Here is a 72,089-nt window from a genome sequence, read left to right as displayed (position 1 = left end):
ATTCATAAGAATATTACATCTTCAACAATCACCAATTTATCATTTATCCCATTTATTTATACATTCTATACAAGATATAATTCCACATTAAAAGACAGAAACATAACGACAGTCTTCTCTGGAATACCTATTCCAAATGGCCTTCCTGCAGGAAAGTACATAACATTACATAACCACACAATATTCAAACAGTTTTTAAATGCACAAACTCGCAGAAAAATAAAACCTTATACATTCTTATAAATCATCAAGAATATTTAATTCACATTCTTTAGATAGAATTTTGCAAAAGCAGAATCAGCACTCCAGTCTGCTGGTTCTTAAACTGCCAGTTAACTGGTTCCTTTAAAAACGAGCCCAAGAAGGACCAATAGACTTTGTAGACTGAGTCCGGACTTTCTTCTCCGAATCATATGCTAGTCTAATTATCTCCACTATCCAACTTTCAATCGTCTGAGATGTGACTGGCTTGTGTGGTTTATTTAACCCACAAAACAGTCTAGTTTCCTCTGATCTATTAACCTGTTTCCTAAAAGAGTCTGTTGACCGTAAATAAATAGCCATAGCTCTATTGGAAATCAACTTCGTGTTGCTTGGAGACGAAGGACCAAAGCTATTTGTATCAGAATGACTTGCCCTGTCCTGTTTCGCCAAACCCTGTCTGATGAAAGTAATGCCTTCCTCAGTCACTCTCACCAGCCCTCTCCTGGTCTCGGTGCTTGTTAGTCCGAGCATCGTTCGAACGTCGTGGTTGCTTTAAGCAAAACAGTTATTTTAAACCGGCATTTCTCATAGGTTCAAAAGGAGACTTTTTTTAGCATGGCTAACAATTCGGGTAAGTACCAGTTTGGAACCAGCTTGTTTACAGGAGGGACGAAAATTAAACACCCTTTGAGTAGCCTAATGATGTGTGGATGTTGTGCAATCGGAACCCTATCAACTGGTGGCAAAATGGATGGAAGCATTGACCTGTAAACTTTAATACGTGTACAATAAAAATGTAGTTCTATATTTCAAACCCTCTACATAAAGGGAAGATAGGGCATTTGCATCTGGATCTTTTTACGTTTATTACACCATCTACAAAATCAATTTTGGTCCCCTTTCTCCAGGAGACTTATAGCAAGGTTCTCGTGTATTGAAAAGCCATTATTACTGAATGATCAGTCGAGAACAACCAAGCTGTCAGATTGAACTCTCCTGGGTTTGGATGCCTGGTCTTTCAGTTTGCCCGAGTGAGATGCTTTCCCATCCGAGGAAGTCTTATGGGGTTTGCTACTTACTGCTGAAGAAACATTGTGTACCAGTGTCTTAGTGACGACTTAGGTGTAATGAGAATTAGTCGACAATTGAAATGATTCATGTGGTCTAACACTTTGGGAATCAGACAAATCGGTAGGTAAGCATAAGCAAACATCCCTTCCCAAGTTATTGACAGAGCTTCCGTCGCCAATGCTTGCGGATTTTGAATCCAACAGCAAAATATCGGAGCGTTCCTGTTCTCTGATGCTGCAAAGAGGTCTGCTAGTGGTCCCCTAAAGAGCAAACATTAGATTTGCTACACGTTGACTTAGAACCCATTCTGACGACCGAACTCTCAGTGGAGACAAATTGTCGGCAATGTTGTTCTTCAAACATGCAATGTACGCTGCTCCTGAGTTGGGTCCAAAGCAAGTCGCCAAAGCTCCCATGTCTTGAGACACAATGTTGGAGACTTTGTCGCCCTTGCTTGGTGATAAACTGAACAACAATTGTGTTGTCACAGCGAATCAATACTTTCCCTTGAAACCAATGATGATATTAATGACCCCCGAGCCCGATCTTTGATGCATCTGTGGTAAGAGTTTTCTCTTTTATACCCGTGTTGTTTGTTTTAGTAATTCTAATTGCAATCCTTCTTTTATTACTGAGAGAACCCATTAGTCATCTGTTATATCTTTCACGAACCTTGAAAACGGAGATAGACGTCCCCCTACTGGGGCATGTCGCCAAAACTTCTGAGTCATTGTTTACACTTGTCATTGCGGCCTCGAAAAGAACTTACCGTGTAACTCTTTCCTCGTTGTTCTTGTGATTACTACCTCCTGCGTTGTAGACATTCTGGATCTGCTTATATGACGAAACCGTAGCAAAAGGACCCCCTCCCCTCCTAGTCAAACTAAGGAGGCAGCTTCCTTTTCTGATAACGTTATTTGCTGGAGTATGACTTTGAGCCCAGCTCTGGCAATACTTCATCCAGTTGCTTACTTTTTTTCCTGTTTGGCCTTAAGAGGTCTATCAAAGTCAGCACCAAACACACCGTCTGGAGACAACGGAGCGTTAATTCTGAACAGCAGCAGCAGCAGTCTCTGAAATCTGCAATCACCCTGACTTAATGATGAAAAACACCTGCTCTAGCTATTTGATCCAACGGCTTTTTTTACTGTGTCTCTAAAGTAGGAACTTGTAAAACCTCCTCACAAGAATCATGTTTCGGGAATGATATATTGTAACCTTCCCTGTAAGCTGAAATCTTGTCATGTGTCTTAGATCTCAATGTAGTATTAATAATGACCACTTAACTATCGTCCAACACCAAACCTTATTTACTGTTAGTCCTAGCAACCTGGGCGTCGTCGCCAAAACGATCCGAAAGAAGTTTGTTATAACCAGGATCTCTGTACCGTTTTAAACGGTCATTGCCTTCGCCATCGTCTTTCATTTCACCGACAGACTGAGTTTTAGGCCCGAGTCTCCCGAGAGGTCGGCCTATGTATACTCTCGTCTGAAGAATAATTTCCCGAAGTAATCCGCTCCCATGAGGACGGTTATATTGAGAAACGACCTCCATGCTCCCTATTAGGAGATGACATTCATACCAGAGGCTTACGAGGCGAAGCACTTACGATGCTCTCACTACCGCCATGCCCGAAAACAGAACACTGGTCTGAGACCATGTTGTTCATAATTGGGGTCATAGAGTCGAGTTCGAACTGGGGTAAGAGAGATAATATCCTAAAGTATTTAGGTGGTAAGTAAAAACAGAATGAAATGAAATTAATCATATAATTTCTCCGACAAGGGATTTATTTGAGAAAAGGAAATTATCTACTTATAGATATTTTGCATTCTGTAATTGGGACACAGACAATTTGAAATAGTGTTTGACATACCGAACTACAGATGTCATTCTAGGAAGTCCAAAATTTATTTTATTAAATCATTTTTTAATATTAATAAAACGCAACATATATTATTGTCGCATGAATGACTCCATTCTATATTTTAGAACATGCAAGACAAATTTTGTTAAAACTATTTAATTATAGCAATATAACAAGAAGAAAAACGAATCTCTACATTATAATGGGGTGGTTTTGAATAGTCTTTGTATAACATCGGCCCATAATTAAGAAAAAAAGCAAATGTAAAACTTTTTGTACCAGCTAAAATAAATCAAATAAGTGTTCATGTTGTATGAATACTGACCAATTAGTAGGCATTTGATACATCAGCAAAATGAAGTGGTATTGGTGTTCATGGTATCATATTTCACATATAAACCAAATATGAACAAATTCGGACAATGCATGTATTTCAACCAATTATATGGTTATGTTTGAGTACTATGGTTATCTGTTGAAAAATCAAAGTGTCGAGGCCACTGATGATTAACCTGTCAATTTAAGGAATATTTACTTTAAAAGGGCTGTGGTTGTTTAAAGTTGCGATGAACAGTGAAGAATAACGTTTTTAAACCTCACTCGATAAACCTAATCGCGATTCCCTATATATGAGATTCCCGTGAACTACTATCTGACAACTTTCGTTAGAACAGAGACGTGATACTTACGTCTCTGGTTAGAAGAAACTCGTATCGGAAGTTAAATTTGTTCCCGATGAATTGGCCTACCTTATCTGTTCCAGTGACTTGTTGAATGGCATGTTCATGTTATACATTTTGTACAAGCATTTCACCATCGACTGATTTAAAACATGCAACCTCTTTATTGCTATTATCACAACGATTTTTCTGGTTGTTGCGATGTTTTTGTCGAATGAATATATAATCCAAGATGGTCAGGTACGGTCCAAAATATAGTATTTATTAAAGGAATGAGTCGGCAGGCGATTTCCGGAATGTCCGTAAATCGACCCGTGCAGTCCGTACTCTAGGTTCTAATTCCCTTTTACAGTATATCGTACATGGTATTTAACGTAAAGTTATAAAAGTGATTAACAGCCTTGACAGGTATCAGTTAATTATATATAATTGCTCAGCTGGTCATATGTCGGACAGGTGAGATATTCACGTTAACTGTCCTTTGTCCGAGGCTAAGGTGTCATACTGGCAGACCAGTTAGTTAATCCGGTAACAATGAGTAAAAGGAATTAGATGTATTCATGTCAAAAGATAGAAACTTATAGCCTCTGGTAGAGATATGATTAATAGCTTGCTTTTAAAGTACAAATTGTCACATTGTGTAATAAAATTACGAAAGTTTGTAAGTGGAAATACATAATAATAACTTCGTTGGAATGTCCAATTTATGAAATAAGATATTAAACAAATGTTCGAAAATAGCACTATTATCATAAATCATTTATGATACTATCATAATCTCTATTGCGGAAACAAGCTAACGTTAAGTTTCGCCTCATAATCACTTCAACCAACTCAATCAGCACGGCCATTTTTGTGTGGCCTATATTTCTCGGAAATGACGAACTAATCGGAAGTATTCTACTTTAATTTTAAGTATCGAGTGTAAAAATAATCGGAGGTTTCACTTATCGATTTCCAATTGGGAAATCCGAGACTAAAAACTGTATTCGACGACCGAGGGCCATTTTTATCAACCCAAGAGCTCGAGGTGACTTTCCAATCTCGCATCAACTAGAGTGTATACGGGCTACCTCCCCTCGCACAAACCAGGAAGCAAGCGTAATAATTTGCACAGAAAATAGTTCGGAACCCTCAGGGATAAAACAGGTAATTGTGTACGATTTAAGCTGTTTTTTTAGAACTAATTTAAATCAAACAAATGTCTTCAAACATTATCATATTACTTAATCATAAACAAATAATTCGCGGAAGGAGACAAGATTGTCTGGTGTGACGTTAGAGTTTTTGAGAAAAATAATATCCGGTCCCATCCTGAACTCATCGGGAGTTATCATTAAAATAAGCGACATGTTTTATTACCCCGAGAGTTCCGAATGAATTTGTTCTAGCGAAATTTAGCGATGACCGCTTAAGGCTGCTGTTTCACAGCACCTAATAATAGGTCATTCATACACAAGGAGATTGTTTCAATGTTTGCAGTGTCAAAATACACATATAAATATATCATTTGAACAATTCGACCAATCATAATCCACTCCGCGGTAGTTTTTTAATGAGCAAAATGTAGTTAAAATAGTGTACAAAGTATGTAGTGGGTCAAACTACACTTACATAACAAATTTGAACAAAATTTGACAATATTTTATTTTAACCAAGTACATGACTTCATTTGAATTGATTTGAATTTGATTTGAAATTAAACAAACGGTCATGTCACATAAAGTTATTGTTGATTTCACAAAGATTTTATTAAATAAATGGGTATTGGGCAACAGGCAAATATCCTATATAAGCCCTCTACTTTTGGTGGTATAATGGACTGCATACATAAATAGTATAAATAATATTGTAATAATAATAATAATAGTAATGAAGCTTAACAAGATAGTACGCAACTAACATTGAAGTACGGACCAACATATACCGCATAGTAAATAATGTTTGGTTACCTCCCTTACATCATGTTTACAAAATAGAGAAGTAATCGTTTTATATACACAGATTAATCTATAATAGTTTAGATACGCATAGTGCAGCAGGAGGTTGCATTGAAGAATACAAACAAGGAGGAGAAAACTTTTACTGTTTTAGTTAGGGCCGAGGGGATTAAAGCTGTAAATAAAGACAATTTGCAACTGAGATAGTATATTGTAACGAGAGGTGCAGCATTGACCAAGTTTGGACAATAATTATATCTTGTGTCAGTAAGTATTTTTCTTTGAAATAATGCGAAAATTAGCACAGGCTCATGTAACGATATTATACAGTACAGGGTAAGCATGTGTACACTGTCTGTGACGTCATCGTTTTTAGTGTAGACCTCGTGTATAGAGTTATGGCGGACAGCCCAGAGAGCTGATTATGATGTTGTATGTCAAACCACGTTAATAAAGAACGTGACACGGTGTCAGAAGTGGCGACTAAAACTGTAAGTGTTTAAACAACGCGCAAATCATGCCTGCAAACAATCGTGAAAACGATTTAGAATGGTGTGGGACAATTACGAAATAGCAACATGGAGAGACCAACCAACCAATTGTTTTCCCATAGACTTTAGTGTTAACGTTTTGGATTATTTCATTCAAATTCTTGAATTGAATATGACGATTATGGTTTATAACAAAAGTTTAGGGTCTGATATTACAACTAATCAAAAAAAAAGTTGGGTCCTTCAGCTCAAATTTTCTCCAGGGTAGCCATTTTGAAAATAGGTGAATTTCGCAGTAAAAATTCTCAAAAATCTTAAATGTTTACCTGTTTACTATTATTACGTGAACTTTTGGGAAAAAAACCAATCGGACTTAAGAAATTTATATCAACATTTCTTATTGATAGTTACCTATCAGGCTACATATCTATTTTCTCACTTCATAACGTACTGGCCAATCAGTGGCTGCCAGACATTTTATCCTTGGCTCAACGTTCTATACACAGGGGCTGTTTCAAAAATATATTTTTTCAATTGGTTGGTTGTTCCCTATAGGGCTCGATAAGAAAGATAATAACCTTCGAACAGCTACTTTGTTAACATGTGTTGGTCCCCATACTTTAGAAATATTCGAGGTATTCGAGTTCACAAACGAGGGTGACGATAGGAATATACAGCAGGTCATTGATAAATTTGAAAAGTTCTGATCTGCGTCGGTAAAACAAACGAGACCTACAAAAGGTACTGTTTTAATAAACGAGATCAAGAGGCAGGTGAATCAATCGATGCCTACGTGTCGTCATTGAAGACATTGAAAAACCTGTAATTATGGGACGCTGGAGGATGTGTTGATAAGGAACCGAATCGTTATCGGAATCCTTGACAATCACAGCAGAAATATACAAGACTCCAAGTTAACCCTGAACTTATGCATAGATATCTGCCGCGCAACTGAGAAAACGACAAAACAAATTAAGGCCATTTCACAGGAAGAAGTACAAATGGCCCATACACCGAGACAGAAGGGTGCTCATCAGAGAGATCAGACTAGAGCTAAGTGTAGGTTTTGTGGAGACACACATTCATTTAGAAAGGATGCATGTCCCGCGCGCGGAAATGCAAACAAATGTCACAAAACAAATCATTTCGAGGTGAAATTGTCAGAGTGTCCAAGCATACCGAAAGAAAGGGACATATAAGAAAAAGAAATCCGTAAATTATGTGGGAGATGACTATGATACAGACTCGAGTAATCAGTTTCTATTCAGTGTTGAAGTAGCAGGCAAACACACCAAGATAGAGAACAAAATTAATGCATAAGCAACAATGAATGGAGAACGAGTACAGTTTCAGCTTGACTGTGGAGCTACGGTAAATGTCCCGCATCATTGTATCGCAAACTCTTCGCGACCAAAGGATGAAGAAATCCAGCGAATCAAGGAGAACACTAGTCATGTTCAACAAAAGTCAGACAAAACCTGTTGGGAAACGTTGTCTAAAGATCACCAACCCACATAATCAGAAAGAGTATGAATTAGAGTTTGTGATAGTGGATGAAGATGTTCACCCAATCCTAGGATCAACAGCTATACAGGAAATGAACTTTATTAATATTAACAGAGATGTGAACAAAGGAAAATATTATCGATAGGTCCTGCAGTCTTCAATGGAGAGGGTAAGTTGCCAGGTAAACTACACCTAAAGGTGGACGACAGCATACAACCAACAAAGATACCTATGAGAAAAGTTCCGGTAACCTTGAAGGAAAAGGTGCGAACAGAGCTAGACAGGCTTGAGAAGAAGAACATTAGCACTAAAATCCATAGCCCAACAGATTGGATATCCTCTATGGTCGTCGTTTCCATGCCCTTAGGTAAGATACGTCTCTGTATCGATCCCCAGCCTTTGAAAAAGGCCCTTCGCCGGAATCATTATCCAACACCAACAATAGATGATATGTTGCATGATCTACAGGAAGCACGTCTCTCCACAGTAATTGATGTTAAAAATGGGTTTGATCACATACAATTAGATCACGAGAGTAATCTGCTTACAACCTTCAGTACCCCATAGAGAAGGTATCGGTGGAATAGGATGCTGTTTGGAATTATTGCAGGCCCTGAGGAATTTCAGAGAAGGATTGACCAAGCTCTTGAAGGTTTGGATAGTGTGAAAGCTATCTTCGTATTGACAAAGATGAAACTAATACTCACTGAGGTCAGGTACATGGGCCTTATGATATCAAAGGATGGTTTACGCGCCGATCCTGAGAAAGTCAGATCGATTGTTGAAATGCTTACACCAACTGACAAAAAGGGTGTTCAAAGACTATTAGGGATGGTCAACAACGTTCCGAAACTCGTGCCAAACTTGTCTGAGTTAGCTGTTCCGCTACGACAGCTGATTCGCGATGGGAATGGGTTTGTTTGGGACAACGATGTCCAGGGAAATGCTCTACGGGACATTAAGATGGTACTGACTGATGCACCCGTTCTGCAATATTTGACCAGGGGTAAGAACACCATACTCCAGTGTGTTGCCTCACAGCATGGATTAGGAGCCTGCCTACTTTAGGATGATCAACCTATTGCATATGCGTCGAGAGCTTTAACTCTTACTGAACAGAGTTATGCTCAAATAGAAAAAGAGTTATTGGCCGTTGTATTTGGAAAGGAACGTTTCGAGAACTATACATATGGCCGCGAGAAACTGGTCGAGTCGCTTGAGATTATAAGGAGGAAAAGTCTTACAAGTGCACCAAAGCGCTTGCAACGGATGTTACTTCAATTACAGCGTTGCAGTTATAGAGTTGAATACAAGCCAGGACCACAGATGTACCTTGCTGACACTTTGAATAGAGCGTATTCACCACAGAAACATGAAAGTGATCGTTCACAAAATTGTTTGTTTGAACACGTCAATATGGTTCAGAACCTACCAATTTCACCAGAGCGTCTGTGAAAATTACAGGATGGAACCGAAGATGATGACGTCATGAACATGCTGACTGCAGCTATCAGGAAAGGATGGCCAGACAAAAGGGATATAATACCTCCGCAGGTACAAGCATATTTTCCCTTCCAAGAGGAACTTACGATAGAAAATGGACTGATATTCAAATCGGATTGTGTTGTAATACCGCAAAGCGAATGGCTTTCACTCATTCAGACCGCTCATCAATCACATATCGGCATACAAGGATGTCTGCGCAGATTACGCGAATGTCTCTATTGGCCAAATATGAGAACAGAAGTGAGTGACTTCATCTCAAAATGTGAGGTGTGTAACACATATAGTAATAATCAGTGCAAGGAAAGACTTCAAAGCCATACAATCCCATCGCGCCCATGGGAACCGTAATGCCCAGTCGAATGGCAAAGTGGAGAATGTGACCAAGACAGTCAAAGGACTGATGAGGAAGTTCTACCAGGATTCCAAGGACCCGTACTTAGCGATTCTTGAATGGCGAAATACACCGATCGGAGGAATCTCTCGCCAAACCAGCGACTTTTTTGACGCCGTACCAAATCACGGATCCCCATGTCGTGTTCGCTCTTGGCACCGTCTTTCAAGGAGAAAAACATAACTCCCAAGACTTTAAAGGACAGGAAGAACAAGCAAGAGCGATATTATGATCGAAACGCGAAGGATTTATGACCGCTTGAGTAACAACCACTGTTCGCGTAAAACCCACCGGTCGCGAGAAGGATTGGAAGCTTGGAAAGGTTTTAAAAACTTTAGATAACCGGTCATATGAAGTCGAAATGATTTATGGAACGAACTTTCGCAGGAACCGTAGTTTCTTAAGGAAATCAGGAGAACAGTTCCAATCAGTCGATGAACCTCAAATGGCTTCTCATTCCAAACCGGAAGTTGACAAAACCGGAAGTCGCTGCACCGGAAGTCGTGCCACCAGTGTGTTGGTTCGAACGAACTCTCAGTGTCGATGTCTCCAGTTAGATTCCAGGGAAGTCTAGGCATCGCCGTAAATTTTGTGTCCTATGTGTCAACATGGTGAGCCAGTGACAGTGCTATCCATTAGAGAGTACAAACTGTAAATAAGTTTAAGTGTTGAAGAATGACATATTTTGGTCAGTTCTTTTATGCTTTATTATCAGATTATAGATCATCTGAATATCTTTTTTTTAGTTTTCAAGTTTTGTTAAAGTGAAACTGATCGGTTAGGATTGTGAATTTATGAATATTGAAAATTTCGGACAGTTATTATAATAATTTTTAGAAATCTTATACTGTGATCGAAATTTGTAGATTCAAATCTTTAAATGAACTCCATATGTATATGGACTTGGACAATACTTTCTTTATTAAAAAAGGGGGGTGTAACGATATTATACAGTAAAGGGCAAGCATATACACACTGTCTGTGACGTCATCGTTTTTAGTGTAGATCGCGTGTATAGAATTATGGCCGACATCCAGAGAGCTGATCATGATGTTGTATGTCAAACAACGTTAATAAATAACGTGACAACTCATAGGAATATTTTTGCATATTATGGTCCACTTAATATGCATATTTTTGGCAGAAAGTAATAACATCAATGTGCCATATATCATCGTCGGAATTCGATTGCTGTCATTAGACGTGCGAGAGACTTGTGTTCTAAGAAATACAGATATATTAACCTGGTGACACTATTTTCATGTGAATTTGATATCTTCTCTAAAATTAGAAATTAGAAATGATGCGAGTCTAAAATGTATAAAAAAAACTCCTTATGTTTGTATTATTATGGAATTAGGCGATGTCCAAAAATTAAAGCATGTCGATCCAAAATTTACCACACTGACTTACACAAATGATTTTTTAGAAATGATTAAATATATACGAGGACTGATTGATATGTTGTGAGCTTCGCATTGACGGATGTACCCAAGAATGGTCTTTTTAAGTCCTACTGTTCTCTGACTATATAGGGCCGTGTACCCATTTGGTTAGTTTAGGATACTGAAGAGGGTTAGGTTGTGTTGAAAAATAATACAATATCTCCGGCAAAATTCACATCCTTTAATATGAGGCTCACAATATATCAATCAGCCCTCGTAACTGAGCAGATTTGAAGAGAATTAAATGAAAATAATTCCTTAAGGGATTATGAAATTTACCTGAAGTTTTACATCTATTAACAAAAAATAGAGAGGCTTTTATATGGCGCGGGAAGGATGTCAAAATTAAATATTTTTGTCTAGGCAAAAATCGAATTTTGCCTAGATTTTGCCTAGGCAAAATTCGATTTCTGTCTAGGCAAAATTATTATTGCCTAGGCAATAATCGAAACAAAATTATTTTTGCCTAGGCATAATTCATAATGCTTCAACCAATGAAAACAACTTTTGCAAATAGGGAACTAGTTTATTTTTCGGATCAGGAAATCTATATTTTAAAGCGTAGTAAATCATGTTCCTGAAAAAATGGCAGCCGGTCACGACCGTTTTCTTCGTCAGTTTGACCAGATTGTCCAGACTGCTGTTAGGTTGGTCACCACCGATTGCAACTACCGGGACTACATCGATTCTTCTATACATCGTCTGGACAATTTCGTCATGTAGGACTAATGAGCCATCAATATAAAGAGTATAGCATGGACCGGGTTCAATCGGTGCGAAGAGATATCGTTGATATCAAAAGGTTTGCTACCCTAAATAAATTCAGTTTTAAATGTATTTAAATTAAAATCAAATTATATTTAAAAAATACAAATTTATATTTCGACTAAACCTTGACTAATCAATGTCACAACTTTATCTCCAATATTTCAGCACAGTGTTTCTAACAGTTAGCTAGCAGAAGATGTGAGCACGATTCAACCACGTCGTTGCTAGCAACGCGGTTGCTAAAGAAATCTAGCCAATCAGAATGCGAGTTCGGTTGTCGGGCATTACCTCCGTCAGCTTGTCGGACCTCATTTGAACACCGCGAGAATATATGTAAACAGTTTAGTTTAAACGTATTTTATGCCACAAAAAGGAGAAGGATTGGGCACGAGTTACAAGAACAGTCCCTAATAAATATTATTACACGTATGTACAGGATCCATGCCTATTATCGTGACGAGCACATTACCGCGACGTAAAATGTTGCGGGATATTGAAAAGCTTTTGTTTTTATGTGAATAATACTTACCATGATGAAGAACATCAATCACTGAAAAAAACGCCATGAAAATGCTCACAATATTCTTTGCAATTTTACGTCACGGTAATTACATATTAATATATTCGTCATGATAATAGGCATGGACCCTGTATACATCATAATTAAGATGGCTAAAAAATGATAAGTATTTACAAAGATGTAAGGTTTATTTCTGATTGGCTAATAGATTGATCAGAATTCAAATTTTGACTAGGCAAAAATAGAATATAGAATTTTGCCTAGGCAGAAAAATAAATTTTACCAAGGCTGAAATATTTTTGCCTAGGCAAAAATATTTAATTATGACATCCTTCCCGCGCCATAGCTTTAACGCAGTTCCGTAGGATGATCTTTACTCATGTCATGTTGTCCGTCTGGAGGTTGAAGCTGCGGTAATTCTTAGTTGTTTTACATATTATTCCCTATATAATAACATATTATTATAAATAATTCTGAGACCCAATGTCTTAGCAGAAAAACAATTTAATTGTTTGTTTACGACATGTTACTACATTGTATTACAAAGATCAACGAGAGCACAATAAAGTAGTCACCGGTATGTAACAATGAAATGTGATGCTAAACCGGTTACTTGTTACCCAAACGATATATAACACTGAAAAATAAGACCTTTTTTTTGTCAACAAACCGGTAGATAACACAGGTAGATGCGTTCTTTCTCTCCATATAGGTAAATTAAGTATGACGAAAACTGAACATGATAATTTAATTAACGACACGCACTGTCCCAGCAAAATGTAATACCAACACATTGTTCCTGGCTGCTATACCTGATATTTGAAGAAATCCAAGAAGATTACGAGTAAACCTTATAGATATTACATTCGTTTGCAATCGTGGCAAAAATCAGCCATGATAAGGTCAGGGAAATAAGGAAAAATATGTTGAAGAATGCAAAATTATTGAATGCGATCCCCTCTATTGAATCATTCAGTGACATACTCTTAAGATTGGTTGCCATGCGAACACTATACTGAGAATACAGCGAGGTTCCACGGATGACAGCTAAAGCAACGGAATTAAAATAGAGCAGAAAAGACAAAAAAATCGCTTTCTGTGTTAGCGACACATAGTTGAAGGTTGGTGTATCCAAACTTTGGAGGCGACATCTGAAACGATACACAGTGAATCACTTGAGCTGTCCAGCACATGCATTACCAATAACACTGTGTATGAATCGATAATCTGAAATCTCAATGTGTGCTGTTGACAAGACAACGTACCTGATCTAATGCCATAACATCTACTAACGCAAATATCTTCGTTGGTTAACCAATATATAACCGATGTCCATTGTGCAAGTCTCCTATTCTTCCGAGAGAACGTACAACAATGCATCATATTCAGAATATGATAAACAAATCATTACAATACTGTCCATTCCTATTTCACTTCCTATTTCACCTGTCCGGTGATGTGAACGAACGTTTAAGTCGCCGATCATGTGACATTTAAATACAAAAATATCATTCCTTAACCAATATTATGGAGCACCAGACGTGAACATACACAAATGCCGTTCGTTGGCCGATCTTATCGACCACGTGGCGTTAGTGTACACAAGGCTCCATCTTTTGGCCGATGAAGAAGCATTTCTTGTATTTCCGTTGACTGGTCAGGATCCAATGTGAAGTTGAACCATTGTAAGAATTTCACCAATATTATCTTTGATTCTATCTGCAGAGAGTAAATAATAATGAAATGAGCTGAACAGTCCATAAAACAAATTTAAAACTTGATGGATACGCAATATTACTAAAGAAATCTATGAAAAGAAAACAACCATTTATTGATATAAACTTTTAAGTATGTTTAATGAGTGCTGTAGCCATAACGTGTTACAGATAACATTTCTACGTACCTCTGCAAAATGTTTCCCAACGCAAGTTCGTGGTCCCATAGAGAATGGGAAGTACCTGTAGCTGCCCATTCTGAAAACACAAAAAAAAAAATAGAAACTATTAACTACTAACCATACAGTATATGACGAATATTGATATTAGACCAAATACACATGTATATTAACTAATACTGTGCTACATGTATGTATTAAATAAAATTATATGCGATATTTTTTTATTGTTCATCTGCATTATCAGACGCATACGTGTTTTTTTTCATCGAAACACTTACTTTTCGTGAAACTGGTTTATATCTTATTTTCAATTTAATTGATGCAATAAGAATATGTCTACACCGGAAATCCGCCGTTTAAATTATCTTTAAACTAGACGACCCCCAATCCACCCTCACCACCCCACTGCTAGTATATTCTAATCCTGTATACTCACGATGTTTACTTTTCCAAGGTTACTTTCAGGTTAAAACGTTAATATGTAGAAGTGTAAAAGCACTTTACAAAACAGTAAAACTACACATGATCAAAGTCAGTGGTACGACAAAGAGTGACTGGCTTCGATGACTTTAATGTTAATGTCTAAGTATTGGTTTTTAAAAGGCACACCTCATCCTCTGGTGTTGTGAAAGATGACCGAATATGCAATGTTATGTACTGAATATCTATATTGCCAACTATGGCAAGTGTAGTCTACGATCGCACAAGTATGGGTGCGTAAAATAAGTCATAATACGAGCTTGACCAAGTGTAGACTACCCCGATTTTTGTCACGCACGGTCGAACATCAGCTTCGGAACGAGGTGACATAAACGCCATCGTTTAGAGAAGTAACTCGTCACGTACATTCACAACATTCCTCCCCGTTTTAATATTGGAATGTGTTATTGGCATAAACTACAGCTGAATCGGAACAATAAGGTAAATCCCTGCATGACAAACTTAAAAAATTATCAACCTCCTTCGTAGCAGTAACTCAACGACCGCTCATGTACTGAGCAGAGCGTCGACCCATGTCAGCAGCGATTGAGCCAACTGGGGAATAGGCAGGGCAACCCAGGTCCGTCCGTCCGATGTATCATCATCGATTCCCTCACAATAATAAACAGCGGCACTACGCAAACAACATTTGATCCCAGAAGGAACCAACAATGACTCACAGTCCCTTCAAAGAGGGACCGCTGGCGGAGCCTCAAGCATGTCTGCCGGCCTATTGAAGGGCAATCTATGAAGAAGGAACAACCCAAGCGCACCACAGTTTCGACACCTGCATGGATCATTAATGAGAGCACAAAATATTATATAATATACCGGTGAATTCTTAACTGAACGCCTTCCATTGAACCCTTAATAGTTCTATGTAACATTATAATTCTTCTACCGAATCCTAACACGGTTCTCTCCTTATTGGATATTTAGCTACTGGATTTCAGCAGGACACCTCACCAAGTCACAGTATATTGACAATGACAGTCGTCCCACTCCCATAAGGCCGAGCGCTAAACAGGTGACAGCGCCTGTCGATATATACTTTGTGGATATATATTTACTGAATTTCACATCGCAGATGCTTCATAGATTGCAGGGATCCCAAACACCTCTACTTGGTTTTGCTGTATTAGGTTTCAAAATTGGTGGCCCGGGCGACAGCTCACGAAGAGTCTTACTGTGGGCGAAAACCAGAGAACGCGGAGAAAATCCTAGTGGTCGGACAAGTGACCCCGAACCTTTTTATGTCTGCCCGGGGAATGGGTGGATTTGATAGTAGGTTATTTTCTTGAAAATATCATTGTAGTTTCGTTATCCGCTTCTCATTTTTGTGATGATGCAGTGATGCATATTTAATATTATCAAACAAGAGATCCCAGAGAGATCTTTGCGCCCACCATTGAATGATCTTTATAGGTTCCATGTCAGATTGATCTTCTCTCTATTTTCCCTTCCTCTTACTAATCAGTGTAAACTGAGAAACATCCCTCCAGTACTTTTCAAACAAGGGGAAATTATATATGAAATTTGAGAATTAGTGATAATGGCTGTCTGTCGACCATGTTTTCAGATTGGTCAAAAAATGCAATACGATGGACCAAGGGGAACCCGAGAAATAGCAATAACAAATTTCAGTTGTCAAAATTCAAAATGGCTGTCTGTTGACCATGTTGTTATTCGACTGGTCCCAAAATGAAATGTGCATAACTAGGGACCAAGGACAACCTATATATCAAATATCAGAAAGATCCCTTCAGTTCTTTCTGAGAAATAGCGATAACAAACTTCAGTTGTCGAAATCCAAGATGGCTGTCTGTTGACCATGTTGTTATCCGACTGGTCCCAAAATGAAATATGCATAACTAGGGACCAAGGGCAACCTATATATCAAATACCAGAAAGATCCCTTCAGTTCTTTCTGAGAAATAGCGATAACAAACTTCAGTTGTCGAAATCCAAGATGGCTGTCTGTTGGCCATGTTGTTATCCGACTGGTCCCAAAATGAAATATGCATAACTAGGGACCAAGGGCAACCTACATATGAAATTTGACAAAGATCCCTTCAGTTCTTTCTGAGAAATAGCGATAACAAATTTCAATTATCAAAATCCAAGATGGCTGCCTGTCGGCCATGTTGTTATCCGACTGGTCCCAAAATGAAATATGCATAACTAGGGACCAAGGGCAACCTATATATCAAATTTCAGAAAGATCCCTTCAGTTCTTTCTGAGAAATAGCGATAACTAACTTCAATTGTCAAAATCCAAGATGGCTGCCTGTCGGCCATGTTGTTTCCGATCGGTCCTAAAATGTAATATGCATAACTATAGACCAAGGGAAACCTACATATGAAATTTGAGAAAGATCCCTTCAGTACTTTCTCAGAAATAGCGATAACAAGAATTGTTTACGGACGGAGGGACGGACGGATCACGGACCACGGACCACGGACCACGGACGCAAGGCGATTTGAATAGCCCACCATCATCAGATGGTGGGCTAAAAACATGTTAAACTTACCACGTGGTCATATTCATTACCATACTAAAGCTTAGTTATTGTAAATGCCAAAAGTTTCATGTACCGTTTCCTGTTTTCCTCACTGAACCTCTCTGGTTGAAATTCTAGAGGATCAGTGAAATACTCCTCCTGGTTCGACATAACGTACATACTGAACTGAAAGGAAAGCAAAATTAACTAAAATTAATCATTTTAAGGAAAATGTTTGGAAACACAAAATATTTGAACTCTCATTCAGCATTAATCTTTAATATAACAACGATACTTGGGATTAATTTTAGAAGCAAACATTTTGATCAAATACCGTATAGCGGGAAATTTTAGCGGGGCTTTAATTTGGCGATTTGGCGGGTCGGTATATAGATCGCCAAAATTTAACCCGTCAAATTTTAACACCGCCAATTAAAAAGACGCGAAAATTTCAATTTTGCCAATATTTCCGTTTCCGCCTTTGATAACTCCCGAGAGTAACGTCTGGTGCGTAACGTTGGTTGTTGCCTGGCACCTGTCGGCCAAAATGCCGAATAGGTATGAATAGCTAATGAAGACCTACTCACAATACATGTATAGCAATACAAGTATGACATATATCGCATCATAATTAATTTTTGTGAAAACAAAGCCATCTACCCATAACATCCAATGGACTGGTGTTAACACTTTACCTGTAGACCCATTGTTTAACTTATATATAATTACCTGTACGTACAATGTAAACACATCATACCATAGATGACCACGTCGATATCATACGGTTGATTCAATTCTCTTTGTCTGTTGCTTGTACACATACTCATATAAACACTAATTTGACAAATCTACATGTATGTGTTCGTCTGAAATTTTTGGGTAATAGTTTCCGGTTTCGAGACAGAGGATTGATGATACACATCACACTTAATCAACATGGATAGGATGTATGGACAAAACATAATTATACATATTTACCGGTAGGTAATATTTATGCTCAACGCCAAATTAAAACCCTAGATTTAAGGAAAATCGCTAAATTTTAACCCGCCAAAATTTAACTTTCACTTTTCATCACCAAATCGCCAAATTTTATGACCGCTAAAATTTCCCGCTATACGGTAAGTTTTAGACTTACTTTGCCTATAACAAAAATAGTGTTATCGAGACAAACATCAAGCTATACCTACGCAGACGGATGTGTCCTTGGGTATGGCATAACCATCTATGACATCGTTTTGATTAGTTTCCCGATAGGTGGCAGCACTTGGTGGGTATCTTCTTAAAGTTTCTTGCACCACCATATCCAAATAACGTAATTGGTTGAGGTCTTCGAAATCGACTGACGGTTTTTCACCAACAACCCTGTCTATTTCAGCTCTAAGTCTAGGAATAAAAGACTGACCTTTGAATTATCAATCATGACCATTTGTCTTGTCAACCAAAGCTATTGCTTTTGCATTCGTTGCTTTGTTGACTATCAGAAGGTGTTCGAACATTGTAAATTGTGGCATGAATTGTCTAAATTAGGAATTGGAGGGAAATTGTTATTAATCTTATATGCCATGTATCTGATCTAATAGTACACGTTCTGATGTTTTTGCTAATAATCTGGGCCCCGCCGAAGAGGACATTTTTATCCCCAATTATGTTTTCGATGTACATTAATGCTTTTGAAAATGATTTTATTATTAATGGTATCCAGCCGTATGAATTCGGTGAGCTTAATCTCTTTTTTATTTTCTGTACACTGATGAACTGATGCTTCTTGCTGAAATAGTATATTCAATTGGTTAATATTTGTGAAAATAAAACTTCAAATAATCACCCAGTCTCGGTGATATGAGGATAAATAAAAACAATTATATCTCTGTACTATTTCTGTTGACTTGCCATGTATTTAGCAAAGATTTTTTGACAACGCACAAGATATGCTTACATTATCCTCAAAATGTTATCGGTATAGATATTTAGTAAATGATATATCACTACAATATTATTTATGTAAATTCATATTCATGCATATTAAACCTGGTCGATATCGAAATACTCTAAGAAAGGAATGTCTGCACAGCATTTAAAACTCTGGTGACATAAACGATGAATATTAATTTTAATAGTACTGGAAAAACCATCGGTGTTCAAATTGATCCAATAAATAAGTACAACAAACTTTTAAGATTTAACAATGTTAATCAAATATGTATATGATGCCACACAGGGAAAATGATATAATGTCTATTTGTTAACGGATTCGTTCATTCTCTATAGATATTGATACTTAACTGCTATATTGTAGTGACCGTCAATGTATTGTATTGTATGTTATAGGTTCTGATGAGTTGTATGGCTCAAAATCAATAAATAAATTGAATGCCTTTTTATTCACGAATTGCAAAGCTATACATATTTATAATAAACGCCACAAAAATGCTATTATTTCAATACAAAATGTACCTTTTTAATACATGAGGATGCTTTCCGAGGCATATCAAACAGAACGACAACAGGCATGATGTTGTTTCTTGGCCTGGAACACAACATGGTTTGTATATATACTGTATATCAAGTCTTGACCAGAAATACAACACGGTTTGTAGATATTGTATATCATGTCTTGGCCAGAAACACTGATTGGGTATATGGTATATATTGATGATAAAGGCTTATACAAACTCACTTGGACTATGTAAATTAATCAGATAAGTGATACGTAGGAACACATTAAGGATTATAGAGTCCAATAAACAATACTTGCCTGCCAAGAACAATGTCAGGAAGTTATCCAAGAGAATCTGCCGGTCATGTTGGTTTTTCGGCTCTAAGAAAGATATGATGTTTAATTAGTATTATAATGATACATTGAAGTAGTCTGACCATTTCTTTATCATCTGGCATCACTTCAATACTACAAATATAAGGTCATTTTCAAAACAAAGTAATTGGAAGTGATTTGCTTAATTTCCTTGCTATCTTAACATGAAATTTAATAATTGCTTAACCTTTAATACTAAATTTATATTTTTATCTACAATCTATTATCATAGCATTTGTATGCTAATTTAACTACTCTTATTAAATAACCACTTGCATATTGGCGATGATATGAGAAACTGCCCTATCAGTATCATAACATAACCTGGCCACTATGGGATAAACTGGGCTAATATCGCAAACGCGCTAATCGCAAGCACAACAGGTTATTCAGAACATTTCTAGACTCGTGGGCGACGACTACCTACAGTTTCAAGACCGATAACGACCTTTCACCTTCAGCTCCGCTTTAGCGACTACAGACGACAACACAACTCGATGATGGAGCGAGCGTCCGATAGATTCTCCAAAAATGGTGAGGAGATGTTGACTGTGTTAACACACGGCATTAGTTGATATGATGCAATGAGCGAGGTCAGTCAGACACTGCTTGACGACATATTAAGCAACGATCATTAATTGATTAATTCTTGTATTTAATATTGCCAAAATATGCAAGTTGTTAATTAATAAAAGTATCATTAACCAGCCAATTCCACATTAGCCCTATTATTAGGTCTCGATCTGTCATATGGGCCTGTGGCCTCGGGCTAATATAATATGACAGACCTTAGCCTTATATAACAGGACCAATATGGCATTGGCAGATTGATAACCTAAAAGTATTAGAGCAAATATAATGTGCTGGGATGATGGTGGCACCCTAAGAGGGTATGTTTACAAACCCTGTAGTTACTAATATGCTGATAATGGAACTCTATATCGATCCAATTCCAGTACATAGTGACTATTGATGAAGCTTGAAAAAGGCTCCTAGACCTTAACTCATCATACCAGTTAGATACTTACCACAAACTCGTACCATATGGGTGAGGATGTCGTCAGGAACATAGTTATTTTCTGCCATGGCGGAAAGCCTTTCGTCTATCATGGACGAACAATACTGCCTTAGGAATGCACACGACTTTCTCACACTCCGGCAATAGGCCCAGTTCAACGGGTTGTACTGTATATAGATGAGGTATTTTTTTTCTAAAAAGTCTAAAATTTTGGGACTTCTGTAATTATAGCCTTGTACAGAAAATAAACAAAATTTAGGGAGGTAGGGAGTTGGAGTTGATAAGGAGGCTAGATGAGTGTATTGGAGTACATGTTAAAGATGGTATATTTTTCCGTTCGCGCTTGAAATGATAAGAAATTACATGCTGTATCGGTTTGCATTTGATAAGTTAATACAACTTAGTACAAGGGCGTAACAACACAACAGTTTATAGTTGTTTCCCAAATTACTACATTTAACGAAAGATTATAATTCATCTTGAGCTGGGTGAACGACCCGACGTCATAACACTAGGAAACCAACAGATTAAAATGTTACAGTGAAGACTACGTCATACCGCCATAAGAGGATTTCTTCCATTCCTTATGATTCCAACGAATACTTCACGGAAAGCCCTGCTAAATGGATTGGTATCGCTATGGATAGTTTGGAAGTCTTCGCTGCAAACAACCTATAGACACAAACAAAGTATTATTGTTGGTTCATCAATCACAGCGTTCATCGCATTGTATGGTTATGTCATATATTGGACTCATCACGTGGTATGATTACGTGATACACATCATTAGGCATGATATCGGTTTTTGATCTATGCTAACAGATTGGTGTTGATTTCAATATTATTGTAAAACAATACTATCTAAGTGTTTTCTCATAATGATTTATAGACAACTCTAATATGTTAGGATAAAACGATACTCAGAGTAAAGACAAATGGACAACGATAATAGAAAGCAGAAACATATTTACAAAATTAGTTGGTCATACTTTTAAAGAAACCTTTTTTTTGTGAATAACTTATGCCATGTTCTTGGTTGTTAACGGTGTTATTTATAGGTTATTGGTATCGTTGCATTTCCCTAACACCAGACAAGCAATGAGTTCTATTTAAAACCACCGATCTTATCGTTACTTTCCCCATTAACGTTTAAATGCCACAGTACTAATTACAGAATTATTACACTGAGTTAGATTCCAGCAGGGAGACATAAAATGCATTGCCTTTCCAATTAAATCCAAGGCGATATGGTTGAATTCGTTGAACATGTTAATAAGTGTGCGGCCATCAGAGAGCTCGCTAAGTTTCCTCACTAGAACATCGGCTGACTCGTTAAATTCATCAAGCAAATTCCGCATCTGACTGGAAAAAATGAAAAAGCGAATAATTGTAATTAAAAGATTGCTGGATCTTAATTAGCGCTGGCATAAGGTCTTCAAAAAGTTCAACATCTACATTAAAATCAATATAAGGACGTATGTGTGTATTCCAAGAGAGCCTAAATATTCACATAAAGAGAGACTTCATGATGTGTAAAATAGCATATCATACATATATAATCACGAGGGACATGTTCATTGCCATGTACGGAAATAGACATTTCAGCTGATCGTTCGAGGCGAGGCCAGACATATCGATCCCAGTACATGTTTTCCAACTAGAAAGCACATTGCCTCACTTTATTCTCCCATTTCTTGAGATATTTCCCTTGCTGATATAATTATAGAATTAACTGAAGGGAATGGTGATGGTGAACACAGTGGAAGGATATAAATATATGGTGGATGACCATGACATGTAGGTCATTGGAATCTCTACAGTTATCGTATCTATACACAAAATGGCCTTTTTAATAAACTTAGTCTTAAAATGCTGTAGTGGTATGGTGTTTCAATGTCTTTACGGTAGTATTTGTGCTATCATAGGGGTCCCCGTAATGCCAGTCTTTGTAAAAAATAGAGTTTCCTTAGTGACCTTCACTGTAGTCTTTGTAAAAAAAATAGAGTTTCCTTAGTGACCTTTACTGTAGTCTTTGTAAAAAGTAGAGTTTCCTTAGCGACCTTAACTGTAGTCTTTGTGAGATACAGAGTTTCCTAAGTGACCTTAACTGTAGTCTTTGTGAGATACGGAGTTTCCTTAGCGACCTTAACTGTAGTCTTTGTGAGATACAGAGTTTCCTTAGCGACCTTAACTGTAGTCTGTGTGAGATACAGAGTTTCCTTAGCGACCTTAACTGTAGTCTTTGTGAGATACGGAGTTTCCTTAGTGACCTTAACTGTAGTCTTTGTGAGATACAGAGTTTCCTTAGCGACCTTAACTGTAGTCTTTGTGAGATACAGAGTTTCCTTAGTGACCTTAACTGTAGTCTTTGTGAGATATTGAGTTTCCTTAGCGACATTAACTGTAGTCTTTGTAAAAAATGGAGTTTTATTAGTGACCTTCACTGTAGTCTTTGTAAAAAATAGAGTTTCCTTAGTGACCTTAACTGTAGTTTTTGTGAGATACAGAGTTTCCTTAGCGACCTTAACTGTAGTCTTTGTGAGATACAGAGTTTCCTTAGCGACATTAACTGTAGTCTTTGTAAAAAATGGAGTTTTATTAGTGACCTTCACTGTAGTCTTTGTAAAAAATAGAGTTTCCTTAGTGACCTTTACTGTAGTCTTTGTAAAAAGTAGAGTTTCCTTAGCGACCTTAACTGTAGTCTTTGTGAGATACAGAGTTTCCTTAGCGACCTTAACTGTAGTCTTTGTGAGATACAGAGTTTCCTAAGTGACCTTAACTGTAGTCTTTGTGAGATACGGAGTTTCCTTAGCGACCTTAACTGTAGTCTTTGTGAGATACGGAGTTTCCTTAGCGACCTTAACTGTAGTCTTTGTGAGATACATAGTTTCCTTAGCGACCTTAACTGTAGTCTTTGTGAGATACAGAGTTTCCTAAGTGACCTTAACTGTAGTCTTTGTGAGATACGGAGTTTCCTAAGTGACCTTAACTGTAGTCTTTGTGAGATACGGAGTTTCCTTAGCGACCTTAACTGTAGTCTTTGTGAGATACGGAGTTTCCTTAGCGACCTTAACTGTAGTCTTTGTGAGATACATAGTTTCCTAAGTGACCTTAACTGTAGTCTTTGTAAAAAATAGAGTTTCCTTAGTGACCTTAACTGTAGTCTTTGTGAGATACAGAGTTTCCTTAGTCACCTTTACTGTAGTCTTTGTAAAAAGTAGAGTTTCCTTAGCGACCTTAACTGTAGTCTTTGTGAGATACAGAGTTTCCTAAGTGACCTTAACTGTAGTCTTTGTGAGATGCACAGTTTCCTTAGTGACCTTAACTGTAGTCTTTGTGAGATGCAGAGTTTCCTTAGTGACCTTAACTGTAGTCTTTGTGAGATACAGTTTCCTTAGCGACCTTAACTGTAGTCTTTGTGAGATACAGAGTTTCCTAAGTGACCTTACCGGAAGTCTTTGTGAGATACAGAGTTTCCTTAGTGACCTTAACTGTAGTTTTTGTGAGATACGGAGTTTCCTTAGTGACCTTAACTGTAGTTTTTGTGAGATACGGAGTTTCCTTAGCGACCTTAACTGTAGCCTTTGTGAGATACAGAGTTTCCTAAGTGACCTTAACTGTAGTCTGTGTGAGATACAGAGTTTCCTTAGCGACCTTAACTGTAGTCTTTGTGAGATATTGAGTTTCCTTTGTGACATGTACTTTAGTTTTTATGAGATACAGAGTTTCCTTAGTTACATTTTCCGTAGTTTTTGTGAGATACGGAGTTTCTTTAGTTATTTTTACTGTAGTTTTTGTGAGATGCGGAGTTTCCTTAGTGACCTTAACTGTAGTCTTTGTGAGATACAGAGTTTCCTTAGCGACCTTAACTGTAGTCTTTGTGAGATACAGAGTTTCGTAAGTGACCTTAACTGTAGTCTTTGTGAGATACAGAGTTTCCTTAGCGACCTTAACTGTAGTCTTTGTGAGATATTGAGTTTCCTTTGTGATATGTACTTTAGCTTTTGTGAGATACAGAGTTTCCTTAGTTAGATTTTCCGTAGTTTTTGTGAGATACGGAGTTTCTTTAGTTATTTTTACTGTAGTTTTTGTGAGATGCGGAGTTTCCTTAGTGACCTTAACTGTTGTCTTTGTGAGATATGGAGTTTCCTTAGTGACCTTAACTGTAGTCTTTGTGAGATACGGAGTTTCCTTAGTGACCTTAACTGTAGTCTTTGTGAGATACAGTTTCCTTAGCGACCTTAACTGTAGTCTTTGTGAGATACATAGTTTCCTAAGTGACCTTAACTGTAGTCTTTGTAAAAAATAGAGTTTCATTAGTGACCTTCACTGTAGTCTTTGTAAAAAGTAGAGTTTCCTTAGCGACCTTAACTGTAGTCTTTGTGAGATACAGAGTTTCCTTAGCGACCTTAACTGTAGTCTTTGTGAGATACAGAGTTTCCTTAGCGACCTTAACTGTAGTCTGTGTGAGATACAGAGTTTCCTTAGCGACCTTAACTGTAGTCTTTGTGAGATACAGAGTTTCCTAAGTGACCTTAACTGTAGTCTTTGTGAGATACAGAGTTTCCTTAGTGACCTTAACTGTAGTCTTTGTGAGATACAGAGTTTCCTTAGTGACCTTAACTGTAGTCTTTGTGAGATACGGAGTTTCCTAAGTGACCTTAACTGTAGTCTTTGTGAGATACAGAGTTTCCTTAGTGACCTTAACTGTAGTCTTTGTGAGATACAGAGTTTCCTAAGTGACCTTAACTGTAGTCTTTGTGAGATACAGAGTTTCCTAAGTGACCTTAACTGTAGTCTGTGTGAGATACGGAGTTTCCTAAGTGACCTTAACTGTAGTCTTTGTGAGATACAGAGTTTCCTAAGTGACCTTAACTGTAGTCTGTGTGAGATACGGAGTTTCCTAAGTGACCTTAACTGTAGTCTTTGTGAGATACAGAGTTTCCTAAGTGACCTTAACTGTAGTCTTTGTGAGATACAGAGTTTCCTAAGTGACCTTAACTGTAGTCTTTGTGAGATACAGAGTTTCCTTAGTGACCTTAACTGTAGTCTTTGTGAGATACAGAGTTTCCTTAGTGACCTTAACTGTAGTCTTTGTGAGATACGGAGTTTCCTAAGTGACCTTAACTGTAGTCTTTGTGAGATACAGAGTTTCCTTAGTGACCTTAACTGTAGTCTTTGTGAGATACAGAGTTTCCTAAGTGACCTTAACTGTAGTCTTTGTGAGATACAGAGTTTCCTAAGTGACCTTAACTGTAGTCTTTGTGAGATACGGAGTTTCCTAAGTGACCTTAACTGTAGTCTTTGTGAGATACAGAGTTTCCTTAGTGACCTTAACTGTAGTCTTTGTGAGATACAGAGTTTCCTAAGTGACCTTAACTGTAGTCTTTGTGAGATACAGAGTTTCCTTAGCGACCTTAACTGTAGTCTGTGTGAGATACAGAGTTTCCTTAGCGACCTTAACTGTAGTCTTTGTGAGATACAGAGTTTCCTAAGTGACCTTAACTGTAGTCTTTGTGAGATACAGAGTTTCCTTAGTGACCTTAACTGTAGTCTTTGTGAGATACAGAGTTTCCTTAGTGACCTTAACTGTAGTCTTTGTGAGATACGGAGTTTCCTAAGTGACCTTAACTGTAGTCTTTGTGAGATACAGAGTTTCCTTAGTGACCTTAACTGTAGTCTTTGTGAGATACAGAGTTTCCTTAGCGACCTTAACTGTAGTCTTTGTGAGATACAGAGTTTCCTAAGTGACCTTAACTGTAGTCTTTGTGAGATACAGAGTTTCCTTAGCGACCTTAACTGTAGTCTTTGTGAGATATTGAGTTTCCTTTGTGATATGTACTTTAGCTTTTGTGAGATACAGAGTTTCCTTAGTTAGATTTTCCGTAGTTTTTGTGAGATACGGAGTTTCTTCAGTTATTTTTACTGTAGTTTTTGTGAGATGCGGAGTTTCCTTAGTGACCTTAACTGTTGTCTTTGTGAGATATGGAGTTTCCTTAGTGACCTTAACTGTAGTCTTTGTGAGATACGGAGTTTCCTTAGTGACCTTAACTGTAGTCTTTGTGAGATACAGTTTCCTTAGCGACCTTAACTGTAGTCTTTGTGAGATACATAGTTTCCTAAGTGACCTTAACTGTAGTCTTTGTAAAAAATAGAGTTTCATTAGTGACCTTTACTGTAGTCTTTGTAAAAAATAGAGTTTCATTAGTGACCTTAACTGTAGTCTTTGTAAAAAATAGAGTTTCCTTAGCGACCTTAACTGTAGTCTTTGTGAGATACAGAGTTTCCTAAGTGACCTTAACTGTAGTCTTTGTGAGATACAGAGTTTCCTTAGTGACCTTAACTGTAGTCTTTGTGAGATACAGAGTTTCCTTAGCGACCTTAACTCTAGTCTTTGTGAGATACAGAGTTTCCTTAGTGACCTTAACTGTAGTCTTTGTGAGATACGGAGTTTCCTAAGTGACCTTAACTGTAGTCTTTGTGAGATACAGAGTTTCCTTAGTGACCTTAACTGTAGTCTTTGTGAGATACAGAGTTTCCTTGGCGACCTTAACTCTAGTCTTTGTGAGATACAGAGTTTCCTTAGTGACCTTAACTGTAGTCTTTGTGAGATACGGAGTTTCCTAAGTGACCTTAACTGTAGTCTTTGTGAGATACAGAGTTTCCTTAGTGACCTTAACTGTAGTCTTTGTGAGATACAGAGTTTCCTTGGCGACCTTAACTGTAGTCTTTGTGAGATACGGAGTTTCCTTAGCGACCTTAACTGTAGTCTTTGTGAGATACGGAGTTTCCTTAGCGACCTTAACTGTAGTCTTTGTGAGATACAGAGTTTCCTTAGCTACCTTAACTGTAGTTTTTGTGAGATACGGAGTTTCCTTAGCGACCTTAACTGTAGTTTTTGTGAGATACGGAGTTTCCTTAGCGACCTTAACTGTAGTTTTTGTGAGATACGGAGTTTCCTTAGCGACCTTAACTGTAGTTTTTGTGAGATACAGAGTTTCCTTAGCGACCTTAACTGTAGTCTTTGTGAGATATTGAGTTTCCTTTGTGATATGTACTTTAGCTTTTGTGAGATACAGAGTTTCCTTAGTTAGATTTTCCGTAGTTTTTGTGAGATACGGAGTTTCTTTAGTTATTTTTACTGTAGTTTTTGTGAGATGCGGAGTTTCCTTAGTGACCTTAACTGTTGTCTTTGTGAGATATGGAGTTTCCTTAGTGACCTTAACTGTAGTCTTTGTGAGATACGGAGTTTCCTTAGTGACCTTAACTGTAGTCTTTGTGAGATACAGTTTCCTTAGCGACCTTAACTGTAGTCTTTGTGAGATACATAGTTTCCTAAGTGACCTTAACTGTAGTCTTTGTAAAAAATAGAGTTTCATTAGTGACCTTCACTGTAGTCTTTGTAAAAAGTAGAGTTTCCTTAGCGACCTTAACTGTAGTCTTTGTGAGATACAGAGTTTCCTTAGCGACCTTAACTGTAGTCTTTGTGAGATACAGAGTTTCCTAAGTGACCTTAACTGTAGTCTTTGTGAGATACAGAGTTTCCTTAGTGACCTTAACTGTAGTCTTTGTGAGATACAGAGTTTCCTTAGTGACCTTAACTGTAGTCTTTGTGAGATACGGAGTTTCCTAAGTGACCTTAACTGTAGTCTTTGTGAGATACAGAGTTTCCTTAGTGACCTTAACTGTAGTCTTTGTGAGATACAGAGTTTCCTTAGCGACCTTAACTGTAGTCTTTGTGAGATACAGAGTTTCCTAAGTGACCTTAACTGTAGTCTTTGTGAGATACAGAGTTTCCTTAGTGACCTTAACTGTAGTCTTTGTGAGATATTGAGTTTCCTTTGTGATATGTACTTTAGCTTTTGTGAGATACAGAGTTTCCTTAGTTAGATTTTCCGTAGTTTTTGTGAGATACGGAGTTTCTTTAGTTATTTTTACTGTAGTTTTTGTGAGATGCGGAGTTTCCTTAGTGACCTTAACTGTTGTCTTTGTGAGATATGGAGTTTCCTTAGTGACCTTAACTGTAGTCTTTGTGAGATACGGAGTTTCCTTAGTGACCTTAACTGTAGTCTTTGTGAGATACAGTTTCCTTAGCGACCTTAACTGTAGTCTTTGTGAGATACATAGTTTCCTAAGTGACCTTAACTGTAGTCTTTGTAAAAAATAGAGTTTCATTAGTGACCTTCACTGTAGTCTTTGTAAAAAATAGAGTTTCCTTAGCGACCTTAACTGTAGTCTTTGTGAGATACAGAGTTTCCTAAGTGACCTTAACTGTAGTCTTTGTGAGATACAGAGTTTCCTTAGTGACCTTAACTGTAGTCTTTGTGAGATACAGAGTTTCCTTAGCGACCTTAACTCTAGTCTTTGTGAGATACAGAGTTTCCTTAGTGACCTTAACTGTAGTTTTTGTGAGATACGGAGTTTCCTTAGCGACCTTAACTGTAGTCTTTGTGAGATATGGAGTTTCCTTAGTGACCTTAACTGTAGTCTTTGTGAGATACGGAGTTTCCTTAGCTACCTTAACTGTAGTTTTTGTGAGATACGGAGTTTCCTTAGCGACCTTAACTGTAGTCTTTGTGAGATACAGAGTTTCCTTAGTGACCTTAACTGTTGTCTTTGTGAGATACAGAGTTTCCTTAGCGACCTTAACTGTAGTCTGTGTGAGATACAGAGTTTCCTTAGTGACCTTAACTGTAGTTTTTGTGAGATACGGAGTTTCCTTAGTGACCTTAACTGTAGTCTTTGTGAGATACAGAGTTTCCTTAGTGACATTAACTGTAGTCTTTGTGAGATACGGAGTTTCCTTTGTGACATTTACTGTAGTTTTTTTGACAGACGAAGTTTACACAATGATTTCCACTGTAGTGTGTGTGGCATACGGAGTTTCCTTTGTGACATTAACTGTTGTCTTTGTGACATTTTGAGTTTCCTAGGTGACATTTGCAGTAGTCATTTTGACACAAAGGGCATACATGGTGATCTTGCAAGTAGTCTTAATTAGATAGGCGTCTCACAATGACTTTTACTGTGTTATTAACGGCATATTTGTATACGGATATTTATCTTTTACACTTATAGCGTTCGTAGTAACATTAACAGCAAACTAAGTAATATATATTAAGCTTTCAGCAATGATCAGAGGAAGTTATCCTGTAGTTCCTCTAATTACCTTCTCTGAAACCAATGTTGTAGCTTTGGCCTCAGCATGTGGCCCTTGCTGTTGTTATGGTCACTCTCTGTAAGCAGCCCGTCACCCAGAAACCTGATTGGATACAATCACCAATTCATCAGTTTGAAATAAAAATTTGAAAACATGTTCAAATCAAGGAAGCTTGTTCGTTTGAATCTGTGTGAAAGTTCCAAAGTAAAAATGAACACGGATAATCATCATTCCGGATCAGTCGATAACAGTGTCCTAATGAAAACAAAGTCAATGTCACTCTCTTCATTTTGTTTGATAACTTAACGAACACGGTTGACACGGGTTAGACTGTGTTATGCACCATCCTTACACGTTCAGTGGGGAAATAAAATTCTATATGTGAATGTTTATGAATGGTAAATGTACAATAGTACGCATCTCCCTATCTTATTTCACTCTTAATTTAGAGACATTATTTATTCGTCATTTTTGAAAAGTTTTCCCCTGACGATATATCTTTCTGATCCATACAGTTTCATTAAGTGTGAAGTGATGGTTTACATCCTGTTTCGATGAGCATGTATGCCTCTGTTATGGTAGATTTAATATATTGCTTGATCCCTGTTTCGATTAGAATTGGTGTCGCTTTATCATGATAGCTGTAATAAATTGTTTTATCCCTGTTTCGATCTGAATTTATGCCTCTTTATTATGGTAGCTTTAATATATTGTTTTGTCCCGAAGGCGTTTCCTTAGTGCTTGTTTTTAACATTTCAGATATATTTGTAGAAAGAGTGATCACAAAATATAAATAGTAGGGATATTACAAACAAGAGGGTCACTGGTAATCTGAGAATTGACTCATTGTATATAGAAAGCAAAATTACAGCAAAATTCCTCATTTGGGGCTCGCCACTCGGGCCCTATAGGTTACACCAGCCTAATTTGTTTTATAAAATTGCGCTCCCTAAATGATATTTCACACCAAATTTGATTGTAATCAACTAAAAATTTAAGGAGTAAGGTTTAAAGGCAAACATTCACGCCTTTTTGGGCGCTGCCCTTCTGTCCCCAGGGGTCGCATCAGCCTTATTATTGATATAAGATATGATCGCCTTCCCCAATGATGTTTCACAACAAATTTGGATGTAATCCACCCAGGGGTAAGAAGGAGTGGGGTTTTAAAGCAAAATTTTAGCAAGGTTCCCCTTTTTTGGTCCCGCTCCTCTGTCCCTAGAGGTTGGACCAGCCTCATTTATATAAAATTTGATCGCCCTTCCCCAATGATCTGAGGAGGCGTTTAGTAAGTAAAAGTTAGGAAGTAAACAGTGGACGGCGGACGACGACGGACGGAGAACAAGGACTATAGGTCATTCTGACCCTTATGGTCGTATGTAAAAATATATCAAACGCAGTTGTTATTGTCTTCGTTCGTCTTTTTGCATTAATGGAGGTTTATGTCGAGTTCATTGTCATCAGATCATTAAAATGTGACCACGGAGCGGACGTGTATATAATAACTATAATACATATAAATGTGTATCGATCTCTAGAGATGAAATGTGATATAGTAGACAAAACTAGATCAATATTCAGCCAACGATAACAATAGAGCATTAGTCAGCTAATATTGAATCAGATTACAGAGTGTATATGCAAACATCACAATTTTACAAGGTAGGCCCTAAATATGCATAGATTTTTCTTCTTCTTTAAATGACGAAATCACAAGGACGGATGTGGTCTACAGTACATAACTATACCGTTAACACAATGACGAATGTGTTCTACATAACTATACCGTTATCACAAGGACGAATGTGTTCTACAGTACATAACTATACCGTTAACACAATGACGAATGTGTTCTACATAACTATACCGTTATCACAAGGACGAATGTGTTCTACAGTACATAACTATACCGTTATCACAAGGACGAATGTGTTCTACAGTATATAACTATACCGTTAACACAATGACGAATGTGTTCTACAGTGCATAACTTTACCGTTATCACAATGACGAATGTGTTCTACATAACTATACCGTTATCACAATGACGAATGTGTTCTACATAACTATACCGTTATCAAAATGACGAATGTGTTCTACAGTATATAACTATACCGTTAACACAATGACGAATGTGTTCTTCAGTACATAAATATACCGTTATCACAATGACGAATGTGTTCTACAGTATATAACTATACCGTTAACACAATGACGAATGTGTTCTTCAGTACATAAATATACCGTTATCACAATGACGAATGTGTTCTACATAACTATACCGTTAACACAAGGACGAATGTGTTCTACATAACTATACCGTTATCACAATGACGAATGTGTTCTACAGTATATAACTATACCGTTAACACAAGGACGAATGTGTCTACAGTATATAACTATACCGTTATCACAATGACGAATGTGTTCTACATAACTATACCGTTATCACAATGACGAATGTGTTCTACAGTACATAACTATACCGTTAACACAATGACGAATGTGTTCTACAGTATATAACTATACCGTTATCACAATGACGAATGTGTTCTACAGTACATAAATATACCGTTATCACAATGACGAATGTGTTCTACAGTATATAACTATACCGTTAACACAATGACGAATGTGTTCTACAGTATATAACTATACCGTTATCACAATGACGAATGTGTTCTACAGTATATAACTATACCGTTATCACAATGACGAATGTGTTCTACAGTATATAACTATACTGTTATCACAATGACGAATGTGTTCTACAGTACATAACTATACCGTTATCACAAGGACGAATGTGTTCTACATAACTATACCGTTATCACAATGACGAATGTGTTCTACATAACTATACCGTTATCACAATGACGAATGTGTTCTACAGTATATAACTATACCGTTATCACAATGACGAATGTGTTCTACAGTATATAACTATACCGTTATCACAAGGATGAATGTGTTCTACAGTACATAACTATACCGTTATCACAATGACGAATGTGTTCTACAGTATATAACTATACCGTTAATCACAAGGACGAATGTGTTCTACAGTATATAACTATACCGTTATCACAATGACGAATGTGTTCTACAGTACATAACTATACCGTTATCACAAGGACGAATGTGTTCTACAGTACATAACTATACCGTTATCACAAGGACGAATGTGTTCTACAGTACATAACTATACCGTTATCACAAGGACGAATGTTTTCTACAGTACATAAATATACCGCTATCACAAGGACGAATGTGTCTACAGTACATTACTATACCGATCAGTAATTGTGAAGCTACTTTTTAAATTCAATTCAATTCAAACTTTATTTATAGTCGGTACATATTATAACAAATCAACAATAGCTCTAATGAGCTATTAAAACGGACTCCAACAGTAAAAGACATGTACAAATACAAAATAAAATAAATAAAAATAAAAAACATCAAAGCAAACGAATGTATTTAAGAGTTTAAAAAAAATCACATGGACATGCTGCCATTCAGTGTGTAAAATAAAGTAAATATTACCATTTCAAACTTCACCTATAATGTTTCAACACGCGACTCTAAAGATTCTAAAGCAATGTTTTACAAATATATCGAATAAAATTCCATGAACTATATCTTTGAGAGTGGTTTACATGTTCTGCAAGTACAGGATAACCATCTTTTACAGCTTTACCAGCTTTACAAACTGAACCTTAAACCTACATTATCTTGTTAGCACGAGTTACTTTATGTCGTTATTACGAGTTAGGCCAACGTTATTTCATTATAACGAGTTATGTCGTTAATACAAGTTAGGCCTACGTTATTTCATTATAACGAGTTACACTATGTCGTTATTACGAATAAGGCCTTTGTCATCTTGTTATTACGAGTTACGTTGCCTCGTTATTACAATCATATTATGTCGTAATCCCGAGTTAGGACTACGTTATGTCGTTGTTACAAGTTATTTCTAAATTACTCTATGTCGTTATCACGAGTTAGGCCTACGCTATCACGTTTTTAAGAATTACATTATGTCGTTATCACGAGTTAGGCCTACTTTATCTCGGTATTACGAATTACCCTTTTTGTTATCACGAGTTAGACCTACGTTATCTCGTTATTACAAATTACACTATGTCGTTATCACGAGTTAGGCCTACGTTATCTCGGTATTACGAATTACACTATGTCGTTATCACGAGTTAGGCCTACGTTATCTCGGTATTACGAATTACACTATGTCGTTATCACGAGTTAGGCCTACGTTATCTCGGTATTACGAATTACACTTTGTCGATATTACGAGTTAGGCGTACGTTATCTCGGTATTACGAATTACACTATGTCGTTATCACGAGTTAGGCCTACGTTATCTCGGTATTACGAATTACACTATGTCGTTATCACGAGTTAGGCCTACGTTATCTCGGTATTACGAATTGCATTATGTCGTTATCACGAGTTAGGCGTACGGCATCTCATTATTACACGAATCATGAATAATATAGATAGATCCGTTTTAATTTTAGAGATTGTTTGAAGTAACAATGAATGTCACTCAAAATTTAAATTTCGTCATTACACCACCAAGTCAAAATGCATGAAATCATCATTGCAGCACTGTCTAAACGTAAACCTATATCACAAGTCCCCAATGTTATCATTAGATTTTATAATATCAATTTCTAATCACATACGAAACCTCAAAGTGATATAAATGCTCGAAATTAACCTTGTACGTTTTGCAGAATTGCCTTTTCTTTTAAAAGGAGCTATAAAATCTTCATCTATTTCCGAAACTAAAACTAAAAGTTATTGTGGTGGTGGCGGCGGACGCACAGACGGACGCGACAAAACACGGAAAAGGAGTGAAAGAATAAAGCCTATATACTACCTTTCTCCGAAGATATGCCCCATCGTCCCGTAAACTTGTTTGGGTTTTCTATGGTTAGCGACAACCATTTCCTGTTAGTGTCAAAAATATGTATTATTCAGAAAGTAATGGCCATATTAAAACATCATATGTCAATAGTTTCAATATTCAAGAGATAAAACAAAATGCTGATTATTCAAGAAAAAATATTCAAAACACCATTATCTAGCATATTTCGCTTCAATTTCACATGGATGACGTGGTGCGACGCTCTCTACTCGTGTCGGCAAGTGTTTCTAGGGACCACGGAACCAAATGATTTCCCATAGACGGTAATGTTAACGTTTACCACTATACTGCTTAAATGGAGTTTTCAACGCTGGTCCACTAGCCATAATTTTGAAGAATATTATCTCAGAAACCCGTAAATAGAATGATTAAAAATTCTACCAATTTGAACTTTTTTTTGTATGGGGGCCGCCATCTTGTATTGAATTCAGCACCAAAAATTCATCTAAATTTACAACAAAATACACACTTAATTAAGTCCCCCTGACAAAAACAGGCTAGGAAAAATATAACTTTTTTTCTACTTATTTTACATCTACATGTATTGCCCAGCCCACACATAAAACTTACATAAAACTTTGGAAACTTCTCTCACCTAAATATCCAATCAGTAGGCCCCGATGCATTCACCTTCCTATTAAATCTTCTGCCCCAACGGGGAAAACCCACAATCTATTTTTGATTTGGTTCTGTGGTCCCTCTAAGGTTTGTCCTATAACAATACGCTTTCATTTCAAACCGACAGATAGCTAAATCAAAACCAGAATATACATCGCCTTTTTATTCAGACATATATATGTCACCTTTATATCCAGATACATATATCACCTTTATATCCCCGAATATATATCACCTTTATATCAAGATATATATATCATCTTTATATAAAGATATATATATCACCTTTATATCAAGATATATATATCATCTTTATATCAAGATATATATATCACCTTTATATAAAGATATATATATCATCTTTATATCAAGATATATATATATCACCTTTATATCAAGATATATATATCATCTTTATATCAAGATATATATATATATATCACCTTTATATCAAGATATATATATCATCTTTATATCCAGATATATATATATCACCTTTATATCAAGATATATATATCATCTTTATATCCAGGTATATATATCACCTTTATATCCCAGGTATAATTATCACCTTTATATCCAGGTATATATATCACCTTTATATCCAGGTATATATGTCACCTTTATATTCAGGTGTATATGTCAACTTTATATTCAGATATATATTACACCTTTATATTCAGGTACATATGTCACCTTTACCAGGTATACACATCACCTTATATGTAATTATGTAAGTATACCACAAACAAATTTGTGTTGTGGCCATTTATGGCAGGCGGTACCCAAACCTAAATGAAAGTGGAAGCCCGGCCTTAATGCCCCTACCCCCATCCCCCGGATGCTTTGGTATTTCTAGATGCCCAGGGGTGACAGTTGATCAATTCTGAGAGATATAATTGAGAGTTATAATAACGTTTTAGGAGGAGACAAATTCACAAAATATACCATGAAATTCATGACTAAGGTTATAAAACATTTATTGATAATATATATCGTGAACCCTAAAAAGACATTCCGGTACATATGCAGGTTATACGGCGTAGTCGCGATACGCATGTAACAATGCCAGAGAGGACATTTGTTCTCCTTCTATGGTTGATCTCAGGTAAGTTTTTAGTCGACACATGATGCAGAAGGAACGTTCCGCAGAGGCACACATTAATTGTATATTGTCAGTGGCCGGTATGTCATCATAGAACGCTGAGTACATATAAGCCAGCTGCCTATCGTTCATATCAGGAAGGCAAAAGAAATCGCGCATCAAATCTGTGATGATTCAATGCAAACCTATCGGTCAACTATGTTGCTAGATGGTCAATATACGGCAGATACCATTTTTTCTTCCAATACGAAGAAACCGGCGCATTTGACCGATTTATCTGTCTCGCAGCTCCTGTTGGAACAGAAGAAGGTATGTCCTCCTTTCCTGCCAAATCGACAGCCTTATCGTATAAGACATCCCATACATTGTCGTCTTCACATCCGTTTGACAAGCCTTTGAATAACTTGAATAACGTGTGGTACTCTTTGGACGCCTCCAGAAGGTCAAGCGATTTTTCTTGTAAGACGGCAAACAAAGGATGTTTAGGACCGAGAAAGGGTTCTGCTGTTACCAATGAAGCTACGAAATCGAACTGAGCGATTGAGCTCCTGGCTTGCGTGTCCCTTCAATCCCTAAGATGTCGCAAATAGTCTAATATAACCCCAAAGCACATGATAAATGTTGACAGGGTATCAACACGCGAAAACCACCTAGTTTTACATCAAGTTGTAAGGTTTGTTTTCCTGTTCATAGCCGCTTTCGTTTCCGACCATGTGACTGCTAATTAAGTGATAAAGGTTGATATTTTGGTGCAGATGTACTCTATTAGAAAATGTCGTGCATTTATTAATACGCTATGAATCTACATTAAGCAATAAATGCCAAAATTTACATGTTTAATGAAAATGAATTTAAAATGGAAAGTAGGATGTCATCAGCTGCATCATAATCACTGTCATCGTCGACTAATCTGTTTAAAGCCATGTCAAACCCCAAAATAAAAGAACTATTTTGTTATTGTTCAGCTATCCAACAAATCGCGTCCGAAAATGATGTCTGAGTAAGCCGGACCCTGTAGAGCCCGACTGTCTCCATCCATAGGTTGTTTTTCATTTTAAAGCACATGGAGAATGGCAGAGTACGCGGGCATAGGCGCTTGCATAGAAAATGTGAATTTTTCTTCATTATTGTTTTTGATATGGCAGTGGTATGTGTACTGTATAAACCACAAAGCTGGCAACTCCGCCTCGTGCGAAACGTCATTTGTTTATATATTATCGGCTATCGTCAGGTGAACATTTTGGGGTCATCTCCGCATGCATTTTCACGTCTGTTGACAACCTGCATACCGTCCGGAAACAGTTAGGCTAATTAAGAATGCATGCTCACTCTGCTATCACATACATGAAGTAGGTCTAGGAATTGCATACATGAAAATTAAACAAAAAACTAAAAAAAAAAAAAATTAAAAAAAATGGAAAATGAATTGGCATACTCTATATTAACTCTCGTCAGTTTCCTAAAATCAGCACGAACAGAAAAAAAATATATTTCAAATAAGTCTGTCAACAGGTTATTTATAATAGGAAAAATGGAACGTATACCAACATTTCCTACTTAGCCTTTGTTACCCTCACTGTCCCGGATACATTACACAAATAATAAACTCCAATCTTCTGGTACTATTTGTATTAGACTTGAAGGTAAGCATAGACGTGTGCCTAGCTCAGAGGCTTACAATGGAACTGACTTGAAATACAAAGTTTACTCAAGATACCATTTACATCACAAATCAGCTGTTCTTAATCCAAAATTAATTAACTATCGTTATCTGACATCCACTGTGGTCACAAAGCTAGGTGTCCTGACAGCTATGAAATTTATTACACTGTCTGCACTGGGATAGCCCGGGCAGCATCTAATTGTAAAGATAACCGCTACATCCATGAAATTGAACTTGACCTCAGGGGTCAACTTTTACTCTTAACAGCCTTGTATATCTATTTTCACATTTTTTTTTTACAAATATCATGTTGGCAAACACGAAGATCATACTTCTGTTCTGTTTATTCATTTAACAGTCATTAGAGTTGAGAAGGACAGATATTTTAGTATTTCAATTTTGTTAATGTTTACCTATCAATTGACATTTGTAATGAAAAAGTGTCAATAAAGTTGGATTAATAATTGCCAAAAGATTTGAACATTATGTGATCAGTGATCAATCTACGAATTATTTCCATGAGTCCTATTCAGCTATGTTGTTAAAAAAATCAATTTGCCGCTTAATGTCAAAGAGATCCACGCATTGTAAAGTATTCTATATAATATTGATTATCCGGTGTTTGGTGTGGTAAACACTGGCTAATGTATTTTTCATGCAGTGGCCAATGTATTTTTTTTAATTGAAGACAAGCATAACCATACATAGATGGCAGGTTCAATTTGAAAAGGTGCAACCGAAACTGCTAGTTCATGGATAACAAATTTAAAGGTCTTAAGCAGGAACTTTTATATATGTATAGCATCCAGACCCCGTCTTAATCAAGTTATTGAGCACCGTTACATGCAATATTTCGATTTCAAAACGAAGTTTTAAATAACTACCAAACTGATGCAGTTGAAAAAAAGGAAAGGGCAATCCCATAAAGGCAATAAAACATGAAAATAATTAGTCCGTGATCTCAACAAGAGGCCCAATGGGCCTGTATCGCTCACCTGCCTCTACACAAAATTGCAGTTGATTGAGGTCATTTCTACAGATACTATGCTGATAACAACTTTATTTAAATATCAGAGTAAGCCAGGTTTATTCATGTCAATATATTTTCTAGTCCTTCATTCCAGCATACTCTTGGCCTAAGATCGGTTCTTGGCGACTCTTGGCTCTAAGCATGCTACAGACAGGCCCAATATCAAGTCCCTGGGCCTCTTGGTTATTGACAAGAACTTGTTTGAATATTATAGCCTATTTGACCCATGTGACCTTGAATGAAGGTCAAGGTCATTTATTTGAACACACTTGATAGCCCTTCATCCAAGCATGCTACAGACTCAATATCAAGTCCCTTGGCCTCTTGGTTATTGAGAAGTTTTTTGAAGATTTTAGCTTATTTGATCCATGTGACCTTGAATGAAGGTCAAGGTCATTTATTTGAACAAACCTGGTAGCCCTTCACCCAAGCATGCTACAGGCCGAATATCAAGTCCCTGGGCCTCTTGGTTATTGAGAAGAAGTCATTTGAAGATTATAGCTTATTTGACCCATGTGACCTTGAATGAACGTCAAGGTCATTTATTTGAACAAACTTAGTAGCCCTTCATCCCAGCATGCTACAGGCCCAATATCAAGTCCCTGGGCCTCTTGGTTATTGAGAAGAAGTCGTTTGAAAATTATAGCTTATTTGACCCCTGTGACCTTGAATGAAGGTCAAGGTCAAGGTCAATTATTTGAACAAACTTGGTAGCCCTTCACCCAAGCATGCTACAGGCCCAATATGAAGTTCCTGGGCCTCTTGGTTATTGAGAAGAAGTTGTTTAAATGAAAAAGTTGATGCCGGCGGACAGCCGGACGGAGGGACGGACGGACGGACGACGGACGCCGCACCACGGCATAAGCTTCGGGCAGGTGAGCTAAAAACGACGTCCTGTACATGCACCTGTAAAATAAAGTATGCCGAGATGACCCTAAAGAGTTCATCTAGCGATAGCCGATTAAAAATCCGCATGAACTTGAAACCCCATATGTAAATAAGGAGTCTGGACAGGCTTAGGGTGCAGATTACAACATGGTACCCTGACTGAGGAATTCGGCGATGTTATCACGGATTATTGTGTTTTAGATGCAACAATTCGTATTGTGTGACACGGTAGGTCAAAGATGAATGCTTCTAGATGACGGTTGTATATATTATTTGCCGTGTCAGTTTGAATAAATGTGTTTTGATTCGATTGAAGTGAGATTGGGTATCGTTTGCACATGGCGGAGATGTCGGCCTTGTATTTATCTCATTTTTAAATTCCTATTTTCTTAAACAAGAGCCTTTCTGCGTGGTTGGCTAATTTATCGCTCAGAACATCTGATATTTTTTCAGAATATTTTGCAGCCTATATCAAATTAATCGGCTATTCTCCTCGAGCTTAACCCTTGCCCCGATTCATCTACACATAAAACTACATATCATTGTATAGTATGTAATTAAAATATGTCCGTAAACATGTTCACTTATCCGAATTAGAGTTAGCGTGTACCAATGAAAATTGCCGCCTCGAGTTTTTATCACTACCATAAACAAGAGGCCCCTGGGTCTTAACGGTCATCTGACAAACATTTACACATCCCTTAATCAAGTATCATTATCATAAATTGTCTATACGCGGCCAGTTAAGTTTCATATCAAATTTGGTTTTTATCTATTTTGGATAAAGAAGGAGCAGCATCTTAACAGCAAAATTTCAGCCAAGTTCCCATTTTTGGGTCACGTCCCTCTGTCCCCATGCGTCGGATAAGCCTCATTTATATCAATTATGATTGACCTTCCCCGATGATGTTTCATACTAAATATCGGGTTGTAATCAATTAAGGCATTAAGAAGGAGAAGCATTTTAAAGCAACATTTTGGCTAGGTTCCCCTTTTAGGGCCTCGCCCCTGTATCACCAGGGGTCACACTAGCCTCATTCATATACAATATTAATGCCCTCCCCTAATGATGTTTCAAACCTAATTCGGATGTAATCCACCCAAGAGTTAAAAAGGAGTAGGGTTTTAAAGCAAAATTTCAGCAAAGTTCCCCTTTTTTGGCCCCGCCCCTCTGTCCTTAGCGGTCGGACCAGCCTCGTTTATATAAAATATGATGGGCTTCACCCAATAATGTTTCACACCAAAATTGGATATAATCCACGAAAGGGTTAAAGAGGAGTAGGATTTTGAATCAAAATTTCAGCAAAGTTCCTTTTTGGGCCCCGCCCCTCTGGCCCTAGGGGTGAGACCAGCCTCATTTATATAAAATATGATCGCCCTCCCCCAATGATACTTCACACAAAATTTGGATGAAATCCACCCAAGGTTAAAGAGGGGTAGGATTTTAAAGCAAAATATTAGCAAAGTGTCCGTTTTTTGGCCGCACCCCTTTGGCCCTAGTGGTCGGACAAGCCTCATTTATAAAAAATATAATCACCCTTCCAAAATGATGTTTCACACCAAATTTGGATGTAAACCACCATAGGGTTAAGGAGGAGTAGAGTTTTAAAGCAAAATTTCAGCAAAGTTCCCCTTTTTGGGCCCCGCTCCTCTGGCCCAAAGAGTCGGACAAGCCTCATTTATATAAGATATGATCGCCTTTCGCAATGATGTTCCACACCAAATTTGGATGTAATCCACCAAAGCTTAAGGGTTAAGGAGGAGTAGGATTTCAAAGCAAAATTTCAGCAAAGTTCCCATTTTTGGGCCCCGCTCCTCTGTCCCTAGGTGTCAGACCAACCTCATTTATATAAGATATGATTGCCCTCCCCAAATGATGTTTCAAATCAAAATTGGGTAGTAATCCACCAAAGGGTTAATGAGGAGTAGCGTTTTGAAATAAAAAGTCTTACGCACGGCGCACGCTGACGGACGTAACACAATGGCTATATAAGGTCACACTGGGAGACACGAATGTCCTAGTTTTTTCATATTTTCTCCTAATTTGGAATTTTTCACCAATTTTACCAAATAAGCACTAATTTAGCACAGCACAGACTATTTTTTCAGAAACATATCTAATTATGAAATTCACACACTAGTTTTTTGCCTTCAAGCCGAATTTTGTGAAATGTACCTAATACTTCTGTGATAGGCACTAATATTGTTTTCAGTGTCAATGTCTAAAAAAAGATGAATACTATCTAATTCTCTCGTTAATGTCTAAAACTAGGTGATGTGTCCTATTATTCTTCAATTTTGACTATTTTTCCTGGTCGGTACTAGAAATATTGGACAGTGTCTAAAATTGGAGAAAACGACTAGTTTTCTTGGGACAAGGACTAATTTTGACAGATTTGCCTCGGGCTATTTATGGCACAGCAACACCAGCACTGCGAGCTGTATACTACCTTACCTGGACAGCAGTAATCCCTGACCACCAAGCTCAGTGGCTAGCCCTGGCCTGGAGCGCTCATCCATGAAGCTGTCTTATATAATTACCTTATTGATGGATCAGGTCTTGAAATAATTAGGACACAATAGGGAAATATTTCATCATTGTGATAATTTATTTGTGAAAATTAAAACACATACGTCTAAAGTTTAGTGATATGAAAAGGACTACCCAAAAAGCTGATGAATATTTCATCAATTAAAGGATTTATTCAGAAAAATGGAGAACAAACTGTTATATTGAACATAATCATAGACGTATATATCACAATATTGTGTATGTTTTAGTGACTAAATGCTATATCTATCTTTGATAACACAATAGCTTAGCAGATAATGACAATTAGTCAGCGACAGTGGTACATATATACAGGATAATACAATGATGCAGCTCACGACAGAAGTGGATATTTCACACTTTTCAAGTTAGCATTAATAATTGTGACACTGTATTTCATTGCATCATGAACACAATATGACGGCTAAATAGCTTATCTATCAACATACTTTATGAGTATAAATAGTAATATAATAGTATATAGTTACGTAGTTACTGTATATATTCAAAGTGGCAACATTTTGCATTCCATGCATAGGACTTTCGGGTTATGATATGCAGTAGGAGAAATTGTCAAAAAATCATCTCATATTAAAGTTGGATAGGACATAGTGATAGCATGAGTGTAGGACAAAAGCCCCCCCGGACATTAGCCCCTAGGACAAAAGCCCCTCTGGACGAAAGCCCCCCCGGACATTAGCCCCCCCGGACAGAAGCCCCTTCTTTAGAAATTTAGCTGGTATACTTTATATAAATCTGTACTTTTGAAAAACAGAAATAATATATATATATATTGTTGTTTTTATCTCTGAAATTTGGAGAATAATTGTGTGGAAAATGAAGGTCCTTGGTTCAATGTCAGTGTAGCATTATATGTCTGTGGTTAAACATCATAATTTATTTTTTCAAACTTTATATTATTAAGTAAGCTAAAAATTTCAGGAAACTCTCCATGATGAACATATTGTTACTGATTACACATAATTTTTGACTTCCTAATTAATATACTGCAAATATTGATAATCAAAGAAATGCCTACAAAAGCAATAAACATTTGATCCCTATTTGCAATGTCTCAAATTATAATATAATAAGTACCTAACCAAACAGGTTGCTCTGCGTTGTAATAAGAAAAGTTTAATTTTAGGAATGATTAAAATCAAAGAAACAATGAAGCCATTAATGATATATTTCTTTCCAGGAGAACACAACATCAACAAAAACCTACCAAACAACTGTGTAACAGCTTATTATTTATGTAACAGTTCAAGTAGTTGTTGTTGGAACCGGTTGCTTTTGCCGAAGCCACTGATGACATATGCATATGTAGCAATTAAAAATCATTAAAAAAATAAATATCATTTTTTTTATGAAGGGGCTTTTGTCCACTTTTTGATTAGTGTGAAGGGGCTTTTGTCCGGAGGGGCTTTTGTCCTAGGGGCTAATATCCGGGGGGGGCTTTTGTCCGTACCTCGATAGCATACATATAGTAGAATATAAGAAAACTATGGTAGCAGATCAAATAACCTCTTTCAGATCACAAAGTAACTTATATCATCACTTCCTGTTAGTAAACAACTCAAAAATAAGACCCTGTTACAAAGTGACACTTTAATCACGAAACAAAAGAAGCCTACCCCTTACTATCCTTGACTTTTGTTTCGGGTTGGCAAGATATCACACCTTCACGCCTGAGTGAGCCTCCCAAAGTTTTTTTGCTCTATAGGTAAATACCAACCAACACCAGATAAACAGATAAGGTTTAGACAAATTACCCATTCTAATTTTTTGTTTGTTTCATTTTTCGTTGAAACACTGTGACAAATATCGTAGTTCAACAGTTACACATAAAAGAAAATATATTCATTGAATTATCATTTTGGTCACAATGTTACAGAGAGAAACAAAAAATGAAACATGTTTAATATATATAGGTGTTAATATTTCCCTGTAAAGCAGGGGACTGAGGGAGGCCCACTCAGCACTCAGGCGTGAAGGTGTGTAATTACCTGGGCAAACCGAAGATGTTTAGCAATTGAAGTGCTATTTTTAAATTTAAAGAGTGTAACATAATATTAATTTTCATTTGCTTTAGGAGTTTTGTATTACATATAATTATATAGTTAAAACTTACGAATTTATGAATTTTTTTTTTTGTATTGACCTGGGTAAATAGAATCCGGAGTAAATTATTATTCAAAAAAAAAATAATCGAGTATCTTTACTGTTAATCCGAAATGTGGAAGAAGGGGGTGGGGGGGGGGGGGGGGGGGGGGGGGGGGGGGGGGGGGGGGGGGGCTTTTGTCCTACACTCATATAAACGTAAGGCAAAAGTTTAAATATTACTATCAATAATGAATAACCTATCATGAAAAAATGTACATGAAAACTTCAACTTTGAATCTTGAAAATGATAAGAACTGGCGAATGTCGCTTTCCATGAAAAGAACCTGGTGGTACCCTGTGATCATGCAAAAATGTTTTTTTCACAAAATTATTTAACGATAAACTACTATTATATTAACTATATTTATATATTATTAAGTTATATTTCAAGCTATGAACTATCAATTTGGTCAGTGTTTTAGAGGGAAATAAACAAAAAGAAAACAATTAGAATAAATAATTGGTTTAATACTGATCTGGTTTTGGTATTTACCTGTAGAGCTAGGGACTAGGAGGGGCTCACTCAGGCGTGAAGGTGTGATACCTGGGTGAGCTGAAACAAAAGCCAAGGATAGGAAAGGTTACACTTCTTTTGTTTATTGACTGAATTGTCACTTTATAACAGGGTCTTATTTTTGGTTATTTACTGACATAAGTGATGATATAAGTTACATTGTGATCTAAAAAATATACCTTCATCCTGCTTTTATGTAATACTATCAAAATCTGCTTCTTCGTGTATATGGAGAAAAGTTTGATTATATATCTTTTATGTTTATCACTACGTCCTATCCAACTTTAATATGAGCTGATGTTTTGACAATTTCTCCTACTGCATACCATAACCTATAAGTCCCATGCATGGAATGCAAAATGTTGAAACTTTGAATATATACACTGTAAACTAAACTGTTATTTTGACAATTTCTGCTATTCTATTCACGACAATTACTACATACCATAACCTTATACCAAGTCCTTTACATGGAATACAAACCATTATAACTTTTAATATCTATAATAAAGTAGCCTATATCATTGATAAATTAAGTAGTCCAATAGTCTTTTACAGATATACCCAGCTATAAGATACGAGTGTAGGACAAAAGCCCCCCCCCCCCCCCGGACATTAGCCCCTAGGACAAAAGCCCCTCCGGACGAAAGCCCCCCCGGACATTAGCCCCCCCCCCCCCCCCCCCCCCCCCCCCGGACAGAAGCCCCTTCTTTAGAAATTTAGCTGGTATACTTTATATAAATCTGTACTTTTGAAAAACAGAAATTATATATATATATATTGTTGTTTTTATCTCTGAAATTTGGAGAATAATTGTGTGGAAAATGAAGGTCCTTGGTTCAATGTCAGTGTAGCATTATATGTCTGTGGTTAAACATCATAATTTATTTTTTCAAACTTTATATTATTAAGTAAGCTAAAAATTTCAGGAAACTCTCCATGATGAACATATTGTTACTGATCACACATAATTTTTGACTTCCTAATTAATATACTGCAAATATTGATAATCAAAGAAATGCCTACAAAAGCAATAAACATTTGATCCCTATTTGCAGTGTCTCAAATTATAATACAGTATAATAAGTACCTAACCAAACATGTTGCTCTGCGTTGTAATAAGAAAAGTTTAATTTTAGGAATGATTAAAATCAAAGAAACAATGAAGCCATTAATGATATATTTCTTTCCAGGAGAACACAACATCAATAAAAACCTACCAAACAACTGTGTAACAGCTTATTATTTATGTAACAGTTCAAGTAGTTGTTGTTGGAACCGGTTGTTTACATTGCCGAAGCCACTGATGATATATGTTATGTATATGTAGCAACTGTGTAACAGCTTATTATTTATGTAACAGTTCAAGTAGTTGTTGTTGGAACCGGTTGTTTACATTGCCGAAGCCACTGATGATATATGTTATGTATATGTAGCAATTAAAAATCATAAAAAATAAATATCATTTTTTTTATGAAGGGGCTTTTGCCGAAGCCACTGATGACATATGCATATGTAGCAATTAAAAATCATTAAAAAAAATAGATATCATTTTTTTTTATGAAGGGGCTTTTGTCCACTTTTTGATTAGTGTGAAGGGGCTTTTGTCCGGAGGGGCTTTTGTCCTAGGGGCTAATGTCCGGGGGGGGCTTTTGTCCGTACCTCATAAGATACACTTGAAACTAATACAGATATGTTAAAGAGAGATGTTTTAGGAACCTGATAGCACCATGTAATCGATCAGTATTGATAAAATACTACTTGCATTATAACACAACTATTTAAAATTAATTATATTACCATTTATACTTTGACGTATGATGACAGATAAGCTATTTGCAGACATATACTTTTGCTTATGATGCAATGAAATACAGTGTCACAATGCAAACTTGAAAAGTGTGAAATATTGTATTATCCTGTATATATGTACCACTGTCGCTGACTAATTGTCATTATCTGCTAAGCTATTGTGTTATCAAAGATAGATATAGCATTTAGTCACTTAAACACATACAATATTGTTATATATACGTCTATGATTATATGTTCAATATAACAGTTTGTTCTCCATTTTTCTGAATAAATCCTTTAATTGATGAAATATTCATCAGCTTTTTGGGTAGTCCTTTTCATATCACTAAACTTTAGACGTATGTGTTTTAATTTTCACAAATAAATTATCACAATGATGAAATATTTCCCTATTGTGTCCTAATTATTTCAAGACCTGATCAAACAATAAGGTAATTATATAAGACAGCTTCATGGATGAGCGCTCCAGGCCAGGGCTAGCCACTGAGCTTGGTGGTCAGGGATTACTGCTGTCCAGGTAAGGTAGTATACAGCTCGCAGTGCTGATGTTGCTGTGCCATAAATAGCCCGAGGCAAATCTGTCAAAATTAGTCCTTGTCCCAAGAAAACTAGTCGTTTTCTCCAATTTTAGACACTGTCCAATATTTCTAGTACTGACCTAAAAAAGCACATGACTGCAATTAAAGATAAGCGTATATCATTGCAGTGTACCTTAAAGACAATATGGCAACTGACCACTGTTTTCAGACAATACACACCGCCATTATTTTCAGGTATATATACTGCCTTTATTTTCAGGAATTATATACCGGCTTTATTTTAAGGTATACATATATCGGCTTTATTTTAAGGTATACATATACTGCCTTTATTTTAAGGTATATATATATACTGCCTTTATTTTAAGGTATATATATACTGCCTTTATTTTAAGGTATATATATACTGCCTTTTTTTAGAGGTATATATATACTGCCTTTATTTACATTTATATATATACTGCCTTTATTTACAGGTATATATATACTGCCTTTATTTACAGGTATATATATACTGCCTTTATTTACAGGTATATATATGTATATACCGCCTTTATTTACAGGTATATATATATGTATATACCACCTTTATTTACAGGTATATATATATCACCTTTTTTTAGATATATATATATATATATGGGGCAAAGAAGTAATTCAAACAGTGTAAACAATAAGGTTTGTTAAATTTTCGAGGCAATCCGCCCCTTTATCAAAACACAAAAAATCACAAATACAATCACATAATATATATAAGAAGTACTGGAAATACAATAAAATACAATAAGAATAATGTTTTAGTAACTGGAGAAACCACAATGAACCCTTCGGCAAACGTGGGCCGAAGGCGGATACTAGCGTGACTGCATCATGTTCAAACACTAGAACGCTATGCGACCAACGGCAGAGATATTTTGAATTTCCCCGCACGTGAAAGTATTCCGAAGAGTTCAAAGACGATTCGTCCCTAAACACTGCTTGTGGACGACATTGCATTTATATAAAAAATGTTGCATTATCGTCTCTACAGTGATTGATTAAATATCGTGTACAAAGTCTGAAAAACTTTAGAAAAATATGTGTTAGATCATAAGAATTATAGAGAGTGGTGTGAAAAAACTACTACAAATATTTATCAAGACTGAAAATATAAGAAATACGAATGCCGAAGTGTCCCTACAGGACGCTACGGGAAACAGACGATTCGGACCAACTCGGACCAAGATGCTGTTGCATGATGGCGGGAGGCGACTAAATGTGAGTCTCAAAGAGCAACAATGAATAGATGCCCCAAAAAGTACAGCAATACAACATTGGCTGATGTGCATGTCAGTGTTTGTAAAATGTGATAAACACGGTTGTTTATTACACATTTAAACGTGTCTGTGGACTCAGTGTATGGGCACAATTTGCACGTTTCATTGTGCCCATACACTGAGTCCACCGACACGTTTAAATGTGTAATAAACAACCGTGTTTATCACATTTTACAAACACTGACATGCACATCAGCCAATGTTGTATATCTCCTCTCCTGCAAAAAATGCAAAATGCATATGTTGGAGAAACCAGCACAAAGCTCAACATCAGAATCAACAATCACCGTTGCTCCATCAAGCAAAACAGACCAGACTTTCCTGTGGCAAGGCATTTCAATTTACCTAGTCACAGTTGGAAGGATATGCAGGTGGTCGCCATTGATCACTGTCCTACCTGGAATGAAACGAAACGTCGTTCCAGAGAAAGATACTGGATTACCAATCTCCAAACCTGCTACCCTCGGGGTATGAACGAACGTTAAAGACGTCTTCTGGATGTACTCTCCATCTGACCATTATATCTGACTATTCATGTAGTTAATTATTCAATTTGTTAAATTTTTCATAATTGCTGTACTTTTTGGGGCATCTATTCATTGTTTCTCTTTGAGACTCACATTTAGTCGCCTCCCGCCATCATGCAACAGCATCTTGGTCCGAGTTGGTCCGAATCGTCTGTTTCCCGTAGCGTCCTGTAGGGACACTTCGGCATTCGTATTTCTTATATTTTCAGTCTTGATAAATATTTGTAGTAGTTTTTTCACACCACTCTCTATAATTCTTATGATCTAACACATATTTTTCTAAAGTTTTTCAGACTTTGTACACGATATTTAATCAATCACTGTAGAGACGATAATGCAACATTTGTTATATAAATGCAATGTCGTCCACTAGCAGTGTTTAGGGACGAATCGTCTTTGAACTCTTCGGAATACTTTCACGTACGGGGAAATTCAAAATATCTCTGTCGTTGGTCGCATAGCGTTCTAGTGTTTGAACATGATGCAGTCACGCTAGTATCCGCCTTCGGCCCACGTTTGCCGAAGGGTTCATTGTGGTTTCTCCAGTTACTAAAACATTATTCTTATTGTATTTTATTGTATTTCCAGTACTTCTTATATATATTATGTGATTGTATTTGTAATTTTTTGTGTTTTGATAAAGGGGCGGATTGCCTCGAAAATTTAACAAACCTTATTGTTTACACTGTTTGAATTACTTCTTTGCCATATATATATATATATATATATATATATATATACTGCCTTTATGTTCAGGTATATATATACCGGCTTCATTTCTGGACTATATATATCACCTTTATATTCCTGTATATATATCACTTTTATATTCCGTTGTATATGTATCACCTTTATATTCAGGTTTACATATCGCCTCTTTATTCAGGTATATAAAGCATCTTTATATCACCTTACTTCACTGGTTTATACATCACCTTGATAGTCAGGTATATATATCACCTTAATATTCAGGTATATATTTATATCATCTTTATATTCAGGTATATACATCACCTTTATATTCGGGCATATATATCACCTTTTTATTCAGGTATATATATCATCTTTATATTCAGGTAAACACATCACCATTATATTCAGGCATATACCTGTATGTACAATGTCTTTATATTCGTGTATTCCATCTGGTATGTTTATCTTTTGACTAACATGAAGTTGTAAATTTGAAGTCTGACCTTAAAAGAGATATCTTGAATTAAATAACACTACAACTGTACAGAGGTTAATTTAAATGTGACATATTGCTACATGACCCAGAGAAATGGTGCACATCGTTGCGGTAATGTCTACAACGTGATTCATTATGACATGGCTCGTTATGCTTACCTTGATAGCTGTAGGATCTGTCGTGAAAACAATAGCTTGGTTCATTATTATAAGTCTGAAAGTTCGTCCGTACTTCTGAGCACTGAAGAGAACGAAAACATATGTACCAAATTTGACACGATTTATTAAATGGCTTTCCTGGCACTTATTAAAAATGGATTATGATAAGAAATACTATTTACAAGTTTAATACTACGAAATCTATCAGGTTTAAACCATACTTACTTTTGTAAGACGTAAGAGAAGAAATGACCTCCTTCTTTAATGTGTCTGATAAGTGAAGGGGCATTTCCACCAATAAAACTGAAAAAAAAAATTAAACAACAATTTAGGATCATTCTCATCAGAAAACCTATGTCTGTTTGTTTTCTTTATTTTCTCTAGCTATATAAAGAACCCTATGACGAATGCTCTGCTTGATACTAGATTTATTTGAACTAATGTATAACGTAATTTTAATTCCCCCAGTAAACCTATAAAATCCTTCACATTAATTTTACGTTACGTAACAAGACAAGGCGTTAACATATTCCAGTTTATTTTTGATATCGGTGATCATATTATATTTTAAAGATCTGGCACTTACGGGAGCAGAAATGTTATATAAGTAGTCTTAGATATGAACGCCGATCGGAGGACAGGATAGAAGTCATACATCTGTTTCCCGTATAAATTTCCTCACTTTTGCCAAAGACAACACTGATGAGTCCTTGAAGGACACAAAAAATGCACGGTGCACTTTTATATTCATTACTTGGACATAACTGTATCTAAAGGTTGCCCTTCGTAGTAGAGTCCTTTCGACTTCAGCCCAGAAAGGATTGCAGATTGATCAGAAATGAGTATTTGTTGTCAAAACATTTTCCAATGTTGAATGATTTTTTGAAGTTGAAACTACCAGTTCCTGCTCATTGGGACATACACTTCATTGATATACGTTTAAATCCCTTGGTCAAAATATGCTGAAAACTTAACTCTTAGTTTAACCAAAACAAATACCAAAGTTTTGGATAAGTTATCTCCAAGAGAAAATATACGATAGACGATAGACATGGTACGCCGTAGCTTTGATCAATACTATAAGTGCCAGCGTCGGTTTACCACAGAAAACTCAACTTGTTTCTTTTTCATCACAAGTACGATTGAGGAAATAAGCTTGTTTAGTGATATTAAGAACAATGTTCATGACGTCGTCAATAAATGACGTCGTTTTGCTTGACGTTGCTGTGTTAGTGTACAATATATTTTAACGTCACGAAAATTCCTGCTACTGGCTTACGAGTAAAGCAGGCCGATTGATCAATGTAGCTTACAACAGTTTATGTAGTTTTGTTGTATAAATACAGATTAAAATGCTGAAATTAAATTAATAATTTTGTGTTTTTATCTCACAAACTATATCTTTTTTACCGGGAACGATCGCCTGTAGTCGGGAAGTCACAAGAACACGGAAATATAGTATTAAACAATCTTCTTTGGAAAGTTATGGTCCAATAATTATCACAGGGTTGCTGAAAATTAAATAACCTAATGCTTAAATGACAAGTGTTGGTTACAATGTAATTACGTGATTTGATTTAAACATGTCTATTGTTAAACTTATAACAAAGGATCAGGCACAAGTAACCTAGCTACGCTGTCACTTCTCCCAGTATACATTAAAATAATTATAGACGACTAGTAATACAACCAAACGTGCGTTTTCCAGTAGAAATACAATATTTGTTACTATCAAACATATTGCTGGATTTAATCAAAGTTTGCACACACCTGAATACATTTGAATTCAAGTCAAAGGTAAGATGCGGATTTCCAGGCAAAATTGAAGTCAACATTTAAAGAATTAACATTTTGGATAAGAGTATCCCTTTGATTGAAAAATAGACGACATTCCATAAAGTAGTGAAAGTCAATCTCACAAGGGTTACCACAAGAACATGAAGACATTCTCACAGGGGCTACCACAAGTACATAAAATCATTATCACAATAGTTACCACAAGTACATATAGGCATTCTTATTAGGGTAACGACAACTACATAAAGACATGTTTAAAAGGGTTACCAGAAGTACATAAAAACATTATCACAATAGTTACCACAACATAGACATTCTCACGAGGGTACCACAAGTACATTAACACATTCTCACAGGGGTTACCATAAGTACATAAAAACATTCTGACAAGAGTTTCCACAAGTACATATAGGCATTCTTACAAGGGTTACCACAAGTACATTGGTTTTTGGTTTGTTTTTGTTTAACGTCCTATTAACAGCCAGGGTCATTTAAGGACGTGCCAGGTTTTGGAGGTGGAGGAAAGCCGGAGTACCCGGAGAAAAACCACCGGCCTACGGTCAGTACCTGGCAGCAGCCCCACGTAGGTTTCGAACTAGCAATTGCAACCCAGTGGTGGAGGGCTAGTGATAAAGTGTCGGGACATCTTAACCACTCGGCCACCGCGGCCCCTGTACCACAAGTACATAAAGACATTCTCACAGGGGCTACCACAAGTACATAAAGACATTCTCACAGGGGCTACCACAAGTACATAAAGACATTCTCACAATAGTTACCACAAGTACATATAGGCATTCTTACAAGGGTTACCACAAGTACAAACTGCATTATTCACAATTACATTTCATTTGCACTGTCGTAATAAATATTGATTTCATTGTTAAAAACAAAATGACGTTTTATACATTCTTATTGTTATTAGTTATCAATTAAACTTCAAATCACCACGTATCTACACCTATTACAATTTCCACGACTAATGTATAATCGGAATGTTTATCGGTATATCCTGTCTGTATAAGTAACAACACAATATTTCGAGGTTGAGAAGGTTATATCACGAGCCCCAAGAAGAACTGACCTTCTCCAAGAGGTAAGTTTGATTGCTATCACAAAGCAACGAAATTGACCTGATCATGTTTCTTTCCGTGTAGATGTTGAGTACAGGAATTCCTCAAGTGTGAATCAAACGGCCAAATAAACACCTAATGTGTTCTCGCAGCCGTCTGTATGAAAATTAAGGTGGTATCGTTGTGGTAAACAGACAGCTTTTTTCCTTGGTTTGATGACATTTACCTTAAGTGATTTGTGATGTTTAAATTGATAACGTTTACATAAGACTGACAATATGTGCGATTTCCCCCTTTGGGTTACAAACTGCAACATATGTCTGCACTCGACAGCGCTCCACAACACGGACCACACAGAAAATGACAAGTTTATACAGCATTAATTCTACACAAACTCATTACACATTGTATGCAACTTACCTGTCTAACGGGGGACCTGGCAGGTGCTTGTACCGTAGGTGGAGTCTATACAAGGACCAGTAGAAGTAGGCGCCAGAGGTGATAGCTAGGAGGAGTAAAAGCTCGCCCCACAATTGTAGCATGGCTGAACAGGATATGTCATCATCTCAGTCTCGTACCCATCATCCTCGCTTTCGTTATCCTCGGGGCGATGTATTGAAAATCTAACAGAATCAATCAGTTAGTAAATAATTTTCATTTACATTTTAAAACACAAAATGTCTCCAACATGTTATCTTTGTAACTGTACCAGGTAATTACATTTAACAAGCTATGCACAGTGTATTGGTATCAGTGTAAATCAGAGGAAACGAATATCAATCAATGTAAAAGTACGTTTTATTGGATATGAATGTTTTAATACCAAACAGCAATACCTTTATACACCAATGCAAAATGAAATCCTCCTGTTATTGACCTCTCACACAATCCTACATAACCAACATGTATTCTCTGTATGTAACACGGCGTTGTCTCTACTTTACCGACGCGTATCCTTGCCCTCCTTTACGTATAAATAATGAATTGAATGTCTCGTGTAGAACGTCTAGTTCCCTGGCCTGTTGAGTAAACATTCTATTGTGTCGTTTTTATCGATCGTCGCGTCAGTGACAATAGAAAATGAAAACTCTTACACGCTAGTTATATAACAGTACCATGGCAACCATTAGGTCCCCAGTTAGTGTGTAATACCTCTTATCCCTCTTTGTGTCATTTCACTTTATTTACAAATTTTTTTCAAACGGTATATCGTTCATGCGTAAAAACTAATATACTTGATTATTGGTGGAATATTTTTGCATGTTTTATAAATCATAGTCATAACTATAACATCCCTTATTTTGTTTTGCATGTTTTACAAACCAAAGTCATAAATAATATTCCTTATTTTGCTTTGTAGGGTACCTACAGGTACAATGTAAGTAATAAGCCTTTTGGGCTAAACTATTTTGTTGGTCACATGATTGTGTTGAATCTGGCAGATTTCCTACTGGAAGTCCATGAAGAAGTTTGTTTATGTATACCTGTGATGTGCATTTCTACCCGGCATATTACTAGTTATGGCAACACCTTAAACTTTCCTAATGTTGCATTGGAAGATCTCTTCAGTGATGTAAGTTTCTTCTCTACTTTATACTCCATACTAACATGTTTTCCACATAATCTTGTAAAAGTATGTAATGGTCTATATTTTTGATGTAAACTAGTTCGATACTGGTCTGACAGCATATTGTAAGACTGTGATTTTGTCATTTCATAGTTACTGATCAAGTGTAAACAATGTATTGCTGTAAAGACATAATTTCTATATTGTATTTTATGTGGAGATATTGTAATTACTGAAACCTTGCTAATAGTTACTATTTTATTTGTGCATAGGAACCTTTGTCAACCCTAGCATGATTAGAGGATCGAATTACTAAAGATAGTTCGATCTGGGAGGTACATAGATCTATAGGTATGTCTCTGGTTAGGCAACTAGCCAGGTACATATTTAATATGAGAACATAAGTAATGTTGTTTTGTGTAATTTATGTATTTGTAGCTTGGAAATATAATTTTGTATCATCTTTATTACATATATAGTTAGATGTAGTTAAGGGGCCAAGTTATCCCCCCTTGCACTGTGGATATGATATATATGTGTAGTTAATTTGATCTAACATAGTATTCATTGTTAGAGGAATAATACCTAGGTTATGTGTGTGTGTGTGTGTGTGGGTGTGTGTGTGTGTGAGGGTGTGTGTGTGTGTGTGTGTGTGCGTGCGTGTATGCTATACGCAGTTGTGAAATCTAAATGTGTTTTATCTGTATTTGTTACAGAACTTTGAATTTGGATTAATAAATGGTGGAAACAGACTATTGGAGTTGTCCAGTTTGTCATCCCATATATACCACGTACCTCAGCCTGTGAACAATTACAAATGGAATTCGCTGAAATAAGCACTGCTCACTGTTAAGAAGTAGCAATATAGGTAATTGCTTTAACTGGGTTAATTATGTCAAACAGTGTCTTTTCTCCCTCGGATTCGCAGAGGTATAGAGAAATTACTATATCTATTCTTATAACCATAAAAGTGTTTTGTATCTGATAAAACAAAGAATATTTGACCAAAGTCAGCAATATCGGAGAGGTTGGTTTATTAGAGGCCTCACCTAAATGTGTTTTATATCAGCACTTAGTAAACCAACATATACATGTACCATAAATACTATTTGACAAGTCTATTCCTGTGAAATATAGAATCTGTTTATCGAAGCTTTGTCTTTCTGCACATACTTTAGCTATTGAAACAGTTAGATACAGCAATACAACGAGAGAACGAAGACTCTGTATGAGCTGCATAATATGAGAGTAAAATACATAAAACCACATTACTAACGAAATCCATCCGTGTACGAACTTATACAGTTATTAAGTGTTGATACAATTTGTGATCCTCGTAAACTCGCTAGAAATATATCTGAGGCTAATAAGGCACGAGTGATGTAAAACATGTACATTTGTATATCGTCATAATATATGTAAATTTGTTTTATGATGATGATGATGCTTTTGTTGTTATTGTTGTTGTTGTTGTTGGTGATGATGATGATGATGATGATGATGATGACGAAGACGACGACGGTGAATTTAATTCAGAGTAAGTGAGATATGTGTGTGTATGTGAGATATGTGTGTGTATGTGAGATATGTGTGTATGTGAGATATGTGTGTGTATGTGAGATATGTGTGTGTATGTGAGATATGTGTGTGTATGTGAGATATGTGTGTGTATGTGAGATATGTGTGTGTATGTGAGATATGTGTGTGTATGTGAGTTCCGTGTGTGTATGTGAGTTCTGTGTGTGTATGTGAGATATATGTGTGTATGTGAGGTTTGTGTGTGTATGTGTGAGATATGTGTGTGTAGGTGAGATAGATGTGTGTATGTGAGGTTTGTGTGTGTATGTGAGATATGTGTGTGTATGTAAGGTCTGTGTGTATGTGAGGTTTGTGTGTGTATGTGAGATATATGTGTGTATGTGAGGTCTGTGTGTGTATGTGAGGTCTGTGTGTGTATGTAAGGTCTGTGTGTATGTGAGGTTTGTGTGTGTATGTGAGATATATGTGTGTATGTGAGGTCTGTGTGTGTATGTGAGGTCTGTGTGTGTATGTGTGAGATATGTGTGTGTATGTGAGGTCTGTGTGTGTATGTGTGAGGTCTGTGTGTGTATGTGAGGTCTGTGTGTGTATGTGAGGTCTGTGTGTGTATGTGAGGTCTGTGTGTGTATGTGAGTTCCGTGTGTGTATGTGAGGTCTGTGTGTGTATGTGAGGTCTGTGTGTATGTGAGGTTTGTGTGTGTATGTGTGAGATATGTGTGTATGTGAGATATGTGTGTGTATGTGAGGTCTGTGTGTATGTGAGGTCTGTGTGTGTATGTGAGTTCCGTGTGTGTATGTGAGGTCTGTGTGTGTATGTGAGGTCTGTGTGTATGTGAGGTTTGTGCGTGTATGTGTGAGATATGTGTGTATGTGAGATATGTGTGTGTATGTGAGGTCTGTGTGTATGTGAGGTCTGTGTGTGTATGTGAGGTATGTGTGTGTATGTGAGGTATGTGTGTGTATGTGAGATATGTGTGTATGTAAAATATGTGTGTGTATGTGAGGTCTGTGTGTATGTGAGGTCTGTGTGAATGCGAGATATGTGTGTGTATGTGAGGTATGTGTATGTATATGAGGTATGTGTGTGTATGTGAGATATGTGTGTATGTGAGGTCTGTGTGTGTATTTGAGGTCTGTGTGTGTATGTGAGCTATGTGTGTATGTGATATAGATGTGTGCATGTGATATATATGTGTGTATGTGAGATAGATGTGTGTAGGTGAGGTATGTGTGTGTATGTAAGATATATGTGTGTTATGTGAGATATATGTGTGTTATGTGAGATATGTGTGTGTATGTGAGATACATGTATGTGTGTATATAAGATATGTGTGTATGTGAGATAGATGTGTACATGTGAGATATATGTGTGTATGTGAGATAGATGTGTGTAGGTGAGGTATGTGTGTGTATGTGAGATATGTGTGTGTAGGTGAGATAGATGTGTGTATGTGAGGTTTGTGTGTGTATGTGAGATATGTGTGTGTAGGTGAGATAGATGTGTGTATGTGAGGTTTGTGTGTGTATGTGAGATATGTGTGTGTATGTAAGATATATGTGTATATGTGAGGTCTGTGTGTGTATGTGTGTGTATGTGAGGTATGTGTGTGTATGTGAGATATGTGTGTATTTGAGGTCTGTGTGTGTATGTGAGATATGTGTGTGTATGTAAGATATATGTGTATATGTGAGGTCTGTGTGTGTATGTGTGTGTATGTGAGGTATGTGTGTGTATGTGAGATATGTGTGTATTTGAGGTCTGTGTGTGTATGTGAGATATGTGTGTATGTGAGATATGTGTGTGTATGTGAGATATGTGTGTATGTGAGATATGTGTGTTATGTGAGATATGTGTGTGTATGTGAGATATGTGTGTATGTAAGGTATGTGTGTATGTGAGATATGTGTGTATGTGATATATGTGTGTGTATGTGAGATATGTGTGTGTATGTGAGATATGTGTGTATGTAAGATATGTGTGTGTATGTGAGGTATGTGTGTATGTGAGGTCTGTGTGTATTTGAGATATGTGTGTGTATGTGAGATATGTGTGTATGTGAGGTCTGTGTGTGTATGTGAGGTATGTGTGTATGTAAGGTATGTGTGTATGTGAGATATGTGTGTATGTGAGGTGTGTGTGTGTGTGTGTGTGTGATATGTGTGTGCATGTGAGGTCCGGGTGTGTATGTGAGATATGTGTGTGTATGTGAGATATATGTGTATGTATGTGAGATATGTGTGTATGTAAGATATATGTGTGTATGTGAGATATGTGTGTATGTGAGATATGTGTATATGTGAGATATGTGTGTGTATGTGAGGTATGTGTGTGTATGTGAGGTCCGTGTATTTATCAGCTACCTTTTGTCTATATTGTATACAATAACTGTCATGTTTGTAGTGTATATATTTGCATTGACAAACCGTTAGGTTTAAAGTAATAAACGAATTGAATTGAATATAAATATTGTGTCATACATGATAACGCATGCGCACAACACACCACGCATCTGTACACAAAAATGGCTTCCCAAGTGAATCAGCTGCTGTACAAGAGTTACAGCGTCAGATGCAAAACAGAAGATGGCCAAATTGGGAAAAGAAATCTCTAGCATCTCGCTAAAGAAGCATTATTGATAAAAGACGGGGTTCTTTTCATGCATTTATTCTGCGACATTGCCGGTGCTTGTGTATTAACAGACGATGTAAACGTGAATGTATGGTTAGCTCTACCTGTGGTTTACACATATAATTTGGTACAATGCTGGGAATAAATGTCACCTTTTCAAAATTCTTAATCGACTTTGAATTATCAAATATGATCTGCCACAACTATAACCAAATTTGATGTCGAAAAAAAGATGTTTACGTTTTTTGTTTCCGTATGCATCAAGTGCTCCTGTTTACAAAATGACTTCCTCGTTTTCAAAACAGCAACGTGATATCAATTATCAGCGCTATATTTGAGAGCGGATTCCCGACAAAATCGCGAGAAAGCTGGACACTGGACATCGAGGTGAATATCGGGATAGCATAGAAAAGAAACGTAACTGGAAGTGTATAAAACATGTACAATCAATAAAGAATAATGCTTTTACAGCGACGTCACTTTAACAAACTTTTCTTCAGACTTGTTTTTAATCGATTATTAGTTTTAGAACTATTGATCCAAACAATCAAACCATTTTCAACACTTAACATTCTGATACTTTTCATTCAGAAACAATTACTGGATTTATTAATGTAAATGATTACATACTGTAACACCTGTATCATCATATGTAACACCTGTATCATCATACGTAACACCTGTATCATACTGTAACACCTGTATCATCATACGTAACACCTGTATCATACTGTAACACCTGTATCATCATATGTAATACCTGTATCATCATACGTAATACCTGTATCATCATACGCAACACCTGTATCATCATACGTAACACCTGTATCATCATACGTAACACCTGTATCATCATATGTAACACCTTTATCATCATACGTAATACCTGTATCATCATACGTAACACCTGTATCATCATACGTAACACCTGTATCATCATATGTAACACCTTTATCATCATACGTAATACATGTATCATCATACGTAACACCTGTATCATCATACGTAACACCTGTATCATCATACGTAACACCTGTATCATCATACGCAACACCTGTATCATCATACGTAACACCTGTATCATCATACGTAACACCTGTATCATCGTACGTAACACCTGTATCATCGTACGTAACACCTGTATCATCATACGTAACACCTGTATCATCATACGTAACACCTGTATCATCATACGTAATACCTGTATCATCATACGTAATACCTGTATCAACATACGCAATACCTGTATCAACATACGTCATACATGTATCATCATACGTCATACCTGTATCATCATACGTAATACCTGTATCATCATACGTAACACCTGTATCATCGTACGTAACACCTGTATCATCATACGTAACACCTGTATCAACATACGTCATACCTGTATCATCATACGTAATACCTGTATCATCATACGTAACTTACACGTCGTAGCACTAGTTATGATTTATCTATATCTAGTGCCTATTGTTGTTTCAGTTCCACTTACCTGTGTGAGGTCTCTGCTGTCGCATAAATTATAAACAGTATAACACGATTCTATCTCCTCCAATACATATCGTCAGCACTGTGATACAACCGGCACACTCCGTCTACATGTTGCCCGTACACTTTATCTGACTCCGGTCACTGTCCTGTACGGGCTATATACCGCGCGGCTCGTTTATCAAGTGCCGAAAGATTCGTTAGCTTTGACAGACGATTTCTAATAGAACACTTCTGTATATAGCATTATTTGTCCTTTTGCTGAGCGGAAATTAATGCAGCACTGTTTTGCATCTGAACACATCCAATTAAATATGAAAATCTGTTCACCGTTATTGATTTCTTCACCATAGTTGTAAACATCGATGTTTTGTTAATAGACAGTGAGCTGGGAACCCACTGGGTAAGTGGCTACCTCGGATATAACAAGGGGGCATTGCACACTCTTGAACTCATTGTCACATCAAACACGACAACAGCAAGACCCAGATAATACATTCAGGCAGGAATGACCTGTCGCGTTGACCTTTGCGTGTAATATTCACTAAAGTAAGCGATCCTGTGTGTGCATAGGTATGTCAACCTGTTAATTGATGTTTCGGTGCATCGAGCACATATCAAATGTGTACACGTTGTAGGGTAACTTGGCCGCAAAATGGTCTGTTCAATGCGATATTGCATATTCGTATTCAAATCATTCACAAAATACTGGCGAATAGTGAAAGGCCTTACAGAAATTTACAATACATGTACATTTGTATATAGGTAAACTTACTGAATTTGATCTCTGTGTCACACGCTCAATGTGGGTTCCTTCACTCCAGGTTGTAAATACTGACTATACGGCCAACATAGACTATTACATACAGAATACGATATGTACTTATAGCAAATACTTGGTTCTCACATAGAAATGAAGACATTCCTTCAAATGAAAATAACTGTTTCACTAAAATCAACTAAACGTATCAAATCTAGTAAACGTATCAAATCAACTAAACGTATCAAATCTAGTAAACGTATCAAATCTAGTAAACGTATCAAATCAACTAAACGTATCAAATCAAGTAAACGTATCAAATCAATTAAACGTATCAAATCTAGCAAACGTATCAAATCAACTAAACGTATCAAATCTAGTAAACGTATCAAATCAACTAAACGTATCAAATCAACTAAACGTATCAAATCAACTAAACGTATCAAATCAACTAAACGTATCAAATGAACTAAACGTATCAAATCTAGTAAACGTATCAAATCAACTAAACGTATCAAATCTAGTAAACTTATCAAATCTAGTAAACGTATCAAATCAAGTAAACGTATCAAATCAACTAAACGTATCAAATCAACTAAACGTATCAAATCTAGTAAACGTATCAAATCAACTAAACGTATCAAATCTAGTAAACGTATCAAATCTAGTAAACGTATCAAATCAAGTAAACGTATCAAATCAACTAAACGTATCAAATCAAATCAACTAAACGTATCAAATCAAGTAAACGTATCAAAACAAGTAACTATCAAATCATGCAAATGTATCAAATCAAGAAAACGTATCAAACTTAGTAATTGAATGAAATCAAGCAAACGTATCAAATCAAGTAAACGTATAATATGTAGTAAACGTATAATATGTAGTAAACGTATAATATGTAGTAAACGTATCAAATCATGAAAATGTATCAAAACAAGTAAACGTATCAAATAAACTAAGTGTATCAAATCAACTAAACGTATCAAATCTAGTAAACATATCAAATCAAGTTAATGTATCAAAACAAGGAAACGTATGTAATCAGCTAAACGTATCAAATCAAGTAAACATATCGAACTTAGTAAACGTATCGAATCAACTAAAGGTATCAAATCAAGTAAAGGCGTCAAATCAAGTATACGTATCAAATCAACTAAACGTATCAAATGAAGTAAACGTTTCAGATCAAGTTAAGGTATCAAATCAAGTAAAGGCGTCAAATCTAGTAAACGTATCAAATCAACTAAACGTATCAAATCAAGTAAACGTATCAAATCAACTAAACGTATCAAATCAAGTAAACGTATCAAATCTAGTTAACGTATCTAATCAGGTAAACGTTTCTAATCAAGTAAACGTTTCAAATCTAGTAAACGTATCTAATCAAGTAAACGTATCAAATCAAGTAAACATATCGAACGTAGTAAACGTATCGAATCAACTAAAGGTATCAAATCAAGTAAAGGCGTCAAATCAAGTATACGTATCAAATCAACTAAACGTATCAAATGAAGTAAACGTTTCAGATCAAGTAAAGGTATCAAATCAAGTAAAGGCGTCAAATCTAGTAAACGTATCAAATCAAGTATACGTATCAAATCAACTAAACGTATCAAATGAAGTAAACGTTTCAGATCAAGTTAAGGTATCAAATCAAGTAAAGGCGTCAAATCTAGTAAACGTATCAAATCAACTAAACGTATCAAATCAAGTAAACGTATCAAATCAAGTAAACGTTTTAAATCAACTAAACGTATCAAATCAAGTAAACGTATCCAATCTAGTAAACGTATCAAATCTAGTAAACGTATCTAATCAAGTAAACGTATCTAATCAAGTAAACGTATCAAATCTAGTAAACGTATCTAATCGAGTAAACGTATCAAATCAAGTAAACATATCGAACGTAGTAAACGTATCGAATCAACTAAAGGTATCAAATCAAGTAAAGGCGTCAAATCAAGTATACGTATCAAATCAACTAAACGTATCAAATGAAGTAAACGTTTCAGATCAAGTAAAGGTATCAAATCAAGTAAAGGCGTCAAATCTAGTAAACGTATCAAATCAACTAAACGTATTAAATCAACTAAACGTATCAAATCTAGTAAACGTATCAAATCAACTAAACGTATCAAATCAAGTAAACGTATCATACGAGTTTAATAATAAAAGAAAGTTGTGACCGGAAAAGGACCAAACGGTGACCAAATCATGTACCAAAGGTAATATCAGACCATACATAATATAGACGATGATCGTTTGGCGGAAGTCTAATTTGATGTGCTCATAAATTATAATTACTTTCTGAGTGTTGATTCTTTATATGAACATACCAAGAGAAAACAACAAACACTTGACCATGAAAACATAAAAACATCGTTTCACGAGCTATATTTCCACACATTACATCAGTTAGATTTTGATACGCCTGAAAAATATTCCACGTTTCATTTCCGTAAATTGTGTTTTCTTCACCATCTATTCACGTGAAATAATTTTAATCTAAAACGAAATATTGTATCTGATGTCTTTTTGATTTTAACAAAAAAAAAAATCGACTGGAATTTGCGGAGCGGAATGACACGAAAAACGATGGTGCATTGACGGGACTACTTCCTGTTCCATTAATTCAGTGGAACAGGCGGTCCCGTCAAAGTACTATCGTTTTCCGTGTCCTTCCGCTTCGCAAATTCCAGTCTATTTTTCCTCTTTTATTAAAAACAAAAAGACAACAAATACAACGGAAGTGGTTTGTATACTTTAGAACGGTATGCAAGGGACAATCAGATAGGAGGACAGCTCTGTGAACAATACTAACTATCGACCAATCAATAGCCTTCTTCCGTTCCACAGTCCATACATCGCCTGATCGTCGAGTTTAACAACTTGTTGATATAGAGTAGAGCTGATATCTTTTTCTATAAATACTAACAAGAAGCAGACACCTGTTGCAACAAGGTGTAACATTTTAAAACCCCAAACGTCATCTTCTGATTACCTAACAGGTTAGAAACAGGATACTAATATTGAGTTGGTAAGTTCCTGGGATCACACATGACACAATTACGAAAAAAAAAAATGCGAACACCTGTTTGTTAGGATCCAGTACCTATATTGGACCATACCGTCATTATTACTCATCAGACCAAATATATATATAAACAAACAGATGTCCGCTGGATGCTTATTACTAGAAATAGATAACTGGTCATGTAGTGATAACGACACTACATACAAGTAAACTATCGTGACAATCCGCCGCTTTATCAAGGCACAAGTAAATTACAAACGGTCACATATAGACATAGAACATCGAACAGTTTAACAAATTTAGTATATAAACAATGAAAAACATCGTTATGTTTGTGTTTATGATCCCCTCGCGGTCAATGATTAATTCGCCAACGGCCTATTGTAATTAATTGGAAAACATCTTGAGTGGTGTACGTATCAGCTGGTAGAAATAAATAAATAAATTAAGTGCAAAAATAAAAGTTAAAACAAAATAACAGCGCAAGTTGATTCGGTGTGATGGCAGCGCGTGCTCTGTAGCAAATGTTTTATTTCGTCCTACAAATCTCGCCCCAAACTGCGGGCATCGGGTAGCAATGACAATTATGGGTGACAAATCCCATATAACGGACGAAAAAAGTTTGAAATTGAATAAATGTCTAAATATTCAAATGTATTTAGATAGAGTAGCGTAATTTAAACATTAAAATCAATAAAAAGGGTGGTCTAAAAGTCTTATTTTAGGTCACGATATCCGGAAACCTGTTACTTGTACAAGAGTTTTTCAGCCAGTAAGCTGCTGTTTCGTACGAACCAAGTCTCTAGAAAAAGTGTGTTTCAGAGGTTTGTAGCGATTGTGCTGGTTAATAAGCACATGGAGCGGGTACTTTCTATATACGAGGATAGACGATAATGCCCGGTGGGTTGAAAAACAAACATACACTCCTACTAAAAATAGAATGGCGTAAGATTATAAGTGAAAAAAGGCGGGAACTCCTCCCCAGGTTGGAATCGCCCCGTCCACTGTAAGTATCGAGGATATGGTCTTACGAGTACCTATGTTTCTTATGTTGTATAAACCTGTGCAAAACATCAATTCATTGGTGGCGAAAGCTTCAAACTATATTTTGGAATAAATATCCCATCATTTGATTTACAAATAATTGATCTATAGTTAGATGTTAAGTTGTGCGAGTCCTTCAACTACGTAACATTTGGCGAATTATCTTTCATTTATGCCGAGTGGGTAGCCGGTCTGGAGTTGGTTGATCCAAAGTTGTTCCTTATTCAGGCGTTGATGGTCATCCCTACTCCTGCAGTGGTCAATAGGAACCACCTGCATGTCATGTCATGTATGGCTTGCCATGATGAAATGTCTCGCTACTGGCAAGTCCTAGCATTTCTGTTTGATAGAACAGCGGTGATTGTGGATCCTCAGATTAAGTGGTGTTCTGGTCTCCCCTACACAGTGCATGTTACACTTGGAACAATGAATAAGGTTTATTAGATTGGCAAATATGAAGGAAACTGACTGGAGGATGCTATAATTTTGTCGATCGGTCATACAATAGAATGAATTGGTGCTGTGAGTATCTGGGCAAAGTTTACACCTTTGACTGGTGCATGTCTTGAAGCAGCCAGTGACTTTGTATTCCAGTGTACTCGCCCTGTCCGATGCTTTCACCCGTTCACGATCAACCAGGACTGCTCCATATCCCCTATTGAGAAGATGGAATCTTAGCCCTAGGTAACAACGTCTGAAGTCATCGTCGTCGGAGACGATAGGCCTGATTCTCAAGACTTGAAAATATGGAATGCTCCTTGTGATATGAGATGGGTGACAACTGTACGGGCGAAGGTACTGGTGAGTGTCTATTGGTTAACTGTATATATCGGTGCGTATTTCTCCGTTGACGAGCGTGGAGCATGTGTAAGTAGACTCGAGATTGCCAATAAACACGTTCGCGTATATATGCTGGTGTCATTTTGGTGCCCATTGCCGTACCACTAGCTAGCAGGTAGGGCTATCTATGTTGAATGTTAAGTTATTTAGCGTGAGTACTTAAGACGTTCCGCCAGGCTATCTGTTGAAGGATGTTTATTCTCCCGAGTGGTAACCACGCCACGGCCGACCTATTATCAATTCGACCACGGACTATCTGAAAAAAGACACTATGTAGTCATCTACCTGAAGATACACCCCTGGTTACCATGGATGTGGTCTCCCTCTACACCAACATCCCACACGATCACAGCATCATAGCTTGCCGTGCAGCGTGGGACACTCGGGAGAATAAACATCTTCTCAGTAGGAGAGAAGCCCTGATTGATCGTGAGATAGATCGGGTGAATACACTAGAATTCAACGCCAGACCGAAAACTGGAAGAGTGCCCTGCGTAGTAACCGTTCATCTCGGCATGCCAGCATTATCTACAGTCTTCCAGAAACACTAGCATGTCCTGCTATCGTCCAGTAAACCCAAGGATATTTTCCCGGAACCACCAATACTAGCTTACCGTAGACCAAAACACAAAAGCTTTGGTGGCCAGTAGTAAACTACCTTCACCCTCTCATGCTACTGCCACTGGCTGTTTCAAGACATGCACCAGTCAGAGGTGTAAACTTTGCCCATATACTCAAAGCACCAATTCATTCAATTGTGAGACCAATGGACAAAAATACAGCATCTTCCAGTTAGCTTGCTACACATCGGCCAATGATATACATTTTCAATAGTTCCAAGTGTAACATGCAGCATGTAGGGGAGACCATATACCACTTAATCTGAGGATCAACAACCACCGCTTTCCCATCAAGCAGAAACGCTAGGACTTGCCAGTAGCGAGACATTTCAACATGGCAAGCCATACATGGCATTCAATGTTGTTCCTATTGACCACTGCAGGATTAGGGATGATCACCAACGCCTAAATAGGGAACGACATTGGATCAACCAACTCCAAACCGGCTACCCACTTGTCATGGATGAAAGATAATTTACCACATGTAACATAGTTGAGGGACTCACACAACTTAATATCTAACTATATACCAATCATTTGTAGTTCAAATGATGGGATATGTATTCCAAAATATATAAAAAATAGTTCGAAGCTTTCGCCACCAATAAATTGATGTTTTTTACAGGTTTATAGAACATAAGAAACATGGGTACTCGTAAGACGATATCCCTGATACTTACAGTGGACGGGGCGCTTCCCTCCTTGGGAGTTCCCGCCTTTTTTCACTTGTGGTCTTACGCCATTCTTTTTTTAGTAGGAGTGTATATGTTTATTTTCAAACCTCCAAACATTATTATTTATCCTCGAATATAGGAAGTACCCATTCCATATGCTCATTTACTAGTACAATCACTAGAAACCTCTGAAGTACACTTTTTTAGGGACTTGGTTCGTACGAAACAGCAGCTGATTGGCTGAAAAAGTTGTGAGAGTACAAGTAACCGGTTTGGACAAGTCGTCTAGGCATACTCATCCGGATATAGTGACCTAAAATAAGACCTTTAGACCACCTGTTCAATTGATTTTTAATGTTTAAATTGGGCTTCTCTATCTAAATACATTTGAATTATTTAGGTATGTATTCAATTTACGTTAAAACAAACTCTTTAAGTTAGTTATAAGGGATTTGTCATCCATATTTGTCATTGCTACGCGATGCCCACATTTTGGGCCAAGTTTTGTATGCAAAATAAACCAACAGCGAAGATAAACAAACACAAAAACATTTGCTACAGAGCACGCGCTTCCCTCACATTGAATACATTTGCGCTGTTATTTTGTTTAACCTTTTACTTTTGTACGTTATTTATTTATTTATATATATTTATTTCTACCAGCTGTATACTACCCAAGATGTTTTCCAATTAATTAGGCCTTCGGCGAATGAATCATCGACGGTTGGTATCGTTAACACAAACATAACGATATTTTTCATTGTTTATCTACTAAAACATGTGTAACTGTTTCATGTTCTATGTCTATATGTGATCGTTTGTAATTTACCCGCGTCTTGATAAAGGGGCAGATTGCCTTGAGAATTCAACAATTTACCCTTATGTACTGTCCTTATTCATATATTTAATTAAGACCTACATTATTGTAATAATCTCTTATTCAAGACTTAAAATATCCGCCATTGGCTGGTAAAACAATTTGTGATATGTCACAATTATCTCCATTTATATGAAAGTTATTCATTAATTTTCAATCGTGTACATATGAGATTTTAAACTAAACCTGTGCTATTCGCTAAACGTAAAACGTTTAATCACGCAAGCGAACTCAACCGAACGACATTTAATACAGATTGATATCAACGTGGATCATGCTATGGCGACAGATGCAATCTGATTAGAATCATGACTGGATTTGTGACATGCGTTTAGATATTTGTACAGGTGATAAATCACTCCATAAAAAACTCTCTAGATAAAAATGATGATTTATGTTCGAAAATTTACATTTATCTTTTTAATTTATATTTGGAATATACATTTTGAAATAGCTATTCTTGTGAATTTACATTCAAAACTTGACAGGTGTATTAAAAAAGCATGTTTTGTGTATGTTTTGGTTTATATTTGGCATCATATGAAATATGAGGTGATCGTTTATACATATGGTAGCATCGTCCTTGGGGTATTGCCTCACATATCTCCTTATTAACACAACCCACAAAGAACAAAAAATCGCTAAGAAGATTATGCATGTCATCATATGACCCGCCGTGATGGGGACCTTTTATGGTACTCTCGCTCAAGATTAATGGTGATTCTATATAATGCAATGCTGCATCGGAAAAGTTCGACCTTGACCTACACTAATAGATTGACTGATAACTTGTCAATGTTTCATTCAGATATAAATAGAATAAGATGTGATAAAGATCAAATGGGGGTAATGTCCTCAATATATATTTACGTTTGAAACCCTTTTTGAGATTAATAACTTGTAACGTGGGCACGATCTCACTGAGAGGCATCTTATCAAACAAGGTAACGACTACAACAGATATGGTATACATAGTCACGCAGTACAGAGATAGGACGGTACACATGTCGCACCCATTAAGTTCAGTAACATTCCAGTTTAAGTGCTTGATATACATGTCATTCCTGATACTATACTCCACAACTGACGCAAATATCGATTATGACTTGCTTTACAATTTTGATTTTCTAATGATATATTCAAAAAGGAAATACTACTTGTTTCAAATAGTTCCCGTTGCAAAGGTGATGCAGTATTAGGAGATGCGGTATTAGGAGATGTGGTATTAGGAGATGCGTTATAAGAAGATGCCATATTAGGAGATGTGGTATTAGGAGATGCGTTATAAGAAGATGCAATATTAGGATATGTGGTAGTAGGAGATGTGGTATTAGGAGATGTGGTATTAGGATATGTGGTATTAGGAGATGCGGTATTAGGAGATGCGGTATTAGGATATGTGATATTAGGATATGTGGTATAAGGAGATGTGGTATTAGGAGATGCGGTATTAGGAGACGTGGTATTAGGAAATTTGGTGTTTGGAGATTTGGTTTTAGGAGCTGTGGTATTAGGAGATGTGATATTAGGAGATGCGGTATTAGGAGATGCGGTATGAGAAGATATGGTATTAGGAAATTCGGTATTAGGATTATGGTATTTGGAGATGCGGTATTAGGAGATGCGGTATAAGATGTGATATTAGGAGATGTGGTATTAGAAGATGTGGTATTAAGATGTGTGGTATTAGGAGATGCGGTTTAAGGAAATTTGGTATCAGGATATTTGGTGTTTGGAGATTTGGTTTTAGAAGATGCGTTATAAGGAGATGTGGCATTGGAGATGTGGTATTAGGAGATGTGATATTAGGGGATGCGGTATAAGGAGACGTGGTATTAGGGAATTTGGTATTAGGATATTTGGTGTTTGGAGATTCGGTATTAGGAGATGTGATATTAGGTGATGCGGTATTAGGAGATGTGGTTTTAGGAGATGAGGTAGTAGGAGATGTGGTTTTAGGAGATGAGGTAGTAGGAGATGTGGTTTTAGGAGATGAGGTAGTAGGAGATGTGGTTTTAGGAGATGAGGTAGTAGGAGATGTGGTATAAGGAGATGTGGTATTAGGAGACGTGATATTAGGATATGTGATATTAGGAGATGTGATATTAGGAGATGTGATATTAGGAGATGCGGTATTAGGAGACGTGGTATTAGGAAACTTGGTATTAGGAGATGTGGTATTAGGAGATGTGGTTTTAGGAGATGAGGTTTTAGGAGATGAGGTAGTAGGAGATTTGGTTTTAGGAGATTTGGTTTTAGGAGATTTGGTTTTAGGAGATTTGGTATTAGGAGATGCGGTATTAGGATATGTGGTATTAGCAGACGAGATATTAGGATATGTGGTTTTAGGAGATGTGATATTAGGATATGTGATATTAGGATATGTGGTATTAGGAGATGTGGTATTAGGAGACGTGGTATATTTGGGTCTGTTTATTACATTTGTAGGTATTTCATTTTCTATCGATTTCCCTATAAGATCATGTAGCTTTATTGATCTTAAGCCTTTAGTGAATTTTAACTGTGTTTTTTATAGGAAAATTACATGGTCGTTGTCGGATTACTAACTGAGGAGCATTTACCGCGAACAAACTATCCGTATTCTAATTCCTCGTTTGGTTCACTTACTAAGGTGTACACATATTTTCCGAAACCTATTTTGATAGACCGATGAATTTTATTTTTAGTTTCAATGTTGCTTCTTTTTGATTGATTTATTTTGTGTATGGACGTAAAGATTGATGATTACATAAATAGATATTTCATAAATGATAAATGAGATTTACTATTCAAATTCAAATTTTCAAAATCAAATTTCTTTATTGCATTTAGCTTTACAGCTCATTT

The 72,089-nt window shown here is 36.6% G+C and overlaps 1 protein-coding gene across 4 annotated transcripts; it reads right to left on the bottom strand.

Annotated features, from left to right (window-relative positions):
• Window positions 1-12,876: 12,876 nt before the first annotated feature.
• Window positions 12,877-61,845, bottom strand: LOC117327808 (cholesterol 24-hydroxylase-like). Of its 4 annotated transcripts, none has more exons than XM_033884996.1 (15): window positions 61,395-61,845; window positions 54,582-54,784; window positions 51,517-51,594; window positions 51,292-51,373; window positions 35,165-35,235; window positions 30,271-30,363; window positions 22,325-22,463; window positions 21,660-21,773; window positions 21,112-21,268; window positions 20,027-20,089; window positions 19,726-19,798; window positions 18,459-18,654; window positions 17,363-17,454; window positions 14,294-14,363; window positions 12,877-14,109 (listed from the first exon to the last, which is right to left on the bottom strand). In XM_033884996.1, the coding sequence occupies exons 2-15, from the start codon at window positions 54,701-54,703 to the stop codon at window positions 13,966-13,968; spliced, it is 1,494 nt and encodes a 497-aa protein (XP_033740887.1). In that variant the 5' UTR covers window positions 54,704-54,784; window positions 61,395-61,845; the 3' UTR covers window positions 12,877-13,965. The 4 variants fall into 4 exon arrangements, 3 of the variants coding, with proteins under 3 accessions (XP_033740887.1, XP_033740886.1, XP_033740888.1); XM_033884995.1 differs by lacking the exon at window positions 61,395-61,845 and adding an exon at window positions 54,998-55,140; XR_004532731.1 differs by lacking the exon at window positions 61,395-61,845 and adding an exon at window positions 54,998-55,143 and having other exon boundaries at window positions 13,984-14,109; window positions 18,455-18,654.
• Between the last annotated feature and the right edge of the window lie 10,244 nt (window positions 61,846-72,089).

This window comes from Pecten maximus, chromosome 5, assembly GCF_902652985.1.
Source record: "Pecten maximus chromosome 5, xPecMax1.1, whole genome shotgun sequence".
Taxonomy (NCBI): domain Eukaryota; kingdom Metazoa; phylum Mollusca; class Bivalvia; order Pectinida; family Pectinidae; genus Pecten; species Pecten maximus.
This window is presented reverse-complemented; position numbering and strand designations above follow the sequence as displayed.

What these genes read in the sequence shown, in the direction of transcription:
- LOC117327808 (XM_033884996.1), bottom strand. Translation starts at nt 54,703, where the DNA reads ATGCTACAATTGTGGGGCGAGCTTTTACTCCTCCTAGCTATCACCTCT. An exon ending in CAACATTGGTTTCAGAGAAG is followed by an intron (nt 22,464 to 30,270) that starts GTAATTAGAGGA and finishes CATTTTTTCCAG; the next exon opens with TCAGATGCGGAATTTGCTTG. An exon ending in CATCCTCATGTATTAAAAAG is followed by an intron (nt 18,655 to 19,725) that starts GTACATTTTGTA and finishes TTTTATTCCTAG; the next exon opens with ACTTAGAGCTGAAATAGACA.